Consider the following 60,290-nt stretch of genomic DNA (forward strand, 5'->3'; position numbering starts at 1 on the left):
ATTACAATTTATAATTTGGATATCCAAAAACCGATCCAAATTAAACCGCATAATATTGGATCGGATTGGATCGGATTTTTTTATTTGTCATCCAAAACCGAACCAAACCGCAAATGAATTTTTTTTTGGATCGGATGAGTTTTTGCCTCAAAACCGATCCAAACCGAACCGCGAGCACCCCTAATCTAGACAAAATAAATGTACTCAAATTGTCGAATTTGACAATCTTGCATTCAAAATTTTGATCTCTTTTTCTAAATTTGTCATTTCAATCCTTTAATTCAAAAATATTCTTTACATTGATATATATTTTGTACAGAATTACTTTACACTAATATATGTTTGTATGCAAGCATAAAGAAACAACTTATTAGAATAGAAAAGAGGGGTAACAGACAAAATAATAAAAATAGAACAGAGAGGTGGTTCAACCACCTCAAAGTTTAAGGCTGAGTGAGATTTAAAACCCAAAAGGTCTACGCATCGAGGTCCCTTTGCCACTTTTGTTTGTTTATTGATTTACTTTTTTTATCAACTTTTTGATTTTCAGGGAATGAAGTTCCGTAAGTCAGAGTTCTGCCGTAATTCCGAGTTCTTAGAAATGAGTATTGAGTTTAACTCATCCTTACAAAACCGACTTGTAAGGTGAGGATTGCCTCTAGTATATAAACACTTAGTCAGACCATCTCTAAACCGATGTGAGACTCTTAATACACCCTCTCACGCCCAGCACTATTGGACTTGGTGCGTAGATATAAACGGTAGGTGGCCCGATAGCGGAAACCTAATAAACGGTAGGTGGCCCAACGGATTGTGGAGAGGCTCTAATACCATTTTAGAAATGAGTATTGGGCATAACTCATCTTTATAAAACCAGCTTGTAAGGCGAGGATTGCCTCTAGTATATAAACACTTAGTCAGACCATCTTTCAACCGATGTGAGACTCTTAACATGACTAAAAATTGTTTTCATCAGAAATCGAACTCGGTTCTCCGAACAATTCGTCCTGTTGGAGTTCATTAACCATTTAAGTTCAATTTCTTAGTATTTTATTCACCTTTTACATATTTCTAAATTTGAGCAATTGGTCCAAAAAATATATTTTGAACCATCAATGAATTTCTTCCTTGAAAGAATCCTTGATTGTAGCCTTGACATACGTATGTTTTTCCTGCCGTGAAAGACCATCGGAACCTATCATGGCAAGCGTGTCAACTGCTGCTTCATTTTGTTGATATGACTTCCAAAAGAGGTTTAGAATGTGCTTATTGTTTACCATCTTTGGGGATCTTGGAAGCCAATTAGAAACCTTGTGTGTTCAACCTTCATTTTAATATCATTTTTTGTCATCATAACCCCTTCTATGTACCACCAATGATGACAACGAAAATATATATACAAGTAAAAATCTCTTCAAGTTGTAGGTCACAATTACATGTCAGGACGACCCAACATAATTAGAGACCTAAAACAAATTTATTGTGAGGTCTTGTAAAATAAAAAATTTATGTAGAGTTGTACGAAAAATAAATAGAAAATCTAAATATTGTTTAGGTTGATGATTAAACTTGAGTAAAAAGGATTTAAGTTCTTTTTACCAACTCAACTATTAATTATCATATAATATATTTATAACTAAATTTAACTATTTTGATTTGTTTTTTGTCCAAAATTTTGGGATCTAAAGTGCTGCTTGGGTTGCTTGACCCTTGAGACGACCTTGTTCCATGTTAAATCACTTATGCCATATACAATTCTGGATGCAAATTTGCCATAGTAGTTTTTCACACAGTTTTGATTCTTAGATGTTGTTTATAGATTAGACGGCACAAGTCAAAGCAGTTATAAAATCACTTAAAACAATCTTGGCATTACATTTTAGATCGAGAAGGTTGTAATATAAAACAGTATGAAAATTGTGTAAAAATCTTGAAGATTATTACTTCATCCGCCTCAAAATAAATGACACAGTTGACTATTTTACGTTAATGTACAACTTTGATCATTATATCTTTAATTACCTATTATTAAAAATTATATAAATTATATACTTTGAAGATGTTCATTGAGACAAATCAAACAACATCTTATATGCTAATATTTGTATTTACTCCTTCAGATCTTTAATATAAGAAAAAGTTCATTTTCTAGATACATTAAAATATTAATGTATCTAGTCTATTATGTAGTCTAGACACATTAATATTTCAAAGTATCTAAAAAGTAAACTTCCTCTTATATTAAGGATCGGAGAGAGTATATAATAGTAGAAATATATATTTATTTATTTTGGTAAAATAGTAGAAATATATTGTAAAAGTAGATTATATGTGAATAGTGCACTTAGATTTATTTTGAAATAGAGAGTATAAATTAAAAGATAAATTTTGGGCTTTTAGCCCTCACTTTTACCAACAAAAAAAAAAGGAAAAAAAAAAGTTTATCACTTTAGATCTAACAATTACTTTAAACAATTTTAACACTGTTATTGTCAAGACTTTGTTTATAATAAAGCAAATAGTTTTACATAAAACTACAAAGACTAATCTTGGAGTGAGACCAATTAGACAGTAAAGGGGTCATTTTCTTTATAATCAACTGTATGAATAGAGAATTAATGATGCATTTTAAAGGGGTCTTTTTCTTCTAACTCTAGCATGTCTTTATCATATAAATATAATGGTCTCTACCATGTGCAACAATGCAAAGAAAATGGTGTCTTTGTCAATTGAAAAGGACAAAGATACAAGTTGTATAAACTGAATGCCACAAAACGACAACAAATTATTAAAGATCGTAGAAAAATAATAGTGAGAAAATTTACCCTGGTAAAGAGAGATAAATGACAATTAGTAGCAATTAATAATGCAAATGTGGTTTTTTATTTTATTTTTTATCTTTGGAATCAAATTATTATTATTATTTTTAAAAATTTTCACCACTAGTATCCACTTGATGCCAATTCACGGGACCGTCTAATCTAATTCGGGATCAATTCGAACATCAAGTGGTTCCAACCCCGGATCTGAATCAAATGTGACTTTGTTATTACATAATTCACTTCCTTCTTTTCTAAAAATAATACATAGGTGGTACCCCTCTTGTCTAGTCAAAAAAATAAATTTCATTTAATTAATCTCGAAACGTTGATGTCTTCTGGATTAAAATTCTGTTGTTTCTCTTACTTTTTGCTTTATGCACACAAGAATAAAGTTTTTTTTTTTGTGCATGGCTTGCAATTTTCATTTCTTATTCCATACATGCAATGCAAGATATATAGAGACATTAAAGGAAAATTCGAAAATTATTTATTTTGTTAGGTAAGCAATACGTCAATATTTCGTAATGCTCTTCACCTCTTCTAAACATTTTTTTTTCATGGATAAGGTCACATATATATAAGTAGTAATTTTCATATCCTCGTTGTTAACCCCTAGTATATCTACGTACGTATATATTTTTACAGCTAAAAAAGAGTATACATACGTATGTATATGTTTTTACAGCTAAAAAAAAGTCTTCAGATAGTATGTCCCAATTGTCACTCTTAATAATTTAAAATTTAACTGCAAGATAAAAAGTTTGGCTATTGATTGTTCTAGTCAAGGTAACTCCGATACAATAGATTCATACTTCAAAAATTATGTAACATTTTTTGTAATATTTTTTTTTTATTAAAAACTGTGATAGTTTTTTTTTTTTTTTGGTATCTTTTGAAAATCTTTTTGGTATCTAACTGTGATAGTTATTACGGAACATAAGAATATAATACAAGATATTATGTGTTGTGCGATGACCGGTCTGAATATATGTATATATAAGTGAGGGTAATTCTTCTTACAAGTTGGGTTTTTTAGAGTTGAATTAATTGTCTGACTCTCAATTGTAAGATGGTATCAGAATTTTCACACTACGATTTATTGGATCATCTGCTATCAAGTTTCTAATCGGATCACCTATCATTTATATATGCACAAACAAACCCAATAATGATAAGCGTGGAGGTGTGTTAAGAGTCTCACATCAATTGTGATATGACATAAATAAATATTTAAAAGTGATAACAATCCTTACCTTATGTACGAGCCGTGTAAGTGTTTGGAGATCTGCAACTCTTGAGGATTCGTGTTGTACATGTTATTTAATTTATTTATATTTCTAGTGTGCTCTGTATTAATCTATATGCAATCTGTATTGAGTCACGATGGGACAGTCGGAGGATCATCTATATTGGACTCAAAACAACCATACAAATGAGTTGGATACCACGTCTTCATCCAAAACTTTAAGGTATTAAATTTATGGATCATCTTATTTATAAAATGTTCAACCTCCATTTTTCTAAACAATGTGAGACTTAATTCATCTCACACATGCCACAACAATATGTAGCATGTATGTGAATAAATTTTATGATTACATACGACTACAAGTGATGTTATCCTTGACGTAGGCAAGTAACATATGCATGGTTGACTCTCCTAGTCGTCCTTGAATTCATTAATTATTTGGTGCCCTACATCACATGGGGTTCATCCTATTGTTTCAATATTTTGAACTAAAATTGAATTGTGAAGATCCTAACATGTGAAGGTTGAAGCTTCAGCTTGAGACCTTTAATAAGCATCTTTGCTCATTTTCTACATTAATAATGAGCTCAATTTGCGCTGCTAAGTTAGTTATTTCCACAAACTCGTAAATAAAAGTGAAATAAGATTAAAGGTCCAAATTGTTTACTCGTTACACACTTACACTACAATATATGTTGTGTTTAAATTTTCAACTCAAATCACGTACCTAACCTGATTCACCATCTTGAGGTTGGACCTTAATGATACATTACATCTATAATACCATAGTGTATTTAATTCATGTCTCCACCAATATTTGCCTAGGGCTTTGTGCACTACTTTTCAATCCACTTAATTAGTCAATTTTGTGAAAATTTTGTTACAACTCGAGCAGAATTGTTTGAAGGCTTTCTTTTACTTTACTTTTTCAAATCAACATATCTAAGTACTCACTCAATATACATATAATAAGGAAATATAGGCATATGATCGGGGCAAAACCTACGTATTGTCTCCTAATGTTTAGATGTTTTTTACATTATAAAAAAATTACAATATTCACAATAAATTTCTCAAAATATACATAAAAGTGCTTTCAAGAACTACAAATTAGTGTTATTTTAGTTTAATTTATCTTTAGTTTTCTTCAAAATAAAAAAAAAAAAGAAGTGAATTTCAATGGTTTTATTATAAAATATTGAACGGTGCGCAGTGTTTCTCAACATTGAAAACGTAGACAAAAAATCATATTAAAAGTAATTAGTTTTACTTAAATAAAATTTTAAAATATTATTATAATTTAATTTTATTAGAAATGGTGATACTACTTTGAATATCATACATTACTAATAAGTGGTTCATTCGATAATTATTATTTTAACTTTGTCTAAATAAAAAAGATTATATTAAATTGATGATACTTTTTATGTCACGTCATGAAACTTGTTAGCTTATGATTTTTTTATTATTCTTATTGAAGATGCTCTGATGCATAATTATCCTAACACAATGATATATATTTTTTTTTGGGTACATAACACACTGATATATTTTAAATATATATTTTAAAAAAGTACATTTTACAACTCTGGATTTCAAACTTCAAATGTGTAAAAAATCCTAAAAAACCACATTTAACTAACTGTGGCTACTTTTTTTTTTTCTTTCTAAATGGCTGGTTTATCATAATAATTACCGGAGTCTAAAATCTGAAAATGAAAGTCACTAGATTTGGTCTAGTGGTGAGAGATTTGGGTAGTATGTTATAGGTCTTGGATTCGATACCTAGCTCATTATAAACAAAAAAAAAATCTGAAAATGAAAAGAAAAAAAAAAGTTTTAGAATTTTAAAATCCAAACACGTGATAAAGAGGTATTTTCGAGAATTTAGGGGGCACGTGAATTGTGTAGTAGGTGGAAAAAGAAAAGGGCCTATGACATTTGACCATCTAGGCCTAAGTTAGGTTGGGCCTCTTTCTTGACCTTGTAGACAATATCCGTATGCCTTTTTTTTTTGGGTAATTGCTCTTCGCCCCTCCTCCCTCTCTTAATTTCTCAGAGTCTTTCCAAAAATTCCAAAATTGCTTCTAAAAGTGTCTACCGGGAGTTAAAACCTGGTGGCACCTTACCAGAAGATAAAATTCGGTAGGCTAAAATGCTTACCTCCAATTTTTAATTTTAACACCTACCGAGTTATATCTCTCGGTATTATGAATTTTAACACCTAATGGATTCTAATTGTATTTTGAATATATGAATTTTGGAGTGCTATTTTGATGTTTAGATTTTTGTTGTGAAAATTGTTGAAATGTGGTTTTGCTTTTATGTTTCTTCTTTTTTAAGGGTACTTGAGTTTCTTCTGCTGCCACACTGAGTAATAGATTTTGCAGCACTGATGAGTAATGTATGTTCTTTATTGGAGTAGTTAAATGAATATATATATTTTTACACAAAATGGTGGATGAGTTGCAACACCATGACTTCTCAAATAACTTATTCTAGTATTATTATCGTTAAAATACACTTAACTGTAAAGTTCTGATGACGCTTCCAATGTATAAATGTCGAGTAATATACCATAAATAATTGAGATACACTTACATCCATAGAGATACAATAAACTATATTTTAAAATGACAATATACCACAAACAGATATTTTAAAAGGTTACACTTAATACTATCAAATGAATGAAATCATAAGTAACAAAAGTCAATCAAATGACTTATTCAACCACTTTTCTGTCGGTTAGGTTCCTTGTGCCTTGCTTGGCAGTGTTGGAATACTTTGTTCATTCCAAAAAAAGTTTTCAGGATCAACTGCTGTTTTAATCTTAACCAACCTTTCAAAATTTTCACCAAAGTACTTGTTACCATAAACCACTCCTTCTTTATAACCATCCTTACCATGAGTAGTGATACCAATATCAAGGTCCCTATAATTCAAATAAGCACTTCTTGGATTCTTAGATACAAATGGAGTCATGTAACTGTACATCATTCTAATCTGACTTATAAAACTCTTCTCTACAGCTTCTCCTGATTGTTCCCAAGTCACAGTATATTGAATTTTATACAGATACCCTGCACGGTGAGGAAATGCGGTAGCATCAGATGCTACCGCATTCATTTGTCCACCATAAGGATTAAAAACAAGCCCAACTTTTCCAAGTTCAATCATCTTATTCATTATCCATCTTTAGGAATTGGTGACTTTACATAATCAGATTTTCTCTTGTAGAAATGCACTTTGTAATGCTTTCTGTCAAGAAGTGTATTTAAAGAAGAACCATCATTGTAATTAGCCCAATAAAACACTGATTCAATCCAACTCATTTCAGAACAATTTTCTTTCTTTAGTCCCAACAAAGGAAACTCTTTTCCTAATAATGTCACAAGTTCATCAGCACTACCAAGAAACAAAGCCTCAATTGAAACTCTTACTGTTTTTTGACCCTTCACAACCTTTGAATTCACAGGCTGCAAAACAAGTCTCATGAAAAGCCTATCGTCGGTATACGGCGCAACTTGTTGCCACTGAAAAACAATATCAGTAGCATTCTGCTCCAAACTCTTGTCAACTTGAAAAACAGTAACTTTTCCTGGTAGTGAAACAAGTTTAACCGTGTACGATAAGATAACTCCAAAACTTGCTCCTCCACCACCTCTAATAGCCCAAAAAAGGTCTTCTCCCATAGTTTTCTTGTCGAGAATTCTACCTTTGACATCAACAATTTTAGCATCAACAACATTATCAATAGATAAACCATATTTTCTCATCATGTTACCATAGCCTCCTCCACTCAAGTGTCCACCAACACCAACAGTTGGACAAACACCAGCAGCAAAGCCATGAACTTTACTTTTTTCCCATATTCTATAATAAACTTGTCCGAGACTTGCACCGGTTTGAATCACGGAAATCTCGTTTTGTATATCGACAGTGATGTTTTGAAAATTGAACATGTCAAGGATAATAAAGGGCACATCAGAGATATATGAAATACCTTCAAAATCATGGCCTCCACTTCTAATTTTGAGATGAAGACCAATGGTTTTGGAGCAAAGTACAGTGGCTTGTACTTGGTTTTCTTGCTGAGGAGTGATGATAAGTAATGGTTTTGTTGTGGAGGGGGTGTTGAATCTTGCATTTCTAACAAAGGCTTGAAAAATTGAGGTGTATGATGCATTGGTTTGGGAATAGACTATGTTGGAAACATGATCTTGTGATGTTGTGTGGTTTTTAAGACACTGAAGGAAAGTTACATAAATGGACTCACTTGATGAGGCTGCATGAGAATTAAAAACATGTAGAAGAAGTATAACAAAAACAGAAAGAAATTGCATAACATTTGACTTATCCATTGTAATTCTTGAAAGAGTAAAGCTACATAAGATAAAGGGTGGTAGATGGTTGAACTTTATACAGAAGAATACATATTGGACCACACAAGTTTATTGGTCCATTTGTTTTAGATAATTTTAAGAAAAAATCTATTTTATCATTTTAATAGCTTAAATAATTTTGAGTTATGATAATTTTGGTTTTTCCAGCTCATTCAAGTCTATCTGGCAAGCATGCAAGAAATGCTACAAGTAGGGTCATTGTATATTCTACAGTGATAATTTTGTAGATTATTGGTGTACTTTATTCTCATTGGGCAATTTGGGCTCAGGACCAACATGCACTATATCTCATTGGAAAAAGAAAAAGAAAAGAAAAAAGCACAGAACAAACATTTCACAATACTTTTAATAATAATTTTTTGGTGCAATAAATGTTTGCAGCAATATCAGTAATAATAATATTTCTTTAAGCTTTGCACTTTGACTCTGTCTCTGGAAATGTGACTTTATCATCACCACAACTTACTCTGATTAGATACTTGTTTAATGTACAAAAAAAAAAAAAAAGAAACAATGCATAATAGAAGATGGACTAAACATAATTTTTATAAAGCATGTAGCCTTTTATTTTATTTGTGCTAGCTGATTTGTGCCATAATTTAAATCACATTCAATCTCATAAGTGATAAGCATGTATTTCAGATTTGATCAATGTATTATATTTGTAGGAGCAGATTTGTGCCTTAATATACAATCATATGAAATTTCTTATCCATTTTATTTTGGACGTGCCTATTGTTCGAATGTACAGACTACAGACAGATACAGCAGAGTTTAGCTTCTTTATATGATATTTTAATCTAAAACTTTGTATAATTACAATAATCAGATAAACAATTCAAGGATCAGAAACAATACAATTACCGAATTTATTATAAGTTTCCTATACAGGCTGGAAAATAACAATTTTTCAGCACTAGAGGTACTGGCACCAGAGTCTAAAACTGCAATTAGAGAAGGAAAAACATTCAAAAATGATTCCTGCAACCTATATTGAGAAGTTCTCTTCTGTTTTGTTATCATAATTAAATTATTTAACAAAACAGTAGCAAGAAGAACTACAAGGCCAACTAATAACAAAGGAACAAGCAAGTGCATCCAATGGATATTTCATAATTCCATGCTCTATTACTTACCAGCTGGGTGAACTGGAATACTTTGTTCGTTCCTGAAGAAGTTTTCTGGATCAACTTCGGTTTTGATGCTTACCAACCTCTCGAAGTTGTTATTAAAATACTTCATTCCATAAACAACCCCTTGTTCATAACTATTATTTCCAAAATCATTAGTACCAATATCAAGGTCCCTATAATTTAAGAAAGCTCTTCTTGGACTGTTGGACACAAAAGGGGTCATGTAACTGTATAAAATTCTAGTCTGATTTGTAAAATTATTTTCGATATCAATTCCAGGTTCGTCCCAATTCACCGAGTACTCAATCTTGAACAGATTCCCTGCACGGTGAGGAAACGCGGTAGCATTTGAATATACCGCGCTCATTTTTCCACCGTAAGGATTGAAAACCAATCCTATTTTTCCCAATTTAATTACCTTCCATATACTTTCCAACCCATCTTTTGAAATTGGATTCTCCACATAATCAGATTTCCTCTTGAGAAATGATGCCGAATCAATATTTCTGTCAAGAAGGACATCAGGTTTCGAATCATTGCCAAAATTAGCCCACCAAAGCACAGAATCAATCCAAGTCATTTCAGAACAATTTTCTTTCTTCAAACCAAGAGAAGGAAACTCCTTCGCCAAGAGTGTAACAAGTTCATCAGCACCTCCAAGAAACAAAGTCACAACAGTGACCCTAACAGTTATCTCCCCTTTCACAACATTAGAACTAACAGGCCGAATCAGCAGCCTCATGAAAAGTCTGTCATCAGTCTGCGGCGCAACTTGTTGCCACTGCAACACTATTTCAGTGCCATTCTGATCCACAGTATTCGCAGCACGAAAAACAGTAACTACTTCAGGTACTTGAACCAACTTAATACTGTATGATATGATAACTCCAAAACTTGCTCCTCCGCCACCTCTAATAGCCCAAAAAAGATCTTCTCCCATTGATTTCCTATCAAGAATCCTACCATTAACATCAACAATTTCAGCATCAACAACATTATCAATAGACAACCCAAATTTTCTCATCATGTTACCATACCCTCCACCACTCAAGTGACCGCCAACACCGACAGTAGCACAAACCCCAGCAGGAAAGCCATGAACTTTACTCTTCTCCCATATCCTATAATAAACTTCACCAAGAATCGCACCAGATTGAACCACAGCAACCTCGTTTTGTATATCAACAGTGATGTTCTTAAAATTGAACATGTCAAGAATAATGAAGGGTTGATGATAAGAGACATATGAGATACCCTCAAAGCAATGTTTTAAGAACCGGACCGGGAACCGGACACAGCAGCGGTCCGAATGAGTGCTAAGAATCAATAGTCTGTAGGACCGGAAAAAAACCGTTTGTAACCGTTCGGAACCGTCCTGAACCGTTCAAACCGTCAAACTGGGGGCGGTTTTAAAAAACCGGCCGGTTCGGAATCTGCCTTTAAAAAACAAAGAAAATTCATTTTTTTTTCCCATATTTACGCATGAATATTTCGGTGACTTTAGTTTTATCATATTATTATTTGTAGGCATTTTGCCTCTGTATGCTATTAACACGGATGCTGTGAGTTTGTTCGCAGATTCATCCTTTTTGTTTTTAGCGATGTTGAATGTGTATTTGAATCTGATGTACTATGTCAATTATTGGAATGAATGAATATCGTTATCTTTTTAGTCAAAAAAAAAAAACAAAAAAAAAATCAATTTTTTTAGTTTTTTACTCTTCTTTCCCCTTCTACGTGCAAGAAGGCAATAGAACGGACAAAACAAAACCCCATTTCGCCGCTCCTCTTCTACGAAACTACAACGCCGTCGTAACGCCATTTTTTCAAGCTTACAACACCACTGATTATGTTTTCTCTTCTCTCATAACATGTATTTATTTTTGAATTTCTATGTTTGTAAACAACTACAGTTAAATCTTTATGACAGATACATGATTGAGTGAAAGTTGAAGAAATGATTTATTTTGAGAAAGTACTGACAAAGGGCAGCAGCTGATACACCTTTACAATTCAAAATTTTAGATTTCTCACACAATATAATATCAAGAAGAAGTAGATAATAGGGGAAGTAGAGAATGGAAAATGATGGAAATGAGAGAGGGAGTATTGCGGCGTCTGTTATCACATTAGATCTAGGGTATGTTTAAGTTTTTATAATATATATATTGTGTTGACAAACTTGGACTATTGGGCTTACTATAATATATTTTTTATTGGGCTTATTTCTTACTTGTAAAAATGGGTCAATTTTATCTTTTTTTTCACTAATTATTTATTTGTTGTATATTTCTAATTAAGTTAATAATTATATTTATATTTAATAATAATCCGGTTCAATGACGGTTCAATAGCGGTTGAATCGGTTAAACCGGTTGAACCTTGAACCGATAGTCTCACCGGTTTGATCTCCGGTCCGGTTCTTAAAACATTGCCTCAAAGTCATGGCCACCACTCCTTATTTTAAGTTGAATTTGAATGGTTTTGGCGCAAAGTACAGTACTTTGGACATGTGATTGTTGCAGAGGAGTGATGATCAGTAAGGGTTTTGGTGTTGATGTTTTGTTTAATCTAGCATTACGAATATAGGCTTGGAGAATAGAAGAGAAAGAAGTGTTGGTTTGAGAAAAGAGTATGTTGGAAATTTGGTCTGAAGGGTTTGAGTGGTTTGTTAAACACTGAAGGAATGAGGTATACACTGATTCTGCTGTTGGGGATGCCTCTGAAATAGAGACATTGAGAAAAACCAGAAGAAGAAAAACTCTAGAAGAATGAACCACCAAAGTAGTATTAGGTTTTCCCATTGAGTAAATGTTACTTAGTGTAACTGCTGGTTATTAGTACTTGTGGATAATACTCAGGTCTGTTTCTTTGAAGTTATTGTCAACTGGTTTTTTCAAGAGAGTATGACAAAAGAAAGGTGGAATAATGAGTTGGAAGATGTTTAAGGGCTGCGTTAAGAATGCTGCTCTTTTATTATCATTGCTGGTTGTGTCACACTAAACGGTGTTTAGGACTCGAATTTAAAATAGACGACATCTTGCATACTAGGTTTTATCAATCATATGTTTAATGCAGTATATTAAAAGATGGCAGCTAGTGAGCACCAGTTAGTGTGCTAATAATAAGGACGGCAATGACATGCTAAAATTTGCAACCTGAATGTCACATTTGGAAAGGAACAGAATAGAGGAATAGAAGAGACAAAGATATACTACTTTCTTAAAATAAGTGTCATTTAAACATATAATATTTATTTTTCTAATTGCATTATCTAATTAATATGTATATCACTAATTGATAAGTGTCATTTGCATATCATTGGGAAAAGAAAAAGAAAACAGCACAGAACAAACATTTCACAATACTATATAATAATTCTGGTGCAATGCATTACATGTTCACAGCAATATCAGTATTAATTATATTTCTTTAAGGTTTTCACATTGATTCTCTCATCACACAACTCACTCTGATTAGGTAGTGGTCTAAAATAAATAAAATGAAAACTACATAATAGAAGATGGACTAAACATAATTTTTAAATGTTGACTATCTCAAGATATTATTTTAAAGCATGTAGCCTTGTATTTTATTTGTGGGAGCTAATTCGTGCCAATAAATAAATCACACTTAATCTCATAAATCATTGCCATGTATTTTGGTTGTTCTTATTGATCAATGTATTATATTTGTAGGAACTGATTTGTGCCTTACAATAAAATCATATGCAATCTCATAGACATAATATTTGTCATGAGCCTATTGATCAATTTATTTATGGTGGAGTGATAATCATTATAATATATAGTGGTAGTTTTATCGGTGTTTTCAAAGACAGTGAATGTTATTTAACTTCTCCGAGGCTTATTTGGAAAGAACTTTTCCAAGATCAACATGCAGATAAATGATGCAGTCGAATTTTGAATACCTTGGAGTTGTTGAATTTTAAATACTTAGTTTTATGTTGAGGTTTCACGTCAATTAGTGATATAATCAAATTAGTGGTTATAAGTGGTAGACAGTCCTCGCCTTAAAAGTCGATTTTGAGAGTTGAGTTAGACCTAGCCCAAATGCCTTAGACTTCATTCTAATCACAGAAATATGTAAGCAAGAACTAACATATATAGAGGAGTTACTTGTGTATGACATTCATTGTATTTATTTTCTTCCTGAACTGAATCCAGTTGCCAATATGATTGCTACTGATCTACTGAGATTAGCATACTCATTTCAGGTGACAAATTTCTTTGTAAAGACAGTTTAAGATTTTAACCAAATAAACAGCAGATATTATCTTCTTTATAGGATATTTTAAACTAAATCCGTGTACGTATAATTACAATAATCAGATAAACAATTCAAGGATGAGAAACCATACTAGTACCACATTTACGATAAGTTTCCTATACGTGCTGGAAAGTAACAATTTGTCAGCACCAGAGGTACCTGTACCGGTGGCATTGGAGTCCAAACCTACAATCATTGAAGGAAAGACATTAAAAAATGAAAGACATTAAAAAAGGAATCCTGCGACCTATAGTTCATTAGAAAAGATCAATCTAAAACAAACTTTCCTAGCTCTCAAAAACCAAATGAAATGCCGTATAATATCTTGAATTACTCCAATCCGAAACTTTTATCACCATCAAATTATTTACCAAAACAGTATGTAGTAACTATTAGATGAACCAATAACAAAGGAAAAAACAAGTGCATCAATTCAATATTCAATTTCATAACTCCATAAAAACATTACTTACCATGGTGAGTTGGAATACTTTGTTCATTCCTGAAGAAATTTTCTGGATCAACTTCTGTTTTGATCTTTACCAACCTCTCAAAGTTGTTATTGAAATACTTCATTCCATAAACACTCCCTTGTTCATAGCTATTATTTCCAAAATCATTAGTACCAATATCAAGGTCCCTATAATTTAAGAAGGATCTTCTTGGACTATTGGAAACAAAAGGTGTCATGTAACTATATAATGTTCTAGCCTGATTTGTAAAATTGTTCTCTATATCAATTCCAGGTTCCTCCCAATTCACCGAATACTGAATCTTGAAAAGATTCCCTGCACGGTAAGGAAATGCAGTAGCATCGGATGCTACCGTGTTCATTATTCCACCGTAAGGATTGAAAACTAATCCAACTTTTCCTAATTCAATCACATTCTTCCATATACCTTCCAAACCATCTTTTGAAATTGGATTCTCTACATAATCAGATTTCCTCTTGAGAAATTTCGCCGAATCAACATTCCTGTCAAGAAGCGCTTCCGGTTTTGAACCATTCCCTAAACTAGCCCACCAAAGCACAGAACCAATCCAACTCATTTCAGAACAATTTTCTTTCTTCAAACCAAGAGAAGGAAACTCCTTCCCCAATATTGCAACAAGTTCATCAGCACCACCAAGAAACATAGCCACAATGGTGACTCTAACAGTTATCTCCCCTTTGACAACCTTAGAACTCACAGGCTGAATCAGCAACCTCATGAAAAGCCTATCATCAGTCTGCGGCGCAACTTGTTGCCACTGCAACACAACCTCAGTGGCATTCTGATCCAAACTACTCGCAGCCCGAAAAACAGTAACAACTTCAGGTACTTGAACCAACTTAATACTGTATGATAAAATAACTCCAAAACTTGCTCCTCCACCACCTCTAATAGCCCAAAAAAGATCTTCCCCCATTGATTTCCTATCAAGAACCCTACCATTAACATCAACAATTTCAGCATCAACAACATTATCAATAGACAACCCAAATTTTCTCATCATGTTACCATACCCTCCACCACTCAAGTGACCACCAACACCAACAGTAGGACAAACCCCAGCAGGAAAGCCATGAACTTTACTCTTCTCCCATATCCTATAATAAACCTCACCAAGAATTGCACCAGATTGAACTACAGCAACTTCGTTTTGTATATCAACAGTGATGTTCTTAAAATTGAACATGTCAAGAATAATGAAGGGTTGATGATTAGAGACATATGAGATACCCTCAAAGTCATGGCCACCACTTCTTATTTTGAGTTGAATTTGAATGGTTTTGGCACAAAGTATGGTACTTTGGACATGGGATTGTTGCATAGGAGTTATGATTAGTAAGGGTTTTGGGGTTGAAGTTTTGTTTAATCTAGCATTACGAATATAGGCTTGGAGAATAGAAGAGAAAGAAGAGTTTGTTTGAGAAAAGAGTATGTTGGAGAATTGGTCAGAAGGGTTTGTGTGGTTTGTTAAACAGTCAAGAAATGAGGTGTACACTGATTCTGGTGTTGGGGATGCTTCTGAAACATAGACATTAACAAAAAGAAGCAAAAGAAGAAAAGTTGTAGAAGAATGAACTAAAGAACTAGATTTTCCCATTGTTGTGTAGAGTGTAATTGGGTTTGTGTGATTATTACTTGTGGAAAAGTCTGTGTTTTTGTTTCTTTGCTTATTTGACAACAACAACATAAGACTTGTCAAAATCAGTTTTATATGTTGGACGAGGAAATAAAATACACATGAAGCTATAGTATAGTATTATTATTAATCGATTTTTACTAGTGATCATACAAAAGAATAATAGAACATGCTGTGTCATGTGTGATTAAGGACTCGGAATTTACAATGTCATCTCTACAAGGATGACAACATCATACAAAGTTTTTATCAATAGTATTTTTTTAATATGTTAGGGGGCGTTTGTTTCAAGGTTGTTAATTTTACTCCCAGGAATCATATTCCCAGGAAATAATAATGGGAACTTTATTCCCAGGTATTTTAAAAAAAACATGTTTGGTTCATATTAACTACATTCCTAGGAATTACTGATAAAAGTGGGTAAAAGAGAAGTTATTGGAAGTTATTTAAAATGTATTCCCATTTTCATGGGAACTTTTCTTTCCCACCTATTTCCTTGGGAATAAAATCATGGGAATAAGAGAAGTTATTGGAAGTTATTTTATAATTTTATTCCAAGGAAACTTCATATCCAGGAATAATTTCATGTCAACCTTGTAACAAACATGGGTATATTTATTCCAACCCATATATTCCCAGGAATATTATTTCTAACCTTGAAACAAACACCCCCTTAAGTGTTGGTGTTATAGTAATAATAGTATATACGAAAAAATCAAAAACCGAATGAATGATGTCAAAACTGATAAAAAGAAATAAATAAAGGGTCTAATATAAAAGTGGGAAACAAAAGTTTGTTTATTGACTAAATTGCACTTTTGACCCCCTTTATTACATAAACTTGTAATTTTGGTCCCATAATTTTTTTGTTATTTATTAGGTGGCATAAGAAGTGTGGTAGCTAAGTCACTTAAGTAACTTGCCACATCAATGTTGACTTTTAAAATTGACCTTTTGCAAAAGGGGATAAACATAGGGGGCCAAAATTGCAAGTTTGTGAAATATAGAGGGCCAAAAATGCAATTTATCCTCGTTTATTAAAATGTCCTTATTAATAATAGTTAGTAGAGTAATTTGGTGAATTGAAATGTAATAAATAAGAGTAGTTTATTGTAAAAAGATAGTGGATTAATGTTATATTTTAAAGGGACAAATAATTTGCGGGAAAAAAACTCAAAGGAACACTTATTTTTTCAGTTTGTTTTTTCACTTATATGTAAAATAAGGGAAATGTTAAATAGTGCTTTCGTGATACTAGTTAAACATGCAAAAAGTTGTCTTCCCAATATTAATTTTGTCTTTTATTTTCATCTTTGATATGCTTAACTAGTGCCCGGAGACACTGTTTAACATGACCCATAAAATAAAATAAGGAAAGTGTAGAAATATTTACTTGCTTCTGATTTCAAACTTGGTGTGCAGGGACAAGGCACGAGTAAATGCAAACCTTCTTAACAAGGAATGCCATTAATACTAGAACATGATTTGATTCGCAACCAATCTATTTCTAGACCTATACTCCATCATGCCAGCCAAATGTAGGTGTGGCTTTACGACTTTTGGTATATATAAGTCAGAACAGGGTGCATATTAAAACTAAATAATTCAGGATATAAGGTATATAAATACATTTGGTTCCTTTGAAAAGGTGAAATAGAACATTTGTTCTGTTCTGTTTGCATGTCAAATACTCCTCCCAGAATATTCCCCACTAAATTGCCATCCATAATAACCCCTGCATTCCGAGTTCTGTAACCAGCATCTGATGGTGTGTTTGGAACTGCGGTATGCGGTCAACTGAAGCTCCAAGTTTCAATCGCAGTGCACGGTGACATTGTGAAAATAGTGTTTTACAATCATAAGCTAAACCAACCCTAACATCCTCAAAGCATTCACCAAATAAACTTCCACCATACCAAGAATTCTCCAAAACTCACTTCTGAATTATCTATGGATACAAAGCTAAGTCATAAATTTTTTACAGTGTTACAGGAGCCAAAAATATTGCAGTTTTTAAACACAACTGAAATAAAAAGTAAAATGTAGGGCTGGCAATTTGGATTCCTAGATTAACCGAAAATGTTAGCTTTTCTTTGAACTGTAGTTTAAGGGGTTAAATCTATAATGGCCCTACGTCACAATGGTAATCTGTATCTTGCTCTATAAAGAGAAAACCAATCTCGAGAGGCGAGATGGCCTACACCACATATTAGTATGACACAATGCATTTTATCTATTTTCCAGTAGTACAATAGCTCAAAAGAGAAAACCAATCTCTGTATAAATTCGCAGGACTACGAAAACATTGCTGAGCCTGACATCCACATAGAAACCCAGAAAAAACTACATTTTACAAAGATGGGAGAAAATAAACTTATGATAAAAAAATTACTTTTGCACTAAAATTTGTATATAAATATATAACACTGCAAGAAGAACTCAATGCCAACCCCCGTTTCTGTCAAATCCTCTAAAGTCTAAATTTGTAGCTAGAAATCATGTAATGATTTCGGCCAAATGTGTTGCTAAAGGAGAAAGCCCGATACCAAAGCAGCCAAGTGAGTTCAAAATGGAAAAAAGTATAATAATTGTCTTTGAATTCCATAAAATACACTGATAAAACTGTCATGATGCATAAGTAACCTTGTGTAAATATACAAGAAAATAATTGTATTAATTCTACCAATCATAGCATCAAAACAGAAGCATTTACCTTAGAGAGAGCCTTTGCCTGCCCAAAAGACTTAAATATTGAAAATTTCTGGACATTTAGACTCCAGATCATAAGCTGCAAGAATAATTTGCATGTATAAGAAACAGAAGAATCAAAGAAAGATTTAAATCAAAAGCTTACATAGTTCATATCCAAGTCATAATGAAACTGCTTTAACTTTCTCTAGTTTTTAGAGAAATAAGTAGAATGTGCGTCATAATTCATAACATTTACCAAACTGCCACTGGGATGGATCTAGTTTGGATAACTTTATGGTTATTTTCGGATGTAGCTTGTAGCAATAGAGACCATCACATAAACAGGTCAGGATCAAATCTATTCCAAGGGTTAGGATTTTCGTTTAATTTGCGTCGATACGCTTCATAGTTGCTTTTATTGACTGTAACAAGGATAGTACAGATTTTGGTCGATAAAATTTTGCTTCTATTTTCTCTTAAGTGGAAAAGGACAGTCCTCTTTGGCAGTATTACAAGCCCAGAATGTCTCCTTGCCCATTATTTTCCTCCTTGTTTCTCACCCCAATTATCTATTCCTCATGTCCTTATCATGGAGTTTGGAATAAAAAGATATTGACCCTTGTATTGATTTGCTAAAAACTAGGGTCAGAATTGCGATTTATTTTCTTTTACAAAATAAAATATACAAGCAAATAAAGGAAAACGAGAAAGAATAAGCTTATTCAACCTGACTGACATGTTAACTATTAGAAATACCACTGCTGCAAGCTTTCTGTCATTTTATCAGTTGATTGTGGATTCATCTATGCTGCTTTGAGCCTAATGGTAGTCATAGATTCTGTCTTGTGTCTTGTGCATCTTATCTGCTAGACTGCTACCAATAGTCACCACAAGAGCATACCCCATCTTGAAAATGATGATATCGAATAGGGTCTCTAATTACAATGTGACGCTGTTCTAGCTTTGCTATAAGTTTTGCAAATATATGACAATCTCCGCAGATCTTTAGGTTCTTCCATATTCTAATAGTTTTCTCCCTAGGAAAGCTTATAATACCAAAAACAATTGCCAGTTTTTCACTGTGATGTCGAAGAGAGCATTCACTTTGTTCCTCTTCAAGATCTTGTAGCACGAAATTCTTATCAGGAACATAACCAGCTTCAGTTAGTCTATTAATATATTGGTTTAACTTTCTGTTGATATTATCTATTTGAGGATGAGATTTATCTCCCACAACAAAAGCATGTATTTGGTTATTGACTTCAATCCAACTACATCCAGGTTCTTTCCTTATCCCCCTTGCATTCATAGTCCTCCGAACTTCTGCAACATCATCCCACATTTTCGAATTTGCATAAATATTAGATAATAATACATAGGCTCCTGTGTCTTGTCGATCCAACTTTATAATCTCCTTAGCAGCATATGTGGCTAAATCCACATTCCTATGGGCCCTACATGCATCAAGCAAAGTCCTCCACGTCACAACATCTGGCTCGCAGTTCATTTCACGAATCAACGCAACCATTTCATCAAGCTTCCCTGCTCTTCCAAGAAGATCAAGCATGCAACCATAGTGTTCTCTTCCAGGATCTATCCCGTAAAGGTTCTTCATAGATCGAAAATGGTGCCAACCTTCATTTACTAGACCTGCATGACTACATGCAAACAGAACCCCAAGAATTGTAATATAGTTTGGTCTTGGACCCGAGACTTTCATGGAGTCAAATAAATTGAGTGCTTCCATGCTGAAACCATTTTGAGCCAACCCAGAAATCATGGTGCTCCAGGAAATTACGTCCCTATCAGCCATCCTGTTGAAAATGAATTTTGCATCTTCCAAACTACCGCACTTACAATACATATCTAAAAGCGCATTGTTAAGAATAAGATCTTCTTCAAACTTCAACACATGTACATGTATCTGCCTCCCTAACTCCAACAATGACAAACTAGTACACGCTCTCAAAACACTCGTGAGTGTCGACTGATCAGCTGGAAACCCTGCTCTCCTCATGCACTTGTACAGCTCTAAAGCTTCATCCCCATCACTGTGCTGAGCATAAGCAGCAATAATAGAGTTCCAAACAACAGCGTCTCCGGTCACCATCTCACGAAAAACACCTACAGCTTCCAACAACTCACCCAACTTCGAGTAAGCATCAATAAGAGCACTCCTAACAAAAACATCCGACTCCAACCCTACTTTCAATATACTAGAATGCACCTGTTTAAGATCACATAACCTCTCACACGCTCTCAAAACAGATGAGAAAGTATACATGTTAGGCATGACACCATCTCTAAACATAAAAATCAAAAGCCTCATAGCTCGATCATTAAGCTTAGCATAAGAGTAAGCAGATATCATGGTGGTCCACGAAACAACATTCCGTTCAGGCATTTTATCAAACAGTATATGTGCTTCTTCTAAAAGATTGAATTTCACATACATATTAAGAAGAACATTGATCAAAAACGTTTTTGGCTGATACCCATTTGAGAATATATGTTGATGAACGCGTTTTCCTTCCCTAACAGCTCTATGAGCCAAACAACACTTGATGAGTTCAGAATACGCTATTGCATCAGCCCAAACTCCGCGTTTTTCCATGGTATCCAAGGTTTGCATGGCTTTGGGAAGATCTCTGTTGTAGCAGTGGTTGAGCAGTGAACTAGTTTCTGAAGCTACGTTATGATGGAATGCAACATGTGAACAACTACGGGACCAAGTTGTTCGTAGCAAAACTAAGCGCTTTGAAACACCTTTCATTGATTCGGTTGTTCGTTACTTTCGTTGTTTGGCTTTCTCGTGTGTTTTATTTTGTTAACTTAGCAAATAGTAGTAATTTTTTTTGTCGAAACAGAAAAATTATTATTGATTAGAGTGAATAATTTTACAAAGATTTGAAATTTGTAGACCTCATGAACAACTTAACAGATTGCAACTATACTCTATGTAGGATGCATTGATACAGATACCGAACACGACACATATATGACACGTTAACATCAATAGTAATTTAAAAAATTTGCATAATTCAATGTAATCATAAGTGTTGATGTCGTTTTTAATGTTGGTTTCTTAAATATATTTCGTATTGAATTGACATCAATCAGATCACTACTTTTTTTTTTTAAACTTGGTATATGGGCCTTAGGACCGACTAATCCAAGAGGACCAATCCCACCGCCTATTTACGGGGTTCCATTTAAAGCCAGAGTTTTTTTTGTTCCGTATGGACTTAGTCCACCGAAATTGACACCTCGAACCTGAGACCTTGAGAGGAGCATACTCCAATACCCAAAAATCAGATCACTACCTTGTTCGTAAATACAATGAGGATCATGAGTTAGAATTTTCAATAATTTTAAAATATTGATTCATTGACCAAAGTGATTCACTTTTAGAACTCAATTATCTAAATACAATGTTTTTGTACAAAAATAATAATAATTATGGATACATATCAATTGATATATATTTATTTGATTGAAACAAGTTTAGGTGAGTTGGATCTCAAAACTCATCAGAATCAGATCAGAACTTATAAATAAAGTGTCCAACGCCTCAACATATATACGCCTCAACATATATACTTACTCACCAACAAAGTTCTTAAGCGGCTGCAGGTGTTGAACTCTCACTCTTGTGAGGAGGTATAAGCTAACATTTTACCAACTAAATCAAAGGTCATATTATCAACTATGCTATGCTTTGACATTGTAAAAAAAAATCACAAAATTACTTTGTTATAACGTTATAAAATATCACATTTAATACTATGAGTGGATGACTTTTACAACTTATTACACACAACTTATAAACACTGAAAGAATTTGACTCACATTTCACAAGAAAATCGGTTCAAAATTCTTCCTTACTGAGAAAAATATATGTATTTACTCAAGAACAAGAAAGAGACCATAAATTTCAACTTTCAAGTGGCAATATTGTTCCCCAGAAAAGGGGACAATATTATATCACCCCACATTTTAATTTGAAGTAAAAAAAATTTCTAAGACTTTCGATAAAACAAATTGGAATATCATTTTGCTAAATGCAACAATATACAGCCTAATGGCATTGCATTAGCTACAAGACCAAATTATTATTCTATATACATCATCAACCATATCAGCTTATTTAAAAGGAAGATATCCAAAAACTGAAGGACTCCAGAAGGGTTCATTTGCATGTAGATCCTGCTGCTGCAGTGTCACAGTCTCCACATGTTTCCTTTGTTTCAACTTCGGGCTATGACATACCTATAGTTAGCGGCAAAGTTTTTCAGGCAGCTGGTATAGTCAGCCGGTCAGTTCTCAGAACTAATGATGCATTTGAGCATGCCAGAAGTTGCTGAGAAAGGTTCAAAATGTAGAAGCTCTGCTAGAACCAGGAGTCAAAGCGTTCGTTAATTGTTGGAATAGGACGTCATATTCTTCAACAGGTACATTTAGTTTGCCTTGTGTTAGTATTACATTTCATCACTTGCGTTATATAGTAGTATATACCAATACCAATTTCATTCTATCTGATTCTGAAAATATAAATGCACATTGCAGGCTGCTGGCATAAATGGATTTCTATAAATTACATTGGAATATGATTTTTGTTAATGCAGCAATCTACAGCCTAATAGCAGCATTAGCTACAAAAAAAAAAATAATAATCTTATTCTATACATCATTCATATCAGCTTAAAACAGAATGAACAAAGTCCCTTTATCAGGCAGGGAAAATACAATTGGAGAGTAAATAATTTTCTAACCAATCAAATATTATGACAAACTATAATCTAGGTCTAAAAGAGTTTTTCATGAATTCGAAATGCTTCTAGATACCTCTTATATTGATACATCTGCTGCTTCTATTCTGCCATTATACTAGACTTAGATGCAAGTGATGGTATACTTTGTTCATATCTGAAAAAATTGCTTGGATCTATTGCTGTCTTTACCTCTACAAGCCTATCAAAGTTTCCTTTGAAATACTTTTCACCCCAAATACTGGCTTCTTCATAACCAACATTCCTATCTGCATTGACACCTAAATCAACATCTCTGTAGTTCAAATATGAACTTCTTGGTGACTTTGACACATAAGGTGTCATGTAATCATAGAGCTTTCGAATCCGATCTAAATATTGATTTGCAACATCATTACCTTCCTCTTTCCAATTTACTGAATACTGAATTTTATATATGTTACCAGCTCTATGCGGAAACGGTGTTTCCACCTCAGATATCTCACTCATTTTCCCACCATAAGGATTAAATGTAAGTGTAACCTTTCCTAGTTCTATCATCTTCTTCCATATACCATCAAACTCAACTTTTGAAATCGGCTTCTGGACATAATCAGATTTCCTCTTCAAGAATTTCTCTGTCGATGAATGTCTTTCAAGCAAAATATCACTCGAAGTCCCCACCGGATAGTTATACCAAAACAACACCGAATCAATCCAACTCATTTCAATACACTGATCACCAACCAAACCCAATTCAGGAAATCTCTCATTCATTACATCAAGCAACTCATGTGCATTACCAAGAAACAAAGCATTGAACTTCGCCTTAACCGTGTTCACCCCCTTTCGCTTCGTAGGACTAACAACAACTCTAATAAACAATCCATCATGCACCTTATCAGCAACATATTGCCACTGATGAACAATCTCACCACCACCTTGTTCCAAAGTTTTTTCAACTCTAAAAACAGTTACAATCTCAGGCACAGAAACTAACTTAATCTTCCAAGAAACAATAACACCAAAACTAGCTCCACCACCACCTCTAATAGCCCAAAAAACATCTTCCCCCATTGAAACCCTATCAAGAACTCTACCATCAACATCAACAATTTTAGCATCCAAAATATTATCAACAGATAACCCAAATTTTCTCATCATGTTACCATAACCACCACCACTAAAATGTCCACCAACACCAACAGTTGGACAAACACCAGCTGGAAAACCATGAACTTTACTCTTCTCAGCAATCTTATAATACACTTCACCAACTGTTGCACCTGATTCAACCCACAAAGTTTCATTTTTTAAGTCAATAATCACTGATCTAAGCAAAAACATGTCAAGAACAATGAATGGTGATTGTGAAACGTATGAAAGACCATCATAATCATGACCACCACTTCTGATTCTGATTTCAAGATTGAATTTTTTGCAGCATATGATTGATGCTTGGATGTGGGAGATATGAGTTGGGGTGAGAATGAAAATGGGTTTTGGTGTAGTGGATGAGTTGAATCTAAGGTTTCTGATGTAGGAATTTAAGATTGGTGAATATGAAGAAGTGTTTGGGAAATAGGTGAGTTCTGAGATTGGATGAGAAGGTTCTGAATTGAGAGAGAGACATTGGAGGATGGTGTTGGAATCTGAAACAGACATTGGTACTAGAATGATGAAGACTAAGAATGGAACAAGGGTTGCTACAATTGTTGTATGCATCTTAATGATAGGAAAAAGATTGAGTATTGAGAGAAGAGGGAGAGAGAATTCTTGTGAAACAAGGAAATCTTGCTGTGTCAATTGTCAACTACTTAGAATGTGAAAGCAATAAATTCTACATGCTACTTTGGATCCTGAATATCTAGGGTGTAAATTGACAATTTTATTGATATGCAGTTCAACCCGAGAGAAATATCGAAATTGTTAGGTCGGACATTATGAGTCTCTAATTGTGCGTAGGAGTTTGAACTTCCATATTATCACTTTGTCTTCAAATACTATAGTAGTTGATAGGAGGTGTTGGAGTTTGGATACTAGTATCCGGATTGGCACGGGTAAAAATGAGACTACAAAAATAAATATTTTAATATTAATTTTTTTATAATTATCAAATAAAAAATGCTTAATAAGTCGAACCAAATAGTTTTGTCTTTAAAAATTGTAGTATTTAATTTGCATACAAATTAAAATGCATATAAATAAATAATAACTTAAAATTCCAAATAAAATTTAATTTGGGACCGAAATATTAGTTTTAGAATGGAGAAGGTAAATTTTACTTTGATGAAAATATAGAGATCAAATATACACTTAAATTAAGTTTAATTTTAAAAATAACTTAACACAATTCAAATAATAACTTTCAATCTAAACAGGGACGGATGCAAGTGGAACTAAATGTGGGCAGCTGACCCCACTCACTTCTTATTTTTTTAACTAATAATATGTAATTTTGACATATGGCCCCACATGAAATACACAAATGTCCCCACACCACATATTAACTTCATGTACTATAGTCTATTTGAGAACATAAATGACCTTTTAATTTTATTGTTTTTTTTATTTTAGAAAAAGAAAAGAAAATGAAAAGGCATTGTGTTGTGTAGCGTATCTCTCTCTTCCAAAGTTCCAATTGTGTCGGTAAAAGCAAGTAAGAAACCCTTCTTTTCTTTCTTGTTCATTTACACACACAAACACAATCAAGAATAGAAAATTAATAATAATTTAACCCTTTGTGTCCTACTCCTTCTTTCTTCATCGTGACTGCAAGTGTGTTCCTTTTCTAAATCTTAGTTCTTCTTGTCCTTTATTACAATTAGGTTAAGAGACAATAATCCAAGTAAGTCTTTTTTCCCTTCATTCTTATTTTTGTCTTACTCTTACATAGTACTATTATTGTTATTTGACATTTCTTACATAGTACTTTTGTCTTAATAACAGATTTACAGAGGTGAATAGTGAATTGCTTATTTGTGTAGCAAGCTTAAATCCACAAGATTCATTTTTTGCATTTGACAAGGAAAAATTGATTAATATGGCTCAATTTTATCCGTCGGAATTTTCTTCTGTGGAGCTTATTGGACTCGACAATCAACTTGAAAATTATATCATGGATGTTCGTTCTAGTGAACAATTTTCTAATTTACATGGAATTAGTGATCTTTTAGGAATGATGGTGGAAACTAAAAACCACATTGCTTATCCAATGGTTTATTTACTTCTAAAGTTGGCATTACTTTTGCCTGTGGCAACTGCAACAGTTGAAAGGAGTTTCTCAGCAATGAATTTTGTGAAGAACCAATTGCGCAACCGTATGGGGGATGACTTTCTGAATAATTGTTTAGTCACATACATAGAGAGTGAGGTATTTGATAGTGTTGAAAATGAAAATATCATGCAATACTTTCAAAATATGCAGTCCCGTAGAGGGCAATTGTAATTCTTGAATTCATATTGGTGCACTTTTTGTTATCGATCTTTGTGTTGTAGTACTTTGGTGCCCTACTAGTTCTCTGGTTGTTTTTTAAGAGTTTGGTGTTTATTAGAGAACTTTAATTGATGTATTTTTTGTTATCTTTTTGTTAAGTTTTATTCCTTTTTACCTATTTCGTATAAGATTTATAATATTTTCCTCTCATCTGAGAACATCCTGTGCTTGGATTTTAGTTTTTAATAATTTTTTTCCAATTACAAAAATAATAATAATAATTTTGACCCCACATAGTGAAATTCCTGGATCCGTCACTGAATCTAAAACTTCACCTACACAAAAAATATATTATAATGAATTTATAATGCTCAAATAATTATTATGATATTACTTGTACTATTGTTTGGTAGCTATAATTTAAAAAGAAGGTTAATACCAAAAAAAAATCATCAACGATCAATCTTGTTTTTATTTAGTATTTAAAATATGTACCGCTGAATAGGATGTCAAAGGAGCGGGGAATGTGCAGAGAAGCTCCCCCCCCCCCCCCCCCCAAATTATTCCGCGTCCACATTCCCACAGATTCCCACGGTAGTCGCGGAGATCGACGGACATCGAATATTAACAAAATTTCTATATTTTTCGGTCAAAATTATGACGGTAGTATGACATTATTTTTTCCTTTTATTAGAAAAACAAATATTTTGCATCTTTCTTTATTAAAAAATAAAAACACAACACATAATAATGCATTAATAACCTATGAAGCACTGACACCTCTATAATTAGGCGTGTCGCGGTGTCTGACACACATATGACACTCGTACGACACGTATCAGATAGCTCATAGCGGTGTCGGAAAAAAGTCAATTTTTCGTTTACTTTGACACTCATTTGATCGGTGTCGGAAAAAAGTGTCCCTATTTTTTTTTTTTTGCTTATGCTCTCTTTAGGCACATATCAGACATATCTACGAGAGTTAAAGATGTGTCGAAACAACAATATTGATCAATGAAGGATTGAAGATATTACATTTTGATTACAATATTTTTAGTTTTCCGATAGTAGATGGATATATAAAGGTAAAATACTATCATATCATGTTTTAAAACTTTGTTTAAGAAATAACTTGTTCAACTTAGATTTACATGTATATATTTTGATTCTCAATTTATATGTTTTATAAATATGTAGCAGTGTCGGTGTCCTATATTTTTTACATTAGCGGTGTCGTGGTGTCCGTGTCGAAGTCCATACTTGATAGTTCATAACCAAAATACAATGCATTAATAATCATACAAAAACTAATAGCCAAAATATTGGAGTCTGTCCAACAAAACCAAATCAATTAAAATAACACCTCAGATTTGTGTTGTGATTATGGTGTCTGGGAGAGCCATGCCATGGATTTATCATTTGTCATATTAATGGTTGTTGTTGGATAAATTGTTTGTTCAGCAATTCTGTAGAAAGAAATGCAAGGCCATCAACCATGAGAGAAGGGGACGATGTGAGAATAATGGGTTAATTTCAAACAATGTTTAGCTATTACTGAAAATGTGAATGTTGTAATTAGATAGCCTGATACTAAAACGTTTAAACTGTTCCTGTGCATTGTTAATTTTCACATTTACACAAATATATCATTGTAAGATAACACAATAAGATGTTTGATAATATTGAATCACCGAGACAGAAGTTTATGCTTATGCCAGTTTGGTACAACTCAATTCAAACTAAGCTATAGCCCTAACAGATAAAACCTGATCTCAAAATTACTATCAGCATAAGGCCTCCGCAAAACTGAACAGAAGTATTATGCAACTTAGGAGCTTTAAATATACAAAAATGATATTCAATAAAAACACAATGATGTTACAATGCACTGTATTGCGAAAGCACTTGACTAGGCAAGAAATTATACTGATCTGACAACATCCCCAAGGTAATCGTAGAAATGAGTTATAATAATCTTTTCGGCAGATCCACCTTGTGCACCTTGCGCTAACAAATTCCTAGAATTGAGGATCCAGAGGACACCTGTCCATTATCAACCGAAAGAAAATAACAACTAATATTCCTTAAAAATTATTCTATTGCATCAGATAATGATTGGAAAAAAATATTGCCTCATGATTGATTTTTGTCCTGTAGTGCAGTCTCCTTAGTCATCATAGCGTTTGGGCTTCTTAATAATTCTTTTGGGTTTGTTGCTTGGCCCAATATCACTAGCTGGACCTTTTCCTTTTGGCGCTAAGTCTTGCTGTGTAACAGCTTCTTGATTGGCATCTGAGTATGAAGCTGAGCATAAAGGTCTGACTGTCTGAGGATGAAGCTGAGCATAAAGTAGAAGTTAAAATAAGTACAAATATCGCAGCAAATGTTCTTTGCCAACCACAGGTTTCGAGTAGAAAATATCATGTGAAGATATTCAGCAAATATTATGTAGAAAATATACCTCATTGGCACAAAGATAAAAATATCAACAAACAAACTACCAACACCTATACAACTAACAATCTGCACATGGACTGTAAAAATTGACAAAGAAGAAACTTCTTCAAGTATTATTATTGGAATTCGACTGTTTAAGGAGTAAGGCCAAACTATCACAAAGACAATAAATGGATGAAGCAAATAAAGGAGTAATGATACATACATTTTGAACTTCAAGTACGATGCCATTCCACAAATAGTACCAAGCTCCTTCACCGTGTCTTGCGCCGGATTTGTCAATATGTCTTTCCGAATGATCAATAGCTTATGATAAATTTTAAATAAGTCACCCGATACTATGTCAATCAACATTACTTCCCGATTGATGAAAGCAACGTCTTTGAGCTTATCCTCAAGCTCAAAGACAGAATCATCATCTTCTTCTTTGGTGACAAAATCATCATCCTCAACACAATCAATAGAGCTAGAACTAATTTTGTCGAACGACGTCCGTACGATTTGAATAATAGTATCAAGGCTCATCAACATGTCTTGCAAACTGATGTCTGGCTCTGGCAGACTGATTTTTTTCCGCATAACCATTAGATTATATTCAATACCAAAAAGGAGAAACGATATATAAGACAATTTTTCCATCAACGTGTATTTTTCATCAAGGTCATCTTCACTGAAATGACTGAGAAAAGGATAAACTTTTGGATTCTTTAGCGGATTCGGTCCCGTTTGTTGATGTTGATGCTGCATATTTGCATTGGGAAGCTTTGCAAAGGCATCTTCATCAGCCTTATCCTTATTCCTAAGGTCAGTTGCACTGGAATTAATCATATGCCATGCACCAAAACGCGGATCTGCCTTAATCATATGCCATTTGTTCTTACTGTTCTTATATATAAGTTTTCCCATGTTCAATGCACAAATCATCATACTTTCTTTCTCTGCAAATGTAAAACTAAAAATTACTACTATTCAAAAACCACTTCTACATCCTTGTTAAATAGCAAAAAACGAACAAACGATTTAACATTAGAGTTTTAATTTGTATGCACTCTCGGTGTAAAGTTGTTTTACACCTGCATCTAATCATGTCATTTAATGAATGAATGTGACACGATGTGTTGATATATAAATTAAACTCGTCTTTTGATCCGGATTTTATAATATATTTACCAGTTTCAACAAAAGTAAAAAAAGAAAATAGAAAAAAGGAAGAAGAGAACCTGTGTGAAGCAGCCGCAGGGAAAGGAAGGAACAACCGAACACAACACTAAAACCCTTTTTCTTAATCTTATAGGTCAAACTTTTCTGGACTTGGACCACAAATGAGAGGTTTTGGCCCGATTCAAAATTGGATGCAATTTTGGCCCGACTCATCGATGTCAATTATAACATCTAGTGATTAACAAGTAAAATATATTGATGTTTTCACTTCCCCCTCCCATAAATCTTTTATACCCCCAATATTTCAATTTTGCCTTTACAGAAAAATTCGGTTCACAGAAACCAAATTTTTTCTAGTGCAAATTCAGAGTAAATTTCGGTTTTTAGAAACCGAAATTTGTTTTCAAGGCAAAAAAAAAACTTCGGTTTCTACGAACCGAAGTTTTTTCAAGGGCAAAATTGGAAATTCAGGGGGGATAAAAGATTCATGGGGGGTGGGGAGAGAAAATATCAAATATATTTCATCAATACTAGAGCTGGGTATACGGACCAAGGTTTGCGGGTCGATCCGTTTAACCCGCAGCCCGCACGGACTTAAGACCAAATTTTTTGCCCCTTTATATTTTTAGCCGTGTGGGTTGGACCGTTTAAAACCGCGAGTTATGCGGGTTAAATTCGCGGGTTCGCGGGTTAGGCCACATCCCGCCTTTATATATATATATATATATATATATATATATATATATATATATATATATATATATATATATATATATATATATATATATATATATATATATATATATATATATATATATATATATAGGGGTTTTCTAACTTAGACCCTAGTTAGGTCTAAGTTAGCAAGGTGCACCTTTTCAATTGGACCAAAATACCCATTCTTTTTAATTAATTAACCAAAATACTCATTAGTAGACGCAGATCCAGTGTCGCGCGCGTACCGAAGGACCATGGTTACAGACCGTTGATTTCCATCAGACAGCCAAGATCTGATCTCATCAAGACTGTCTGATCAATCAGACAGCCCAGATCATCCTGATCCATCAGATTCCAGCGCCTGCGCCACACTGGATTACAACCTGGAGAGAGAAAAATTTGCTTTTTAAAAGTAGGACACGTGTCACACAATGGTTGGCTGGGCGTGATTTTTGTTCATTTAATACTTTGAACTTAATTATTTCGTTGTAAATTAATTTTTTATTTATTTATTTTTATACCAAAATTCATAATTTTTTTTTGTCTACAAATAGAGACTTGGTTCGTTTGATTTGGACACCGAAAAAAAAACGCAATTTTTCACTACCTTAATCTCATTTTTTGTCTACTAAAAAAACGCAACTCACTGAAACCATTATACCAGGAAAATAGTAGATAATATTCTGGAACTTTTGGTATATTTTATGAAATTTTTGGAGACCTGAAACTAAAACTATTTTTAGTTAATTAAATGAGATAAAACGGTAATTAAAAACTAATGTTTGCTTCTGAAACCATTTTACTGGTAGAATGGTTGCACATAGTTGTATTCTGAAACCATTTTACTGGTAGAATGGTTTCAATGAGTAATTTATTAATTGTGTTTGCTTCTGAAACCATTTATCTGGTACAATGGTTTCAGAGAGTTGTAATCTGAAACCATTTTGCTGGTAGAATGGTTTCAGTAAGTTGATTATTAGTTATTTGCTTCTGAAACCATTTAGCTTGTAGAATGGTTGCACATAATTGTATTCTGAAACCATTTTACTGGTAGAATGGTTTCAGTGAGTAATTTATTAATTGTGTTTGCTTCTGAAACCATTTATCTGGTACAATGGTTTCAGAGAGTTGTAATCTGAAACCATTTTGCTGGTAGAATGGTTTCAGTGAGTTGATGTAAGGTAGTGAAAAATGAGATTAAGGTAGTGAAAAATTGGGTTTTTTTTTCTGTGTCCAAATCAAACAAATCAAGTCTCTATTTGTAGAGAAAAAAAAAATTATGAATTTTGGTATAAAAAAATAAATAAAAAATTAATTTACAACGAAATAATTGAGTTCAAAGTATTAAATGGAAAAAAATCACGCCCAGCCAATCAGACAGCGACACGTGTCCTGCTTTTAAAAAGTAGATTCTTCTCTCTCCAGGGTGTAATCCAGTGTGGTGCACGCGCTGGAATCTGATGGATTCGGATGATCCGGGCTGTCTGATTGATCAGACTGTCTTGATGAGATCAGATCTTGGCTGTCTGATGGAAATCAATGGCCTGTAACCATGGTACTGCGGTACGCGCGCGACACTGGATCCGCGTCCATTGATGGTAATTTGGTTAATTAATTAAAAAGAATGGGTATTTTGGTCCAACTGAAAAGGTGCACCTTGCTAACTTAGACCCAACTGGGTCTAAGTTAGCAGCCCCCATATATATATATATATATATATATATATATATATATATATATATATATATATACATATATATAGTTAATTACAAAATTTATCACTTATAAATAACTTGATCCATGTCCAAATCCAACTTAAAAAAAAAAAAAAAACTTAGTTAAACCCTAATTATAAAAAGCAACAACACACTCCAATTTTAATCACGTAGACAACAACACAAAACATCAGGATTCAGACATGTTCTTCTACTTATAATCTTTTATTCTTTTTCACTCCCTTTTACTTTGTCTTAGTTGTATATACTTTTGCTAGTATTTAGAGGATACATGTCCAAATGGGTAATTATTTGTCTCGGGGTATTTTCCGCTATTATGTTTTGAATAATTTGGTTAACTTGATGTGATTTAATTAAGTTGAATTTGTTAATCTTTTTAGGCTTTTTTGGGTACTTGTAGAAAGTTTTTCTCACTAAAATGGACGGCACAAAAATGACGATAAAAATCAATTAAATTTGATTTTGGTTGCATTACTTAGAGAAGATAGATAAACTCGATGATATCACAAACTTTATTTATTTTATTTTTTTATAAGAACTTTATTTATTTTTACTTGTTAGTTATAATTTATATGTTATAACGTCAAGTTATTAATAATATAGTATTTTTTAGCTTTTATTTATATCAATATTTTACTAATTTAGTTTTTTTTTTTTTTTGAAAAAAGTGATTTGTTTTTTATAGTCCGAGGGTTAAACCGGTTAATTCGCAGGCTTATGCGGACCGAAGTCGGGCTTAATATTATAACTCGTTTATATTTACCGACGGACTTGTTCGCCCAGTTTAATATGCGGGCTTATGTGGGGCGGGTTAAATAGGGTGGGCTAGCCCGCATACCCAACTCTAATCATTACTACTTTGTACTCCCTCTGTCTCTCGCGTAAAAATCACATATATTAAGAAAATTTATTGGAGTAATAAATTTGTTTGAAATATGTATGACTATTACTAGAATATCATTTGTCTTTTTTTTTTGTTACAAGAATATCATCCTTTGTCTTATAAGCATTCATTTGATTTTTTCATATTGTAAGACAAAATTGATGGTATGATATGTTTGTGTTTGGAAAAAGAGTAATAAATGTACCTAGAAATGTGTTAGAGGTTCTTATATTTAGGAACAATTTTTTTTATTATTTAAAGATCTTATAATTATGGACGAATATACCTAGTAATAAACTTTAAGGAAATAACAATAATAACAATAATAATAACTTTAAGGTCTTATTACTATGTACTATAATAATAAAAATATATATTTCTAACAAAAAAAAAAATATATATATATATATATATATATCACATTGTAAGAAAAATATGGAAAGCATTGGACGTACGGCACCTAGGTTGGATCCATATATAAGTAAATCAAAATTCAAAACAGTAGAATTGGATATAAACGGCACATGTAGTTATCCTGTATAATTATTTCAATATGTTATAGAAAAATGTAATAAGAATATAAGATCACATGCAAAATCAAATATAAAATTAATTATGCTTATTAAGATTATAACAATAACTTGATAATACCTCAACAAAATAAAAAAAAAAACATTACTTGAGAAATCAATAGGACTTGAAAACAAAACAAATATAGTCCATATATAATTTTAAGAGTAGGGATACATTGCCAAAGGATCATAGTTGCCCTATAGGTTAAGGCTCTGAACTTTCTTCCATGACCTAATTCATACTTAGGCTAACACGAAAAGCACCATCATCTCTTTTGCTTACTTGGATCTGAACTTGATACATTTTAATGAGCTATAAGACTCTGTTGAGACCTTAATTATGCTCACTTGAGAGCTGTAGCACTAATTAGGACCTTTTGTAGGTGAGGCGGAAAGTAGAGGAAAGGTATCTTCCATGGCATATACCTTGACACACACAAACACACATCATTTGTGTGTGCTTTTTGCTAGTATATTCGCTTTGATATATAAGTTTTTCAAGCTCATCAATGTGACATTTGCATTTATGGAATCTACATTAGGGACATTTCTTTTCTTTTTAGTCGTGCGTTTTTTTTAGTGGACAGTGAAGTGGACCTAATTTAATATTTAATAATTTGACACAAATTTATGTTTTATTTAGGTTAAATAAAGTTAGGTCTTTCTACCCAAAAAAAAAAATTAAAGTTAGGTCCCTGTGAGCTTAGCTCAGTTGGTAGGGACATTGCATAATATATGTCTGAGTTGGGGTTCGAATCTTGAACACTCGACTTATTCATCTTTAAGATGAAATTCTAGCCACTAGGCTACTTGACAAAAAAATTATAGAACACCAACAATGAGTTACGTTAGTCACTTAGTAATTCAAGTGGTAAGAGTTTCAGTAGTTCAATTTCTATTAAAAAGAATTCCATTAAAAATAAAATAAAATTTGTATACCTACATATTCTCTGATAATGTAAGAATAACAGGTCTTGCTTTTTTCATTCATTTGATCAATATTATAAATAATAAGGATATATAAGGATTTCCATAATAATTTTCTATACAATTATTACTTTTCTATAAATAGATCATAGTCTAATACATCCCATAGTCGAAACGGGATGAATGTTAAGATATTTACAACCATAAAAATGTGTATCTGAGATATTTACAATTTTCTGATATGTTGTTCTAGTCGTCAACTATATTTCACCATTTAAAAAAAAAAGAATACAATAATCTGCTACCTTGGTTAGAAAACTTTATGCTAAAACAAATCTTTCTGAACTCGTTGAAATTACTACTGTTCCTTTTTCTTTTGCGGAAATATATCCACCGTATATTAACAAAAATAAATGGAGAGTGTGGGAATAGTTACTCGTTGATTTTGTTTATATAAAATCAAAGTCAAAGATTAAACTTTAATTTAACGAAAAGTATATTTGATGATGAAATTGTTTATGCTATAACAGTGAGTACTGAGTAGTGACCCTTAAACTTGGATTTAATTAATAAAAAAAATGGCATGCACATTGTATTACTATGACATTAAACAAATTATATAATCATGTCATCCACACTATTTTTAATATATGAGTTTCTCATTCTAACTCCAGTAGCACGACACTAAATTCAATAAAAAGAACAAAAAAAACAAGGACTAAAAATAAAAAGTAATATATTAGCAGTGATCAAAATGCATCTTTAAACAAATGACATGTTTAAACAATCTGTTCACCACAGAACGGTGTAGCAAAAAAGACCTGAAAAATTTGCTACTTTGATGTTCTTCAGTCTAAGGTAAAAATTGCTTGAGAAATACCTGAACTTGTTAGAGTGTTGGTGCCTTGGTCACTTAAGTTAGTGACAACTCAAGATAACTGGGTATGAAATATGTGAAATGTGTGTACTTTGAGGATGCGTGCAATAACATAGATATACGGTGTATGAAATATGTGCAATAACACCGTAAATTCTTTTCGTTCCTAGGAGAATTTATGGTGTTATACTTTGACTCCTAATTCTAACAGTGCAGCTCTATGGATTATGAATATTGTTGCTGATTACTGTAACATACGATACAACATCAATTTTGGCAGTCTTGGTTCATCGGACTTGCTTCAGAACCTCCACGGGAACCGAATTCGAGTCGGACTTGGACTTCAGTGGGATACTCTCAACTTTGTTGCAACACTCCAACTTTAATTCTAACAGTGCAGCTCTATGGATTATGAATACTGTTGCTGATTACTGTAACATACGAAACAACATCAATCTTGGCAGCCTTGGTTCACCGGACTTGCTTCGGAACCTCCACGGGAACAGACTTCGAGTCGGACTTGGACTTCAGTGGGATACTCCCAACTTTGCATTGGAGGAAGGGTTTTGCTCTATCAACTTGAGAGGGTACGGGAAACTCCTCAAACATTGAGAGATTTCATTGGTAACCCAGTGTTGTAGTTTGTGGGGTTTCTCGATCTCTTGATGTCGTCAACACACTGCTTGGCCCACCACACCGATTTCAATCAAAAGAATAAAAAAAACAAGGACTAAAAAATAAAAAGTAATATATTAGCAGTGATCAAAATGCATGTTTAAAAAAATGACTTGTTTAAACAATCTGTTCACCGGAGAACGGCGTACTGATAACTATATTTTGCAAGTGTACAAAATCGTTCAAATAATAAAGTAGTAAGTAAGATTGTCTCCACAAGGATTGCATGTGCAACAATTCAATAATCACTAAATTAGGATCAAAACAATAGGTTTGAGGGTTTTCCAATTTGTTGGATTTAAAAGCATAAAAGAAACACTACAAGATAAGAAGCATAGTTAGGTTGTTCTGAATCCCTTCCCTTTCCCTACTTGGTAACCTGTTATTATATTTCACAATTCAAATTAAGTCTCGTCCATCATGACGAATTAACCCTTATGTAGTAATAATCACTCCCATGTCTTATTACCCTATTCACTATTAACAACTCCCTAATCCCTTATGTGAGATGAGAAATTATGAAAGCATTAAAGAACGTTAATTCAAAAGTCACAACGATAAACTACGTATACCTACAATAGCCGAAAGTTACGTATCTCTACGATAACCATGTTGAATAATTATCATTGATTTGAATACCAAAAGAATCTTCCGAAAACAATCGATATCTAGATCAATTTCACTAATACGTATACTAATGAAAAACATTAAACATAGATGATAATTAAATAATTAATAAAGACGGAATTGCAATAATATAATAATCAATTACATGATCAAGTAGTTCGATGGAAGTTCATCTACTAAACCTAACCTAAGGAAATTAGTTATTCATAAGCATAATTATAACAAAAGAGTTAGAAAATTACACATACGAAATAACCTCGTTGAAGCGCAAGGAAAACTACTCCCGATGATGGGAGATTGCCTTCCTAGAGAGCTTTGGCTCTCTTTCCTTCTCCTTTGCTCCTTAGAGACTTGTAGTTCTCTAAACTTCTGAATGAATAATTGTGAAGGAGGAATACTCTATTTATAGAAATTTGTACTTGAGCTTCAAGTTACATCGTGGCCATCATGTGGCCATCATGGCACGATGGAAAATATTTGTTCAAATTAAATTGCAGATTTTGTTCTTTCTTTGGGCGCTAAGTTTCCTCTCATCGTGGCCACATTGTAATTCATCGTATCCACAATGAATTTAGTAATTGGATTTTTACTCCAACGCGAAAGTTGTAGCTCTTTGTCTTAGTTTTCCAACGCATGGTCACAGGCCTCGATCCGATACTCGTAGCTCCGGTTGTGGCGTTTTTGGTACGATGTGGTATATTCAACTTTTTTTCTTTAGGTTTAGCTCCTTTTTGTGTAATTTCTTCAACTCTTGCTTCTTGGTCAAGTAACTTCATTCCTTAGGTATTTTCCATGCTTTGGCTATCAAAAGACTACTAAAATAACTAAAAGTTATCCTAAAAACTATCTAAAAAATTCATAGAAATTTCTATCATCATGTACCAAAAAAGACCTGAAAAAATTGCTGCTTTGATATTCTTCAGTCTAAGGTAAAAATTGCTTGAGAAAGACCTGAACTTGTTAGAGTGTTGGTGCCTTGGTCACTTCGCATCTACAGTCTTCTTGGGTTTCATCGTGTTGGGTTAGGATTGAGTTGTTTTGAAGTGGAGTTGCAGACAAGCTCTGTGTTTGTTTGCTGTTTTTTCCTTTAGTTTTGAGGCTAGTTTGTGCTCTATTTCTTTTACTAGTTTAACCAAAAGCAGATGGAGTGAGGATATGTTGTTGCAAAGGAAAGAGACATTGTAGAGGGAGGAGATGAAGTTGATTTTGATCTCCCAATTTCGACGAGTTGAGACGTTACACATACTTATATTGAAACATTTTATGTATTGACCCTCTATGCATAGTATTTTCTTTCACTCTCTCTATCTCTTTCTTAATCTCACTCTCTTTTAATGGTCGGGAGTATTTCAGTAAACATGTAGGGGGCGCGAAAAATGAAGTAGAGTGACAAAAGTAAATCTCTAAAATGATAGAAGTCATCAAACATCGGTCCAATTGAAAAATATTTAGCTTATATCTCAAAAAAACTTACGATCAAATTTTGCCGCAGAACATTCTTTGAGCACCCAAGACTCAACTCCTCTAAATTTTTATTTAAAAAAAAAAAAAAAAACATGCATATGAAATGAAATAGAAATAATAAAACAACTTGTGTTTTATTATGACCTTAGCTGCTAATCTTAGAAATAACAAAACTAACTATATGCCTCCTTTGGAGACAAGAGAAGGTACACTCTGTTCATTTCTGAAGAAGTTTAGAGGATCAACTATACTCTTCACTTTTGCCAATCTTTTGAAATTGTTTTTGAAGTACTTAACACCCCAAACACTAGCTTTCTTATAACTTGTGTAACCATTCTTATTATTAACCCCAATATCAAGGTCTCTATAATTAATATATGCAGTTCTTGGAGACATTGAAACAAAAGGTTCCATATAACTATAAAGTTTTCTAATCCAATTCAATTTCACTTTTTCCACCTCATCATTTTCTTGATGCCAATGAACCGAGTAATGAGTTTGGTATAAATTTCCATATCTATGTGGAAATGGAATTTCAGACTCAGAAATATTATCCATAATGCCACCATAAGGAAAAAGATACATCATTGCATCTTTGCCACCATCTTCATCAAACATAGGCCATATTCCTTCAAATCCAATCTCAGGAATGGGAATTTTCACAAAATCGGATTTTACTTTGTAGATATCTTTTCCAGCTAGTGTTCTATTGAGCAACGCTTCAGGCGATTCGCCTTTCGGAAATCCATAAAGGTAAACAACTGATTCTATCCAACTCATCTGAGTACAATCTTCTTTAACCAAACCAAGTTCAGGAAAGTTTTGTTGCATCAAGGGAATGAGTTTATCTACACCTCCAAGAAACAAGGTTTGAAATAAAGCTAGTACTGTTGAATTTTTCTTCGACTCGCCTTTTTTACTTGAATTTGCTCTTTGCAAGATAACATTGATGACTATGTTTTCATCAATTTTACTTGCCACATATTGCCACTTATGAATAAGCTTGGTTGCATTTTGTTCCAATGTTTTTGGAAGAGTAAACACTGTCACAATTGATGGAACATGAACAAGTTTTATCTTCCATGAAACTATGACACCAAAACTTGCTCCTCCACCACCTCTAATAGCCCAAAACAAATCCTCACCCATTGCTTGTCTATCAAGAAACCTACCCTTCACATCAATTATGTGAGCATCAATTACATTATCAGCTGCAAGACCGAATTTACGCACCATGTTTCCATAGCCTCCGCCACTGATGTGTCCACCAACACCTATAGTAGGACAAACACCTGCAGAAAAACCAAGATTTCGGCTTTTTCGACTAATTTTGTAGTAAAGTTCACCAAGTGTTACACCAGATTGAACCCAAGCTGTTTTTTTCTCTACATCTAATTCAATTTCTCTGAAGTTTGTGAGATCAAGGATGACAAAAGGAACATCGGAGACATAGGAACGACCCTCGAAGTCGTGGCCACCACTTCGAATTCGAACCTGCAGGCCATGGTTTTGTGAACATGTTATGGTTGTTTGAATATGAGAAATTTCTTTAGGTGTGATGATTACAAGGGGTTTTGGTATTGTGTTGGATGCAAATCTGAGATTTTGAATGGTAAATTGGAGTATTGATGAGTAAGATGAATTGTTTTTGGTGTAAACAAGTTTAGAGATTGAAGTGGAGTTATGTGAATAAGTATAGAGACATTGAAGAAAATTATCTTCATGAGTGCTAGTATCAATTGCAGAAGATGTAAATGAAAATAAAATTGCTGTTAGTACAATAGTCAAATATGAACATAGAGGCAACATTTTCTGTTTGTGATTTTGTGCAATATATGATGGTTCAAATTTATAAAACGAGTTTATGTAGGCTCAAATTTCTTTTTTGTCAAGTAGTCTGGTCGCTAAAAATCTCACCCTTAAGATGAATAAGTAGAGTGTCCGAGATTCAAACTCCGATCCCTGCATATATAGTACAATGTCTCTACCAATTGAGTTAAGCTCGTGGGGACCGGAGGCTCCAATTTATGTTGGTATTTAGTGTATGTAGGTTTGGTGAGAAAAACATAATACACACGTGAATCACGTGGGACTCGCTTCAAAGTTTGAAATATTTTAATTTTAGATTAGTTCTATACTTGCCAAAACATAGCAGGGTATTGCAGGGTATGAGTTGTTTTCAACTATACCAAAATAATTTGTAAGCAAAAAAAACACTTTATTAAAGTATGTTTACGCCTGAAATTAAATTACATTTTAGACCAAACCGGTAAGATAGACGATTGAGGTGAGTATATGTGCAACTGAACATGAGGAAGTTAAATCTATTTTAAGCCCACTGAGGTTTAGTATGATCGACGATATTTTAGACTTGGTCAAAAGACAATAGTACTAGACAATTAGGCGTTCTGATGGGTTGGGCGGATTCGGGTCCAGACTCCTGCACATATAGTGTGATCTTCCTACCAACTGAGTTAAACTCACGGAAACTAATTAACCACATTTTTAACCTGATTAATAAGATGTATTACAATGTATAAAAAGTGAATGTTCGTGTATCATTTACGTAAAGAAAAGTATGCCAGTTAAATCTACTATGCTGGACAAGTCGGGCAGGGTATGAGTTGTTTTCAACTTTATAAAATATTATTTTTTTATTTGAGTAAGAAGTGGTTGTTGCTAGTTGCTAAAATACAGGGAGACCATTCCCAAAGTTACATAAAGAAGAAAGCCGATGATTGATTGGTTAAATTATTAATTAATTAAATGCAATAATTGTTTTTTTAGTAATTCAAGCTAAACTCGATTTAAATATGGAAAAGTAGGGAATTCAGATTTTCAATCGCTGTAAGAATACTTCACGTATAATATTATAAGCAAAAAATATTACTTTTTTATGTCTCAAATTATAAGCAAAAAAACTAATTTTTATCATTTTTAAAATTTACTTTTACTTATTTTCATGGAGAATTTAATTTATATGCACCATCAGTCTAAAGTTATTTTCACATGCGTCCAATAATATTTCGACACATCATGTATGGTAATTAAAAACACATGATGTGTCACATTCATTAAATGATGTGGCAACGCGTCATTGGATGTATGTGCAAAAAAAATTTACACTGATGGTGCATAACAATTAAACTCTTTCATGAAATTAAATGCAAATTGCATTTAATTTACTCTTTTTCTTCTTTTTCCCATAATCAATAACCAATAGAAATTCTTTTTACATCTTCCTATGAAACTTATTTAAATGAAAACACAAAAAGTCATACGTCAAATTACCATATTTTACTTTTCTTAATAAGTGTGAAAATATATTTTTTTGTGGGATGGAGGGGTATCCCTTTAAGGCCTCATATTCGATTATCTCTGGTGTCAATTTGAATGAGCAAGTTTAGCTTCTTCTTCAAAAAAAATCTCTTTAACAATATCTCTTGTTGCTAGATACCAATTGGCTAAATTGAGTTAGACCATCTTCAATGATGGGTACTTATTTTTTAAGTACCAGTACCTAATAGGTACCTCGTTGCAGCAAAACATAAATGAGTACCTAATAAATAATATTGATTCTACAATAAACATGGATACCTATTTTGTTTTTGTGGGTCCTATTTATAATGATGTATGGTCATTGGTGAGATGTGTTATTGGGTGGACACATTTAGAATTTTTTAAGAAATGTTGGGTTAGAGAAATTGCGTAGTTATTAGGTACTATTATTAAAAAATTATAAATGAGTGATGTGTACACATAAAATCCAATTAAGTACTCAAAAATGAATATTTTTATTGTGGATGCTCTTAAACTTACATAATAATTTAGCTACAATATTACGATATCATATATTTCATATTTCATGTTGTCATCCAATAGAGATAGAGTAATTATTAATTATTGTGTGAAACATCTTAATCCAATTCCCAAAAAAGAATCATGTTTAACACAAAGCATGATTAAAGTGTTAATTAATGAAAAAAAAATAATTTTGGTAAAGAAATCATTATAAAAATGGACAAAAAATAAATCTTTAAAGAGCCTTAGAAATTTGAATTAAATCTTATAAAAATGAATAAGAAAAAGGAAATTGCTAGTCACGACAGATAACTTCCCGAAAACATCACGAATGCATTGTTACTAAATATCTTTCCTAAATAACATCCATGATCTCCCTTGTTTTCTAGCAAAGGAGTAATTTAATTGGCCAAGTATTTTTCGTGATCAATTCGGGATGAATTCTCTTGGGACAAATAGCATTATCATAAAAAATATCCTTAAATTTTTCGTGATGTACTGATGTTTTGGGGATAACTATCCCTAAATTGATTCCCATGTAACTTTTTTTCTTCTCGGACTTCGGCATTCATTATCATAAAAAATATAAATAAATAAAACGTGTTTGTACCAAAAAAATAAAAGAATAAATAAAACGTGTAAGGTGCCTCCATCAGCTTCCTAACCTGAAAGTGAAAGGCCAGCTTGTTTGGTACTTTTTGATTTGATTATCTTGTCTGCTACTACCTCCAGTTTGCATTATAAGAGATTTTTTTTAGAGATTTTTTGGTCATACTTAAATAAAATGTCACAACTTCTAAGGTGTATTCTATTTCATCTATACATTTGTATTTTAAATTTTTATGGAAAAATAGGAATGAAGACTAATTATATTTACTCGTACTATAAAACAGACTTAATTAGAGATTAGAGCTTATTTGAAAACAAAAACACAACTAAGCTTGGTCTAATTGATAAAGATTAAACTCATTAGAATAAGACATAAATTTCACTGAAAATCTTTATTGTGTATAACATGTAAGTGTATCCTTAAAATCACTATTTCAATCTTGGGACTTTTCATAGTGAGCCCCTAAACAAAACTCTCTTAAACTTTTATCAATTAAAGGAAGCACACATATAAAAGAGAAATAACAAAGCAACTTATATTTTATTATTAGTACCACCTTAGTTGTTCTAAGAAATTCTATTTGTGTCCCTCGGACACAAGAGAAGGTATACTTTGTTCATTTCTGAAAAAATTTAAAGGATCAACTTTGGTCTTCACTTTTGCCAATCTTTTAAAGTTGTTTTCGAAGTACTTAACACCCCAAATACTAGCTTGCTTATAACTTGTGTAACCTATCTTATTATTGACCCCAATATCAAGATCTCTATAATTCAAATAAGCACTTCTTGGTGACTTTGAAACAAAAGGTTCCATATAACTATAAAGTTTTCTCATCCAATTTATGTGCAACTTTTCAGCTTCATCACCTTCTTGATACCAATGAACTTCATATTGAATTATGTATAAGTTTCCATATCTATGTGGAAATGGAGTTTCAGATTTTGAAATATTATCCATTTTGCCACCATAAGGCAAAAGTACCATCATTGAATCTTTGGCACCATCTTCATAAAACATAGGCCATATTCCTTCTAAACCAATTTCAGAAATGGGAGTTTTCACATAATCTGATTTTGCTTTGAAAATATCCTTTTCACCTATTACTCTATTCAACAACACTTCATGTTTTACACCATTCAATCCGAAAATGTAAAGAACCGATTCAATCCAACTCAACTCAGAACAATCATCTCTAACCAAACCAAGCTCAGGAAACTTCTCTTGCACCAAGGGTATGAGTTTATCTACACCTCCAAGAAACAAGGCTTGAAATAAAGCTTGTACCGTTGAATTCGACTCACCTTTTTTACTTGAAGTTGAATTTACCCTTTTTATGATAATATGAATTGTTATACTTTCATCAAGTTTACTTGCAACATATTGCCACTTATGAATAAGTTTTGTTGCATTTTGTTCCAATGTTCTTGGAACAGTAAACACTGTCACAATTGATGGAACTTGAACAAGTTTTATCTTCCATGAAACTATGACTCCAAAACTTGCTCCTCCACCACCTCTAATAGCCCAAAACAAATCCTCACCCATTGCTTGTCTGTCAAGAAACCTACCCTTCACATCAATTATGTAAGCATCGATGATGTTATCGGCTGCAAGACCATATTTCCGCAACATGAGTCCATGACCACCACCACTGAAGAGTCCACCAACACCTACTGTAGGACAAATACCAGCCGTAAAAGCAAGATTTCGGCTCTTTCGACTAATTGCATAGTACAGTTCACCAATTGATGCACCAGTTTGAACCCAAGCAGTTCTACTTTCTACATTTATTTCAATTGCTTTGAAGTCTATGAGATCAATGACAACAAATGGAACCTCAGAAACATAGGACAAACCCTCATAGTCATGTCCACCGCTTCGGACTCGAATCTGCAGGCCATGGTTTTGGGAACAGATTATGGTTGCTTGAATATGGGAAATTTCTTTAGGTGTGATGATTACAAGGGGTTTTGATGCTTTGTTGGTTGCAAATCTGAGATTATGAATTGAAAATTGGAGTATTGATGAGTAATTGGAATTGGTTTTTGTGTATACAAGTTTAGAGAATGAAGTGGAGTTATGTGAATAACTATAGAGACATTGAAGAAAATTATCTTCACTTGTACTAGTTTCAATTCTTGAAGATGCAAATGAAAATAAAATTGCTATTAGTGCAATTGTCAAATATGAGCTTAGAGACATCATTTTTTGTTTGTGATTTTTTGTGCTTATGATGCTTCAAATTTATAAACAAGTTTTTAGTAGTAATCTTGAGAATGGGTTAACTAGAGAGTGTGCTATGGTACAAGTCAAGCGTATGAATTTGAATTATGACTTCATATTTTATTTTAATAAAGTGCCGTTGCTAAACATGCATGGTATGAGTGTGTTCAACATTGATTAGTATATTAAATTAAAACAAATTCTTTCTTTTTATTTGAATAAGAAGTCAGATTATTACGAAGTTGCAAGGTGGGATGAATAGTTCAACTGGTTTAGCTCGTTAAGCTAAAGTTTACCAAGTTAGAGGTCAAAAGTTTAAGTTATAGTACTTTTGAAGCAGATAAATGTAATTATTTTTGTAAGTGCTTTTAAATTTCTAAAGTTAACGATTCTCCGAGCAAAAAGACACTGATAATTTGGATTTCCGCCTATATAAAAATGGTTGTTTGTGTGTAAATAATTTTTGCAATGAATATTTTACATATATCTTTTGGCCAAACATATCGTCAGTGTTGATGTGTACTCAAATATTTTTCAAAAATATCAAACTAAAATATAGTAGTAGAAGAAATGTCAAACATACTAACGCTAAACAGAAGAATAAACAATATTATATGCATATGCTTATTAAAATACTAACGATGAAGGAGCATGTACACTTACGGCGATGTTTCTCCGGTTGGGTCATGAAGGAGTCCAGGGATCATTGTATCAGGCCTTGAACAAGTGAGTTGCACACCGCACTTTAAACTGCTTCATTCTGGAGGTGAGTAGTTTAGTGGGGGCTAGAATTAGTAATTGAGATAAAATGCATGGTAGGTGTTTGATAAAATGCCCCTGAGAAATATTTGGTGTTTAGCAATTAGCATCATAAGGTTTTGGTATGAATTAGAAGACAAATGTTTTATCACAATATATTTGCTAATTTTGTTTTTTATTCCAACATATTTGCTTATATTGCCAAATTTAATTTGATGTATTGATTCACTTATGAGTTATTTGGAATGGTTGATACATTGATAGGTGATTATAAATTTGATTCACTAGGTGATGAGATTGAATGGACAACTTTAGAAGACAATTGTGAGTCGTGGCAGGTAAAGCTAGGCATTTTTCAATTTAAATTTACAATTGAGAGGTTGAGTTAATTTTCACAAGCACTATGATTGGTCTTAAGATCAGTTTATGCTTTATGTTAAATAAGTTCTTAAACTGCATATCCAATTGAATTTGATCTCAATCAGAAAGTGTTATTCAAGTTTTCTTCAACGGTGTTATTCATCACTGCACTTTAATTTTCTTTTCCTTTATGCTCTCTCTATATCAATTTGATAAGATAGCTTATAGTGGAAAAATGTTCGCCACTACTAACCATGGCCACACCACACCCTGGTTTCTTACCTCTTTTTTTTTTTTTTTTTCAAAAAAATTTCTCTGTTAAAAATTTGAATTCTTGCCATTGTTCCTCTTCACAGTTAGTAGGTTTCTGTTGTTACTAACTGAAAGGTGGCAGCTACTCAACAGTCTATGATTTGTTGGACTAAGCCAAAGCGAGATGTACAAAATCCACTTCGGATGGAGTGCATCAAGGTAGGCTGCATGCATGATGTGGAGGAATATTGTTGAGAACCTGTGAAGCACTGGTACGCCAATTTTCAAAAAGTACCAGTACCGGGTACTGTAGCGGTACGGGTACGAGTACTGTGCGGGTACTGTGCGTACCTGACGCGTACCCCTTTTTTTTTTTTTTTTGCGTTTTGGTACTGTAGCGGTACTTTTCGCTGTACGGTAGTCGACTGGACAGTTTTTTTTTTTAATTGTTTACACGTTTTCTTTTGCCTGGCCCAGTTTCCAATTTTTCTGAATCATTATAAAACCTAATAATACCTAATAATCACAAGTTACAACCCTAATTTTGCAACTCTTTCACCTACCCCTGTCCTTTCTCTTCTGCCTTCTCTCAGTTCTCTGTCTTTTTGCATTTGGATTTGGACTGTGGAGTGGAGGAAGAAGAAAAAGTCTTCACTTTTTTTGTTACAATCGTTAAAAGTAGTAGGAAGAAGAAAAAGTCTTCACTTTTGTCACAGCTTTTGTACGTATCTGCTACTTTATTGCCAAAAAGAAAGGTACTACTAGTACTACTGTTTGTTTATATTTTATTCATACTTGTACGCATCTATCTGCTACTTTATTGCCAAAAAGAAAGGTACTACTAGTACTACTGTTTGTTTATAATTTTTTCATTCTTGCTTAGATCTTAAGTTTTATTTCAAACTAGTAACTTTTTAATTTTGATGTTTTGTCGTTATTTTGTTTCGTTGTCGTTTGAACAATATATTTTAATTAGTTTTTTTTTTGGTAACGTACCCGTACCGTTGTTTTTTGAAAATTGCCGTATTCCGTACCGGTACCCGTATCGGGTACCGTACCCGTATTTGTGCAACACAGTTGAGAACTGATGATGGTGAATGGTTTGGTGGGTTGTCTATATATTTAGGAAATTGCAGTGTATTTGTTGCAGAGTTATGGAGTGTTGTGGAGAGCTTGAGATTAGCATAGAGACTTTGGGTTCAAGAAGGTGGAAATTGACACAGAATCCTAAGTTGTGGTGCATACTTTAGATAACAGAGAAGCTTGGAATGCAAGTTAGGAGATTTATGGAACTGGATTGGGAAAGCAAGGTGTGTCACATATTGTGAAGTCAACACATATGATAAATAGTGATAGCTAATCATTCTATTTCATACATGTTAAGAAGTCTTGAATTCTTCGGGAGATTCTAAACTCATATCATCAATAGAATATTCACCCCACCAACAAGGGAAAATAGAATCACCCTTCTCATTCTCACAAAGTATAGCTTTCAAATTCTTCTCTTCTTCTTTACCTTTAATTGCCTCATATTCAAGCCTTAGGGTTTCAACAATCTCCTCTTGCTTCTTTTTCTCACCGTCTTCCACAATGTCTTTTCCAGTCAAAAATTGTGAATGACGGCGTCACAATTAGGATAGCCACATGCATAGAGTTTATTGTTGGGTGATGTGATGACGAGTGCAGTTTTTGCTTTGCACAGAACAGAGAGCTTTGTTACTTTGTTGAAAAGACCGATTTTGCGTTTTGAAAACATCATGTCAGACTTGTTAGGATTTTTCACTTTCTTGATTTCACCAATTTTTCTCTTTCGTGTTTTGGATTTTGTTGCATTGTTGTTTACGGCCATTAAACTTTTCTTATGTGGGAACATAAGGAAAAACTAATTCTCAATTCTAATATGGTATCAGAGTCTCTCCAAGATCCGTCGGGCTACCAACCATTTATATCTGCGCCCCAAACCCAATAACGCTGGGCGCGAGGGTGTGTTAAGAAGTCCCACATCGATTGTGAGATGACCTGAATATGTGTCTCTAAAGTAGAAGCAAACCTCATCATACAAGCCGGTTTTGTAGGGTTGAGTTGGGCCCAATAAACACATATTTAACCATCAATGATGTAATTAACAAACTCAGTAAACTTATAGATGGAAAAAAGTTTGAAAACAAACACAAGTCACTTGAACAAAATCCACACATATAATATTGGATTGATGAATGTTGCATCAGTACATTTATAATATCAACTAACTTGGTCTAGTTTATAAGGATTAAACTCAACCCAAGAAGCCTAAAAATATCTCTAAAACATTTCTTGTGTATAATATGTAAGTATCACCCAAAAAAACACTATTTAAAATCTTGGAGCTTTTCCTAGTGAGCTCCCACACCAAACTCTCCTAAACTTTTATTAATTAAAAAAAGCATACATATAAAATGGAAATAACAAAGCAGCTTATATTTTGTTATTACTATGACCTATGTTGTTCTAAAGAATTCTATCTGTGTTTCTTGGACACAAGTGAAGGTATACTCTGTTCATTTCTGAAGAAGTTTTGAGGATCAACTTTAGTCTTCACTTTTGCCAATCTTTTGAAGTTATTCTTGAAATACTTAACACCCCAAATATTAGCTTGCTTATAGCTTGTGTAGTCAATCTTATTATTCACTCCAATATCAAGATCTCTATAATTCAAATATGCACTTCTTGGAGACTTTGAAACAAAAGGTTCCATATAACTATAAAGTTTTCTTATCCAATTGATGTGCAATTTCTCAACCTCATGACCTTCTTGATGCCAATGCACTGCATATTGAATTACATATAAGTTTCCATATCTATGTGGAAATGGAGTCTCAGATTCTGAAATATTATCCATTATGCCACCATAAGGTACCATTACCATCATTGAATCTTTGGCACCATCTTCACCAAACATAGGCCATATTCCTTCTAAACCAAATTCAGGAATGGGAATTTTCACAAAATCTGATTTTGCTTTGAAAATATCCTTCTCACCTATAATTCTATTCAACAACACTTCATGTTTTCCACCATTCGGAAATCCGAAGAGGAAAAGAACCGATTCAATCCAACTCATCTCGGCACAATCTTCTCTAACCAAACCAAGCTCAGGCAACTTCTCTTGCACCAAGGGTATGAGTTTATCTACACCTCCAAAAAATAAGGATTGAAATAAAGCTACTATTGTTGAATTTGACTCTCCTTGTTTACTTGAAGTTGAATTTGTCGATTTTATGACGATACCAAGGATTATGTTTTCATCAAGTTTACTTGCCACATATTGCCACTTGTGAACAAGCTTTGATGCATTTTGTTCCAATGTTCTTGGAACATTAAACACTGTCACAATTGATGGAACATGAACAAGTTTTATCTTCCATGAAACTATGACTCCAAAACTTGCTCCTCCACCACCTCTAATAGCCCAAAACAGATCCTCACCCATTGCTTGTCTGTCAAGAAACCTACCCTTCACATCAATTATGTGAGCATCAATGATGTTATCGGCTGAAAGACCATATTTACGTACCAAGAATCCATGTCCACCACCACTGAAGAGTCCACCAACACCTACTGTAGGACAAACACTGGCAGGGAAAGCGAGATTTCGGCTTTTTTGGCTAATTGCATAGTATAGTTCACCAGCTGTTGCACCAGATTGAACCCAAGCTGTTCTGTTTTCTACATTTATTTCAATTCCTCTAAAGTGTATGAGATCAATGACAACAAATGGAACCTCAGAAACATAGGACAGACCCTCAAAGTCATGTCCGCCGCTTCGGATTTGAATCTGTAAGCCATGGTTTTGGGAACAAATTATGGCTTTTTGAATATGGGAAATTTCTTTAGGTGTGATGATTACAAGGGGTTTTGGTATTGTGTTGGTTGCAAACCTCAGATTTTGAATTGAAAATTGGAGTATTGACGAGTAAGATGAATAGTTTTTGGTGTACACAAATTTAGAGATTGAAGTGGAGTTATGTGAATAACTATAGAGACAGTGAAGGAAATTATCTTCATGAGTACTAGTATCAATTGCTGAAGATGTAAATGAAAATAAAATTGCTATTATTGCAATACTCAAATATGAACTTAGAGGCATCATTTTTTATTCGTGATTTTTTGCATATGATGCTTCAAATTTATAAACTAGTCAAGCGTGTGATTTTGACTCATGATTTGTTATTTTATTTTAGTAAAGGTTCCTTGATAAATATGAGTTTTTTCAACTTTATTACCATAAAGTTCTTCATTTTTATTTGAATAAGAAGTGGTTGTTGGTTTTAGTCAAAAAAAAGTAGTGGTTGTTTGTTGCTACTTTGCTACTGGCTAAACATGCAGGGAGACCATTACAAAAGTTGCACAAAAAAAAATGGATATCAATTTGTCATGGTCATTTATTTCAATATATAAATGATTATCATCTATTTTTAATATATATAAATTGATTATTGTTGAAACATCATAATCCAATTCACAGAAAAGGAAATAAGGCAAAAATAATGCACAATATAAAGAGTCTTGCACACAATTGTAACAATGAATTGATTTATGTGAACACTATTTTTATGACATTTGGTGGACATACTCACTCTTGACTCTTGTTTTGGAGTTTCTCTTGTTTTATTGTCTTGTATACTACTTCAGCCAGCATTAATAATTATTCTATTCATCAATTTATTAATATTAAATAAAAAAACTCGAACAAATCTTATAGTATTGCTCAGGCTACAAAAAGAATTAATTAGAGAATATTTAACTACAAATATGATGCTTTAATTAACCTCTCATCATTCTCTTCAAGTTGCGGCAAAAGTTTAATCTATTCCAAAAAAAGTGATTAAGTAGGCTTATGATTTTTCTAAATAATCAAGTAGGAATGCTTGCCACTATCATGACATCATGAAACCATCAATCACACATTCATACTTGCATTCCTCTAATCACCGGCTTTAACACTGCCACATTTATACTTCACATATAAAATAAGATACTTAAAAAATGAATGAGTTAGCCACTAAATAAGGATTATATCTCAATATGATTATACTATATACTATAATAACATATATTTAAACTAATATTGTTGAAATAAAATGATTTTAGACTTTTAACTTTTGTTATTTATAAAAATACTAAAGTACAAAGGGAAGAGGCGTCATGGAGATACCCTATCATCATTGAGTATGAGTTTTGAGTTATACTTTTTGTCTCCGCTTAAAATTGGGACGGATTTGAAAATACCCGAACTTTATGAATTTGAGTTTGGGTAGGACAAAACTCACCCCTGCCCAATTGCCATGCCTAATTTTCAATGTGACTTTGCTCTATTTACTATTCTTATTGTTTGTGTATTGATAAGAAAAATAGATATAAAAGATAAATTAATAATATTCATTTTTTATGAATTAATAATATTCATTTAATAAATGTATTCTGCTCTGAATGAGCAGAACGGGTAGCTCCAAATAGTAGAAACAGGTGGTTGATACACTGGTCTTAGCTTGTATGTGATTGTGAGGGTACCTACAAAAATGTTAGCACTTCATCGCTAAAGTCAAATATTTAAAAGAGGGAAAAACTAAGTAAATTGGATGTAAATTGCATAATTTAGAATTTAGAGATATGTGTGTATATATATAAACATGAGTATGCATGAATATGTATGTAGAGTGACAATTCTACTACGTAATAAGTAGGACGTGGTTGTCCTTACTAGTTATTTGTGTTGGTCTTATTCAGGCCCGGTTTTGGGCCAGGGCAACCAGGCCCCCAGCCCAGGGCCACCAAAAAAATGGGGCCTCTTTTTTTTTTTTGAAGCCCAATATTTAAACTATTGGTTAAGTAATTTTTATGACAGTAAAAATCACAAGATGGTGATTGGTCTATTGGTCCGAAAATGTGTTCTAAGGTTCCAATATTGTCGGGTGGTGAGTTCAAGTCTCACCTGAGGCATGTTTTTCATTTTATTTATTCTATTTTTTGTTTCTTTTACTTGGTAAGGATTTGTTTAGTTTTTTTTAAGAGTCTCTTTATTAAAAAAATTAAGGAATTAAAGAAAAGTGGTTGGGAATTGAATCAATTGAACATTTAGGTATTTTATTATTTATTTGATTTGTTGTGTAAATGTTAATTTTATTTATTAATTATCTTTTCATTTTTTTATTTATCGGTTCAATTTCAACGATGCAGAATATGAGTTTTTTATGTTAGTTACACGGATAAATTTTTTGATGTTTTTAATACAATTTAAATAAATGATGTTCTTTTTTAAAAAAAATTATATTTTGCATAAAAAAAATTATATTTTTTATTAGCGATTCATTTTTATTATTTGTCCCGGGCCTCCAAAATTTCGGAACCGGCCCTGATCTTATTGCTTTCATTGGGCAAGTGTATTAAGCTTTAGTCCGGTCCAAGACATATTCCACTAATGAATTCCATAAATCTTTTAATTATGTTTATCTATTTTATTATAAATGGATAAGAAATAGAGGATAGAAAATAAAATGAAACCAAACTCTCAAATTTCATGCTTGCGTCGCTTGCTTAATGAAGTGTGTAAAATCTCTCAAGTGTCAACATTGGAATGTGACACGTCACTCAGAAACCTTTGAAATAAGTGCTTTGTAGTTTGAACATGTGAAAGTTGTCCCCACCTCGGTGGAGAAAAATCCAGAATCATGAATCTGCTGCTACTGGAGATTCAATTATTATTATATTAAAACTGTTCTCTGTCTCTGTCTCTGTCTCGGTCTCAAGATAACGTAGACATAAATGAGAAGTTTGGAATTATCTTTCTCATTTATCTACTAGTACTGTATTTTTCACGTAGTATGTATAAAATAACAAATTTAGTGACCAATTCACACAAATTAGTAAAAGTGTGTGTAAATCAAAGAAAATATATTTTTTTACTAAAAATCAAAGAAAATTATGTCTATTTAAATATATTTAATTAAAAAAAACAGAGAAATTACGGTTACAAATGTTGGGAGGACTAAAATGGTTTTAATTAAGGAAAATCTTCTTAAATTAAATATCATCTACTTCCTGTCCCAAAATAAATAACATGTTTCCCAAAATAAAATATCAAAGAATAAGTGTGTTACTGCTTGCTATAATTTTCTTTATATATATGAGTCTATATATAGTATATGCGAGTGTGACCAATAGTATTATTATATCCACTACTAGTTCAAGAAACATATATTTCAATTCCTAGAAAACCAAAAAAGTAAAACTTGTTTGTGAGATGGCTTCACTAGTGAACGAGAGTAATGATTCAGAATTAAAGAAAGGATGGATGGAAAACTCTTTCTCCTCTATATCAACTCCACCTCTTCAATTAGTAGCCATAGTTGGTATTGTTGTGTTCTTATTATGTATTTCATCATATATGAACATGCAATCAACAAGCACCAACCTTAATTTGTTTCTCTTGTTTTTGACACTTGTGATTACTGTTATTTCCCTGTTTGGACGCTATGTGGCTCCACAATCTAATGTGACAAATATGGATGGTGGAGATGGGGGACAATCTACTTGGGGATCAGTTGCTTTACTTATGTTTCTTTTGGTTTTCATTTCAAATCGACTTCATCCTCTCTTTGTTGTTGCAATTGTTTTTTTATATATGTATGTATTATCTGTTTAAGCATGCATGTTTTCGAATCACGGTGAAACTTTGATGTATTAATTGTCGAAACTTTAAAATATATTTTTTGTTAAAATTACGGTGTTTTATTGTGATTCTAATGTATTAAGTGTATTAAGTGGTCAGTTTGATGAAATTAGAATGATAAGTCATATTTATCAATCCATCTTTTTTATCTTTTGTAATTATATAGTTTTTTCTTTGTATTAACTCTCCTCAAGGAAAGAGAGTTCCGGTAAGAACTCGATTTTTCTCGAATAATTCATCCTAAGGAGAACTGATTAATCACTTGAGTTGAATGTCTTGGTTTACTATATTATTATTATGTAGTATTAGCTAGGGTTTTCTTCAAATAATCATAATACATTAATATAAAGTGGTTTTATAATGTTTCTTCATTGTTGCTTATGTTTATTTTGGTTTTGATATTTTTATTTATTTTTTGATAAATTGATTTTGATATTTTGTTTCTTCATTCTATCGTTGTTTCTACAATCCTTTTCTATATATTTTTCGTGGTGGAAGTCAACATTAACATCTGCGGTGCAACAAGATAACGAAAATTAGCTTGAAGGATAACGGTTCAATAAATTAGAAACGTAAAGAACCTATTTGATACCTAAAAAACATAAAATGACTTAACTGTTACCTAAAAAGCTTAAAGACATAATTGTTACAAACGTAAAAGTTAAAGATCCCTTGATGTATTTGGCCAAAAGAATATAACCACTTGTGTTATCGATTCAGTTATATGACAATACACCGACACAAAATAGTCATGATACAAAAACAAAATATGACCTCATGAGTTTAATTCAGTTGTTAGAAACATCGTATTATCGTATTATATATGCAAGAGTCGAGGTTCAAACACTGAACACTCCACTTCTAGCCACTATACTACTTGATAAAAAAAAAAAGTCATATATAGATATACTACTCGATAAACAGCTGAAGGCAAGAGCCTCTCATTGAGCTTTTCGTTGTTTATCAACAAAAAAAAAAAAACTATCACAGTTCATTCAAAGACAAAAACACAACCAAATAATACTTAGACCTATATGATTAAAAAAATATATATATTTTATAAATAATTACGTAGACCTATATGATTCAAAAAAAATAAAAATTACTTAGACCTATATATCTCATTGTTGGCCTATAAAATTGATTGATTTTAAGGTGAAATAGTTTATGTTTAGATCTCTACATGAAGAGTACTAGGAACATTGCCTTTCCAACAATCACTATCTTATTAAATAAAATATAAGTAAATTTCATACTTTAGAGATAGATCTCACATAAAGTGATAGAATCTACATCAGTTTCACTCCTCCAACTTCCAAGGCTCCAATAATAATTCCATACAACTTGATCCTATGAAACTCTTTGCAATATGACTGTGCAGAAATATTTTGTAACCAACAATTGCTCTATTCGTATCTTCTGCATATATGTATAGAAAAGCTCTTACATAAACTAAACTAATTGTCATCAAAACTTAGATTTTTAACATACTACATAGTACATACTTAAGGGTTGATTTTGAAACAATAATCACATACATTAACAAAAGCATTTTTTTAGTTTCCTACTCAATGAGAGCACCTTTCTTGAGAGCATTCAAATCCAATTGCACCCACATCGAGTAAATTGTTCAATATGACAAACTCCTAAATGAAGTAAATACATATAGCAATCAACTAAGTTGTAGTCCCCTTCAATCTTAAACAACGGTTTGGTGAGACTTTATACGAATATCCAATTTGAGTTGTCCAAAGTTAAGATGATCTGGAGTAATCATAAGAAATCCAGTTGTAGGAGCACTACCATTATTGTCTTGAATGATATTCACAGGAGTTTTCAGTTTCAATGTGGTTGCATCAGTCATAGCCTTGACAACATAATGAAAACCCGCCATTGCTTTGGGACCAAGACAACTAATATGGACCATATTTCCCAATTTCTGAAGGTAAATATTGTGAACAATAAATAGTGTTGCATCATTTTGATCTATAAGAACAATTTCTTTCTGACGAGTATTTAAGGAGACAGATATGTATTTGCCATATGTAAACTGTACTCCAAAACCTACATGCCTATGGCTGAAGTGAAGTGCTAACTCCTTGGATGAGGCAAGAAAGCCGCAACCTTTGTGTGGACATTTACATGGTGTATATATGCATTCCTTCTCGTGGCTGCCTTTCATATTGCAACTAAGCATTTCTTTACAGCCATAATTTGCATTTGGGCATGATATTTTAATAGATTCCAACAACTTCTCCACAGCCCGGCAACGATTGTACCCAATGGGCATTAAGCACATGGGACATTTGTTCATAAGTTCGCCACAACACTTAGAGCAAGCAATATGGCCATTCTCACACTGAATTATCATTTAATCACAAAGAAAGTTATCAAATTAGATCTCTCATTACATGGAACAACAAACAAAACAATAAAATTAAATAAAAAACGCAACTTTGAAAGGCTTGCATGAAGTAGCTAGATAAAAAAATTAAAGAAATATGCAGCAAAAGTGGCAAACAGTCAAATAGTGCTCCTTCGCTTTCTTTTGAAGGAAAGGAGAGGTAAGGTAAATTCCCCCATCTTTTATTGACTACCTTCAAATTACAGTAACCACATAAAATATTTTCGATGAAAAGTGACATACTTTATTTTTTTGAAAAATTGACATACACATACTAATCATAATGTAAGGCCACCATCATTAGCATTGTGCTTCAAAAGCCAACGTCAATTTAAATTCGAACATTACAGCAAACAACAAATATCAACAACTTTGAGCACATGGAATGTATGAAGTATACATTTTAGTAAGTTTTGAAGATAAAAATTATCATCACGATGAATTTATCTACAGTCACACATCAGTAAAATGAGCTTATTTGCAAGAAAGATCTAGTGATTAAGACTGATTTCCTTTATAATTATATGTCCTCAACAGTTTATCGCAGAACATCAGCTATATGGTTATGAGAACATAAATCATTTACCTCTATACCTTCATGACAAAGTTAATTTAGTTTTGTGGTTAAATTTGAAGAGCAAGACTGCCATAGAAAATTCATCCAATTGTAACAGTGAAGACTACGGACAACAAACCCCTATGTGTGTGTGTGTGTGTATATATATATATACACATATTTGTAGATGCAGGTGAATATATTAAAAAAATTAGATAATGCTAAGACATTAAATTCATTAATTAGCATTGAACCTTTGGAACTGAGAAAATAGCATCGAATCTATGTAGCAATTGATTTTAAATTCATAAATTATTATATCGTCATAATTAGGAAAGAACAAATAAGCAAATACACCAGCATAATTCAAAATTCAGATTCAAAACAGATAAAGGATAAATCTAATCTAATCTAATCTAATCAAATCTATATTAAAAAAATTATATAATGCTAAGACATTAAATTCATAAATTAGCATCGAACCTTCAGAACTGGGAAAATGGCATCAAATCTATGTAGCAATTGATTTTAAATTCATAAATTATTACGTTGTCATAATCAGTAAAGAATAAAAAAGCAAATACACTAGCATACTTTGAAATTCAGATTCAAAACAGATGAAGGATAAACCTAATAAAATGTTAAGCAAATCGAATTTTACTACTGCGTTGAGTTGTAAGTTCTTTCTCAAATTAATGTCAATATGTCATTCAATAAAAAATGTATATCCTTCCTAAGTTATAGGAAAGTGCGGTCAATGGATCAAATCCTAAGTTTTAACACTCCATTAACGGAACTTTGCATTAGATGTTTATATTCTTCAAAGGTGTTGCTTTTGAACCCTCAAATGCAAAATGAAGAGAAACATGTCTCTACAAATACCTATGCCAACAAATCAACCCTCACTCAGCCACATTTCAGGAATAACAAATTACTTTAAGGGTCAAACAAATCATCGAAAAGTCTACACTTAAACCATGGCTTTTCACAGGGGAGTCCAAAACACCGCAAAGATCCACATCCAATCCAATGAACTTTTTACTGTAAAATCACAGTTTACCCACCAGAACAATTTATCACGTAATCTTAATGCATTGGTTTCGAGTTCATGGATTGGTTGTGTTACGGTGGTTGAATTCATCAATCAGGTAGAGCTGCTTCCAATTGACTTACAATGGATGTACAACTTCCCCATTTCTTTTCAATAGGGAACTTCCCCTACATCTCAACTCACAATATAATCACTAACCTAATCCTATGAACTTAGCTCGGTTGGTAGCGTCATTGCAATATACAGGGTTAGGATTCGAACCGGGATTCTCCACTTATTCACCTTAACGGGTGAAATTATGGCCACTAAACTACTTGACCAAAACAAACATTACTTTCAGATCATCAACAATCAGTTCACAGAAACAAAAAAAGACCAAAATTTATACACAAATAAACAATCATAAGAACACAAAAATGAAAAATTCACAGTACAAACAAAATAATCCAGAATCAAATAAAAAGGGGAATGAAACAAAAACTGACCTGAATCTTAACAACTCAAAATCCCAAATCTTAACAACTCAAAATCACTGTTTTTATGGTTCTAAATTTCAAATCAGCAGAACCCTAACTGAATTTCTAAGCATATTAACCTAAACCTAACAACATTACTTTCACATCATCAACAATCAGTTCACAGAAAGAAAAAAGACCAAACTTTATACACAAATAAACAATCATAAGAACAAAAAAAATGGAAAATTCACAGTCCAAACAAAATAATCCAGAATCAAATAAAAAATTGGAATGAAACAAAAACTGACCTGATATATAGGAATTGACAATGGTTCAGAGCAAATGAAGCAATCAAGAACATCAGGGTCAGAAATAACTGCAGAAACGCTCTTACCCATATCATTAGCTTGTCCTGAGTTGGATCCATTGGAGGTTCCTTCATTTGCGTCGTTTTCTAGGTTTCGAATTGGGATATTTACCATTTCGAACCCTTCTTGTGATGATTGTTCGTTTTCTTCTTCTTCTTCTGTGGTTGTTGGTGCTGGTTGTTCTCCGTCGTCAACCCTTCGGCGCTTCTGGTTTGGGTTGCTAGGTCCTTCACCGTCGTCGGAACCACCAACCGAGAATTTCACCATCTCTGATTTTTGCTTTCAAATATCAACAAACATTCATTTTTTTAAAACTGTTATGGTTTTAACATTGACATAAAAAGATGCTCATGGTTTTTACGTAATAAATGTCTACTTTTAACTTACCAAAAAAAAATGTCTACTTTTGTTTTTTTTACCAAAATATAAATATTTACTTCTATTAATTGTTTATTTCCATATTGGAATTTTATTTATTTTTTTGGCTAATATTTTTCTTATCTTGTGTTTTATTTTTGGATTAAATAAATTGTTAGTCCTAATAATTATCAAATTTTTATTTTTCATCCCTAAAAAAAGTGGCATACTTTGGTTATACAAAACTATTATGCATGTAGTTTTAGTTTAGACAGTTAATTCAATGTTTTTCTAATGATTATTTTACGGATATATTTAGAACTCTATAAATAAAATTCAAAAAAAAAAAAACTCTAAATTTAATTTTTAAGTTAAGATTTTC

The 60,290-nt window shown here is 32.7% G+C and overlaps 9 protein-coding genes and 1 pseudogene across 11 annotated transcripts; all 10 read right to left on the bottom strand.

Moving 5' to 3' along the window:
- Positions 1 to 6,627: 6,627 nt before the first annotated feature.
- LOC123915836 lies at positions 6,628 to 8,530 on the bottom strand (annotated as a pseudogene).
- A 1,075-nt stretch (positions 8,531 to 9,605) lies between these two features.
- LOC123914612 (berberine bridge enzyme-like 1) lies at positions 9,606 to 10,352 on the bottom strand. Its single transcript, XM_045965808.1, has one exon. The coding sequence runs from the start codon at positions 10,350 to 10,352 to the stop codon at positions 9,606 to 9,608; it is 747 nt and encodes a 248-aa protein (XP_045821764.1).
- Positions 10,353 to 10,382: 30 nt separating this feature from the next.
- On the bottom strand, positions 10,383 to 16,075 carry LOC123915835 (berberine bridge enzyme-like 21). Of its 2 annotated transcripts, none has more exons than XM_045967099.1 (3): positions 14,374 to 16,075; positions 13,992 to 14,086; positions 10,383 to 10,557 (listed from the first exon to the last, which is right to left on the bottom strand). In XM_045967099.1, exons 1-3 carry the CDS (start codon positions 15,989 to 15,991, stop codon positions 10,522 to 10,524), a joined length of 1,749 nt encoding a protein of 582 aa, XP_045823055.1. In that variant the 5' UTR covers positions 15,992 to 16,075; the 3' UTR covers positions 10,383 to 10,521. The 2 variants fall into 2 exon arrangements, with proteins under 2 accessions (XP_045823055.1, XP_045823054.1); XM_045967098.1 differs by having other exon boundaries at positions 13,992 to 14,095.
- Positions 16,076 to 17,618: 1,543 nt separating this feature from the next.
- LOC123917889 (pentatricopeptide repeat-containing protein At2g03880, mitochondrial) lies at positions 17,619 to 21,646 on the bottom strand. 2 transcript variants are annotated; one of them, XM_045969785.1, is made up of 3 exons: positions 19,458 to 21,646; positions 18,744 to 18,818; positions 17,619 to 17,978 (listed from the first exon to the last, which is right to left on the bottom strand). In XM_045969785.1, exon 1 carries the CDS (start codon positions 21,492 to 21,494, stop codon positions 19,596 to 19,598), a length of 1,899 nt encoding a protein of 632 aa, XP_045825741.1. In that variant the 5' UTR covers positions 21,495 to 21,646; the 3' UTR covers positions 17,619 to 17,978; positions 18,744 to 18,818; positions 19,458 to 19,595. The 2 variants fall into 2 exon arrangements, with proteins under 2 accessions (XP_045825741.1, XP_045825740.1); XM_045969784.1 differs by having other exon boundaries at positions 19,449 to 21,633.
- Positions 21,647 to 23,269: 1,623 nt separating this feature from the next.
- LOC123917448 (berberine bridge enzyme-like 8) lies at positions 23,270 to 25,428 on the bottom strand. Its single transcript, XM_045969176.1, has one exon. It carries the CDS (start codon positions 25,192 to 25,194, stop codon positions 23,593 to 23,595), a length of 1,602 nt encoding a protein of 533 aa, XP_045825132.1. The 5' UTR covers positions 25,195 to 25,428; the 3' UTR covers positions 23,270 to 23,592.
- A 3,123-nt stretch (positions 25,429 to 28,551) lies between these two features.
- On the bottom strand, positions 28,552 to 30,719 carry LOC123917891. The gene is made up of 3 exons (XM_045969801.1): positions 30,583 to 30,719; positions 29,568 to 30,300; positions 28,552 to 29,243 (listed from the first exon to the last, which is right to left on the bottom strand). The coding sequence occupies exons 2-3, from the start codon at positions 30,287 to 30,289 to the stop codon at positions 29,162 to 29,164; spliced, it is 804 nt and encodes a 267-aa protein (XP_045825757.1). The 5' UTR covers positions 30,290 to 30,300; positions 30,583 to 30,719; the 3' UTR covers positions 28,552 to 29,161.
- Positions 30,720 to 38,974: 8,255 nt separating this feature from the next.
- LOC123918841 (cannabidiolic acid synthase-like) lies at positions 38,975 to 40,845 on the bottom strand. The gene has a single exon (XM_045970999.1). It carries the CDS (start codon positions 40,808 to 40,810, stop codon positions 39,179 to 39,181), a length of 1,632 nt encoding a protein of 543 aa, XP_045826955.1. The 5' UTR covers positions 40,811 to 40,845; the 3' UTR covers positions 38,975 to 39,178.
- A 2,880-nt stretch (positions 40,846 to 43,725) lies between these two features.
- LOC123916230 (tetrahydrocannabinolic acid synthase-like) lies at positions 43,726 to 45,722 on the bottom strand. Its single transcript, XM_045967637.1, has one exon. The coding sequence runs from the start codon at positions 45,615 to 45,617 to the stop codon at positions 43,989 to 43,991; it is 1,629 nt and encodes a 542-aa protein (XP_045823593.1). The 5' UTR covers positions 45,618 to 45,722; the 3' UTR covers positions 43,726 to 43,988.
- Positions 45,723 to 46,691: 969 nt separating this feature from the next.
- Positions 46,692 to 51,605, bottom strand: LOC123918347 (cannabidiolic acid synthase-like 1). The gene has a single exon (XM_045970370.1). It carries the CDS (start codon positions 51,133 to 51,135, stop codon positions 49,504 to 49,506), a length of 1,632 nt encoding a protein of 543 aa, XP_045826326.1. The 5' UTR covers positions 51,136 to 51,605; the 3' UTR covers positions 46,692 to 49,503.
- Positions 51,606 to 55,942: 4,337 nt separating this feature from the next.
- Positions 55,943 to 59,931, bottom strand: LOC123916676 (E3 ubiquitin-protein ligase SINA-like 10). The gene is made up of 2 exons (XM_045968191.1): positions 59,492 to 59,931; positions 55,943 to 57,073 (listed from the first exon to the last, which is right to left on the bottom strand). The coding sequence occupies exons 1-2, from the start codon at positions 59,816 to 59,818 to the stop codon at positions 56,414 to 56,416; spliced, it is 987 nt and encodes a 328-aa protein (XP_045824147.1). The 5' UTR covers positions 59,819 to 59,931; the 3' UTR covers positions 55,943 to 56,413.
- Between the last annotated feature and the right edge of the window lie 359 nt (positions 59,932 to 60,290).

Source organism: Trifolium pratense, linkage group LG3 (assembly GCF_020283565.1).
Source record: "Trifolium pratense cultivar HEN17-A07 linkage group LG3, ARS_RC_1.1, whole genome shotgun sequence".
NCBI classification, from domain to species: domain Eukaryota; kingdom Viridiplantae; phylum Streptophyta; class Magnoliopsida; order Fabales; family Fabaceae; genus Trifolium; species Trifolium pratense.

Bases quoted from the DNA above. Each gene is read 5' to 3' on its own strand.
- LOC123916230 (XM_045967637.1), bottom strand. From the start codon at position 45,617: ATGATGTCTCTAAGCTCATATTTGACAATTGCACTAATAGCAATTTTA.
- LOC123917891 (XM_045969801.1), bottom strand. From the start codon at position 30,289: ATGATGATTTGTGCATTGAACATGGGAAAACTTATATATAAGAACAGT. The intron at 29,244-29,567 runs GTATGTATCATT...CTTTATGCTCAG, and splicing joins TCGTACTTGAAGTTCAAAAT to CTTCATCCTCAGACAGTCAG.
- LOC123917448 (XM_045969176.1), bottom strand. From the start codon at position 25,194: ATGCATACAACAATTGTAGCAACCCTTGTTCCATTCTTAGTCTTCATC.
- LOC123917889 (XM_045969785.1), bottom strand. From the start codon at position 21,494: ATGAAAGGTGTTTCAAAGCGCTTAGTTTTGCTACGAACAACTTGGTCC.
- LOC123915835 (XM_045967098.1), bottom strand. From the start codon at position 15,991: ATGGGAAAATCTAGTTCTTTAGTTCATTCTTCTACAACTTTTCTTCTT. The intron at 14,096-14,373 runs GTAAGTAATGTT...TCTTTCCTTCAA, and splicing joins AAGTATTCCAACTCACCATG to TGATTGTAGGTTTGGACTCC. The intron at 10,558-13,991 runs GTATGGTTTCTC...GATTCTTGATAG, and splicing joins TTATCGTAAATGTGGTACTA to GAAATCAATGGGAGAAGATC.
- LOC123916676 (XM_045968191.1), bottom strand. From the start codon at position 59,818: ATGGTGAAATTCTCGGTTGGTGGTTCCGACGACGGTGAAGGACCTAGC. The intron at 57,074-59,491 runs GTCAGTTTTTGT...ATGATAATTCAG, and splicing joins TGTCAATTCCTATATATCAG to TGTGAGAATGGCCATATTGC.
- LOC123914612 (XM_045965808.1), bottom strand. From the start codon at position 10,352: ATGAGGCTGCTGATTCGGCCTGTTAGTTCTAATGTTGTGAAAGGGGAG.
- LOC123918347 (XM_045970370.1), bottom strand. From the start codon at position 51,135: ATGATGCCTCTAAGTTCATATTTGAGTATTGCAATAATAGCAATTTTA.
- LOC123918841 (XM_045970999.1), bottom strand. From the start codon at position 40,810: ATGTTGCCTCTATGTTCATATTTGACTATTGTACTAACAGCAATTTTA.